This window comes from Sturnira hondurensis, unplaced genomic scaffold, assembly GCF_014824575.4.
Source record: "Sturnira hondurensis isolate 20B ecotype Veracruz unplaced genomic scaffold, ASM1482457v3 Scaffold0019216, whole genome shotgun sequence".
Classification (NCBI taxonomy): Eukaryota; Metazoa; Chordata; class Mammalia; order Chiroptera; family Phyllostomidae; genus Sturnira; species Sturnira hondurensis.
In genome coordinates, this window is record NW_028091847.1 from 9,548,493 (window position 1) to 9,620,190 (window position 71,698).

The 71,698-nt window shown below is 44.7% G+C and overlaps 1 protein-coding gene across 2 annotated transcripts; it reads left to right on the forward strand.

Moving 5' to 3' along the window:
- Positions 1-26,947: 26,947 nt before the first annotated feature.
- On the forward strand, positions 26,948-49,965 carry CD34 (CD34 molecule). Of its 2 annotated transcripts, none has more exons than XM_037027601.1 (8): positions 26,948-27,160; positions 37,618-37,809; positions 38,435-38,688; positions 39,677-39,757; positions 47,590-47,740; positions 47,989-48,041; positions 48,363-48,527; positions 49,192-49,326. In XM_037027601.1, exons 1-8 carry the CDS (start codon positions 27,082-27,084, stop codon positions 49,204-49,206), a joined length of 990 nt encoding a protein of 329 aa, XP_036883496.1. In that variant the 5' UTR covers positions 26,948-27,081; the 3' UTR covers positions 49,207-49,326. The 2 variants fall into 2 exon arrangements, with proteins under 2 accessions (XP_036883496.1, XP_036883495.1); XM_037027600.1 differs by lacking the exon at positions 49,192-49,326 and adding an exon at positions 49,333-49,965 and having other exon boundaries at positions 26,951-27,160.
- Positions 49,966-71,698: the final 21,733 nt, after the last annotated feature.

The following is a 71,698-nucleotide window of genomic DNA, read 5'->3' on the forward strand; positions in this document are numbered from 1 at the left end:
AAAGATGGAGTTTTGTAAAAATGGATGCAAATAGTAAAGGAAAATGATTTTTTCAGTATGGGAAATATTTTAAGTATGTTTGAAACACCTTAGATATGGAAATACACTGTACCAACTATAAACTGTATAAAATTAAACACTCCAGCTACTCCCCATAAAAATTGAGCCTCTAAATTTGGAGTGTTGTAAATTATGCTTAGTAAGAAGAAAAATCTAAAGTGGCTTGTTAATTTTTATATTGACTATATATTGGAAGATAATATTTTATTTTGAATGTATGGTATTTTATAAAGTATAATATAAAAGTAATTTACCTGTTGATTTTTACTTTTTTAATGTGACTACAATTAAGTTTTAAACGTGGCTTACAACATATTTCTCTCAGCTGGTGCCGGCACTGCAAACTGCCTCTTCAATCCATACTGCACTGTACCGGCGTGCTCTCCAGGGCCTGGAGGGAGGAAGTCAGCCTGGGTGAGTAACAGGTTCCTGAGTGCTGGGAGAACTTCATGCCCTGTTGGATGTGTGAGTGCCTGTCAGGGCTTGCCATTGTCTTCTTGCTCTTTCCTCTTCTAAGCACAAAAAGAAAAGAAAGGGGAAGGTCACTTCTGGAAGTCTGAAGCCAGATTTCCTCTGGAAGTCTAGCTGGCCAGTTTAAATATGTCAGAGTCTATTCAGAGAACCAAGGAGTGAGACAGAATGCCTTTTCTCTAGTAAGTGTAAGTACATAGTTATAGGCATGTGACCCCAGAACTAAGGCCTGAAGCAAAGAAAGGGACTTTGTGGACACTTGAAGCTTCATCTAAGAAAATAAAATGTTTTTTCAAAATAAGAAAAGTGGAGGTAGGTGAAGAAGTGATTCAGGCTAAAAGTTGAAATTCAGTGCGAGAAAGATATTTAATTTGCCTTTATGTATCTTTAATTGTTTTCTATGTTTCTCTAAAATATACACAAATCATGCACAATGACAAATGATTAGCCATGACCTAATAATTCACAGACCTATTTTGAAAATCACATTTTAGAGGAATATCAGCATAAATGATTAAATTGTTTTCTACTTTGGCTCGCTGGTCATGGTTAGGGAAAGATTTAGTTTGTTCAAGGAGGTGGGGTGCTATGGCTAAATAACCTGTTTACCCAGAGGCAGATACATGGAATCCTGACATGGAAACTGGGAGAAAACCCTTTCTGGAGCAAGCTTACAATCTCAGCAGAGGTTCTCCATCTGGATCATAAGCAGCTCTCCGCCTGGCACAAAAAGTCTGCTGTCTAATCAAAGGACAGAATGCAACCTATAAGGAGTTAATAAAGGTCATCAATTTTATTTTTAGCATTCTGTTTGTACTCATTTTGTTAATTATAAAAATCTTTTTCTAGCTTGGTTCATTTGTTTGTTTTAGAAGAGACAGTGGGCACACAGGACTCAGTACAGATACTGAATTTCCTGCTTGAATCTCATTCTCCCAGCATTCTCTGCAATGACTTGAAACTATCTTTGCCCCCCATGCATACAAACAGAAATCCAGCTGAAATTTTAGTTCAGCTGAAATCCTGTTATAAACTCTTTGCATGCCAGGGCCAGTGAAACTCATCATTTGATCACAAGTCTGGGCAGGCCCGCGTGGGGTGCCCTACAGTCTATCTTAGCTATTTCCCCTGAAAGAGGGCTTCTCTCTTGCTTGCATTGTTGAAACTTGTGTTATTGCCGTCATCTCTGCCCCCCCCCGCCCCCCTTATTAACAGAGAATGTCAAAGAGGCCTGGAAAAACTCCATCTCTAAAAAGAGTTGAGAGTGGAAAAGTACTTTTCAAGGGGAGAATGAATAAAAACATAAGGAGGTAGAGAGGACAACATAGTTTGTATTGGATATCGAACAACATGGTTGCACAGAACATTTGTCCAAACTCACTGAATTCATTAAATGTAACTGGTGTGTGAAATTATTTATATCTTTTATGACAGAGATTTCTGTGAGTGTTTTAGTGCTATATGGGGGAGACTGGTTGGGATTTTAAGAAATACTTCTTTTATTTTTCTCAGTTAAAATAATAAAATATGGGCTCAGGCTATTTGAAATCGCAATATCCAAAGTATTTTCAGGAATAAATTGGATTTGTACAATATAGGATACCTGAGGTCACAGAGTGAGAGCAGAGTTAGATGGTGTTGTAAACAAATTTGTGCTAGAGTTTGCATATCTAGAAAAACCTTTTAAACTACAAAGAACTAAATATTTTTATGTTACTTAGAGATATTTGGCAAAGAAATGACTCTAGATAATGTTCAATAACAGAACTTCAAAGCGGTCCTGTGATGTTGAAATAAAGTTGGAATCCTAAATCACAATTTAAAAAAATACATTTGAAATTTTTGAAATCTCTATAAACCCGTCTCTCCCTCCAAAAGAAAAAACGATGAGTATGGGAGTCACTGGACTGTTGTGGTCGATCTCAGTCAGTTTTTCTGCCTCTAAGCTTTCCCATCCTTCCCTGTCCCAGAGCTCAGCACAAAGTTCTCAGAATTTTGGGGGTAAAACACTAATCATAATAGCTTCTGATTGAGAAAACATTAACTTCCCATTTCTTTTTGTGTCATACTGAAATGTCTGCTCCCAGTGATAAAGGTCCCACTTCATGAGCAAGTCTCCTTCAGCAATCAGTCACTCTGTTTAGGTGCCCTCTTAGGTACGTTCCCTTGTGTATTTCAAGCTCCAGGTTGGCAAACCCTCTTGTGCTAAGGACACGGCTCAAAGCTGCTCAGTTCTGCTCAGCTCTTCAGTCCCCCTGGGACTGAAGTACATAATGGGGCACACGTGCAGCTTCAAGCATAGGATAATGTTTGATGAATGAATGAATGGATGAATGAATATGACATTATTGTCTGAAATAGAGTTTGTATAGTTATAAAATAGTTACTACAGAATATAAGTTATATAGGCCAATAGTAGGATATAACTATACAAAATAAACTGCTCGTCTTGCCTGGAATTAACCTTGAAGAAACAAGAGGAGTGAATGGGATAACAGTGGAGGTGAAGTGAAAAACAGCTAAACCTCATCTGTCAATGTAGGGAATTTATGTATAATGACTAAAATAAAAAATTTGGAAGTGGTAATACATGCACGTTGGTTAGAAATAGGGAATTAAATACCAAGTAAATTAGCCAAAAGAGAGAAAAGTGCCTGTGCAATAGGAGAAAAGGTGTGTCTTTTCCCCCTTTCTGTTCATTTATTTTTGGCAATAAGCCCTATAAAATATCAGCACTCTTTAAACTATGTACAGATATAATTTGATAAAACATATGTGTGTTTGTACTTGTATATACATGTTAGTATGTACAAACATTTATATGTGTGTATGTATGTAAAGTTTAATTAATCCACTTCAACTACAGAAATGGACTCGTATACTGAATAGCTCCTACACAAAGATAAATTACAATGAAATTTTTCTCTTTTTTAAAAATTTTTATTTTTATTTAATTCTTGTTCAAGTACAGTTTTCTGTCTTATATTCCCAGCCCACCCCCCCAGAGCTCCCCACCTCCCTCCCATTTCCGCCCCCCACCTTACTTGTCCATGTGTCCTTTATACTTGTTCATGTGAGTCCCTCCCCTTTTCCCCTCTGATTCTCTCCCCTCTTCCCTCTTGATCCTGTCAGCCTGTTCCGTAATTGAGTGTCATTGGTCATATTTTGCTTGCTTGTTTGTTTTGTTGTTTAGATTCCTGTTAAGGGTGAGATCATAGGGTATTTTCCCCTGAACTTTGGGTCTTTTTGCAGTAGAGGTAGGATGGACCAAAACAAAAACTTTCCTTAGAACTCTTAACTGTAGGCTTGCCCTCATAAGGGGTAAGAATCCTTGTTTTGGAAGATTTTACTTGCTCATATATCTTGGAATATTTTGCTTCATGGGGTATCTCATGCTATTAGAACAGTGTTGGCATATAACAAACACTCAATAAATATTTGCTGAATAAATTAATAAATGTATGAAGATAGAATTAAATTACTGTAATAACATGTAAGACAAAGGGGAAATGCTTGTATTTACACTTCGTTAAAATATTTAACATTAACTTCTAAAATAATTGAAATCACATCTAAAACTTCCAAATCAGTATAGGAGGAAAAATTTGAATTCAGAAAAATAACCACCTTAATAGATGCTGAAAAGAATTTGATAAAGGTCAACAAAGGTTCATGATAAAAAGTGTGAATTTCCTTAGCCTAATACAGTGTGACTATTCTGAGACCACCACAGAGCAACAGGCCCAAGCCATGTCAAGCCTCCCTGGAGGAAAAGATACCGTATGAAGAGAGGCCAAGGAGCACAGAACTTCCAGACATATGAATGAAGACACCATCTTGGGGTAGACACTCCAGACCTGCTACACCCAAACCCTTCCTAAATTCCTGACCCACAAAACTGTGAGCAAAGGGAAATGTTTGCTTTTAACCCACCCTGTTCACGTGGTTCACAGCAATGTGTAATCTGAGCACTTCTCTTTGAAGGAGCTTCCCCACACGTCTCACACGACACTTGGCTTTGATTTCTGTGTCCCAAACTTAGTCACATGATAAAATCTAGTTGTAAAGAAGTCTGGGAGTTATAACCTTTTCCCCTGGGCTGCAAAGTTCCTGACTAAAAATTGGACTTTCAGTACCAGGGAGGAAGGGGAGAACAGAGGACAGGATCTCAAACAGCATTGTCTGACAAGGGTTATGTCTAAACTAGTGTTTCTCTCAACCTGATCCCAGAACAGCAGAATCAGTGTCACCTGGAAGCTTGTTAGAAATGCAAATTCTCAGGTCCCATCCCAGACCTGCTGGGTCGGAAATGCCGGGGATGAGCACAGCGGCCTGTGATCCCTGTGATTGCTCCAGAAGATTCCGAAGCACGCTGAAGTTTGAGAGCTATTGGTTTAAATTTAGCGAAAATGCTTCTTCCTTGTGCAATGTCAGAGGTGTTTGTTTCTTTTAAAATCAGGTACAGAGCGAAGATGTCTAGTATCACTGCTTCTACTAAACATTGTAATTCCTATTCTGGCCAGTGCAGCAAGTAAAGAAAAATAAATAAATATTATAGAAAATGTAAAGAAAAAGATAAAACTGTCATATTCACAGTTGATGTAAATGTTTATATAAAAAGAATAAATAATTAAAAACCCAAAATAGCTTTTCCTGGGTAAGCTGATTCTAAAATTTATGTGAAAGAGTAAATGTTCAATAACATCAAAGATGTTTTGAAGAAAAAGAACAAAGTAGAGGGCTTAGGCCTACCTTCTCTACATCAAAATTTATTTTAAAACTATAGTAGTTAAGATAGTAAGGTATTGGCACAAGAATACAACTACAGGGCTGGGCAGAAGAAAGTAACCCTACCAACCACACTCTTGCTAATTTATAGTTTTAATTTGAACATTGCACCTAAAATGTCATATGGGGTGCTTGAGTGTGATATTCTTACGTTACAGAATTACATGCTTATGATTTTGGAATAAAAAAGGGGCGTTATTTCTGTCAGACCCTGTATAAATAATGGCATAGAGAACCCAGAAATATACAATATGGAAAATTTATGTAAGATTGAAGTAGCATTTAAAGTAAGGAAAACATAGACTATTAATTAATAAATGCTGGGTCAATTAACCTCATGCAAAATAACGATACTGCATATCCACATCAATACAATGCCAATATATCAATTCCAATTAGATTAAAGACTCAATGTGAAAATCAAAATTTAAGATGCTTGGACAAAATTATAGGAAGATGTCTTTAAGACTACAATATAAAGAATAACTTCTTATGGGAGATACAAAAGGTGCAAATGATAAAGAAGAAGTTCAGGAAGTTCAACTACTTCACAAAATAAAAGTTCTATACAATGAAAGAAACCATTAACAAAAGAAGTCATAGACTGGGAAAGATATAAAACTAATAGACAATTAATATCCTGAAAATATTCGTTTGAACCAACTCAATTATTCCGTGTGTTGACGTATTTTACAACATAAAAATAAAAGATTAAAATTGTTAAAGATACATATATATCTCTATATTTATAGGAATTTAAAATAAGATGTAGCTCTATCTTTGTGAATAAATGTTTTCAGATTTTTTTGGGTAGATACTCAGAAGAGGGGTTGCTGGGTCCTGTGGTAACTCTAGTCTTAATTTTTAAAGGCACCTCCACACTGTTTCCGTAGTAGCTGTGTGAGTCGACATACCCACCACTAGTGAATGAGTGCTCCTTTTCCCCCACAGTCTCTCCAACACTTGTTATTGCTTGACTCGTTGGCAATAGCCACTCTAACAGGTATAAGGTATAAGGTATGAGGTGGTATCTCATTATAGTTTGGTTTACATTTCCCTAACAGCTAGTGAAGTTGAGCATCTTTTCATATATCTATTCGCCACTTGTATGTCTTCTTGGGAAAAATATCTGTTCATGTCTTCTGCCCACTTTTTAATTGGATCGTTTGGTGTTGAGATTTATGAGCTCCTCATGTAGGATATAAAACTGAAAAAAAAACCAAATAAGCAAAAACTCAGACTCAGACGACAGTATGGTGGTTACCAGAGGGAGGAGGGGTCAGGGGTTAGCAAAGGGAAACAGGTCAAATATTCGATGATGGAAGAAGATTTTATTTTGGATGGTGGGCACACAATGCAATATACAGATGATGTACCATGAAACTGTACACGCAGAATTTATATAATTTTGTCCACCAATGTCACCCTAATAATAGAGTAAAATAAGATGCAGCTAAAGAGAAAAATTAATGAACTTAGTTGAATGATAAAATAATTAAAAATGCAGCTCAGATATTCAAAGAGGTAGAAAACATTAAACAAAAATAGATTAAGAAATTCTGGTAAGTAACTAATTGGAGAAAGAAAGGACTGAGTGAATATTCAAAGAGATAATAGCCAAGATTTTCCCCAAGCTGTCACATAAGAACAATCACATTGGAGAACAAGTTGCTAATATTTGCTAAAGGGAAGCATGTTAACTTTTAAATAATCCAGCAATCTTTCTCCCAGATACGTATTTGCCATAAATCATTTCTTGCACATGTTTGCAAGGTAACAGGTAAGAATGTTCATTATATCAATATTTATAATTGGAAAATACTGAACATATTCATCAGTAGAAGAAAAGATAAATAAATTATGATATATCCATATAATGGAATACTATATATTTCTAAAATTTAATAAACTGGAGCTACATGTATCACCACAAATAAATGTCACAAAAATATTGAGAGATACATCTAAGTTATAGAATACATATAATACGATACTATTTATTTAAAATATACAAACTAAGAATTGCCAGATGCAGGGCATGTAGGACTGAGTAAAAAAAGTGAAGGGATTAAGAAGTACAAATTGGTAGTCACAATTTGTAAAATTGCCATGGGTATGTAAAATAAAGCACAGAGAATATAGTTAATAATATTGTAATAACTAGGCATGGTGCCGGGTGGGTACTACAACTGCTGGGGAGTCACTTTGTAAATTATATAACTGTCTAGGTTGTATACTTGAAACTAATATTAAATAATATTAAATGCCAACTGTAAGTGAAAAAACCTTAAAAATAGAATATATACAAATGTATAAAACAGTATCTGTCAGTTAGAGATCAATACAAATGCATTATAAGTACAAAGAAATATTCAGGACAAATAAGCACCAAACTCAGGATGGTCATTTCCTTCGGAGGAAGTGGGGAGAGGAGTTAGGATCAGAAATGGGGTCCAGAAGGGTATGCAATTGTTTTGATAGTGTTCTATCAAGGTGAGTGAAAGACTCACAAGTCCTTATGTTACTCTATAGCTTTTTTTTGCCTGAAATATTTGAAAATATATTTTAAGCAGATGAAAAGCCTTTAAGATATAACTGAGGTTGTCTAATAAGTGAGGCTATTTTAACTGAGATGTTAATAGTTTTCTGGAGACATTTAAAAATTCATAAAATACAGTTCAACCTCATGTTATTCTTGACACAGTTTTTCTTTCTTCCCTGGAATCCAGTGAATTTCCTCTGGACTAGCAATATAATATATCTTCATGGAATGTATGTTCTACTTTTTCCTGGCAACTTTCACTATGTCCTCAGCTTTTAGACATGCTTAAGTTATCTACTGTCGTTAATAAATAAATAGGGAATACCTGCTGTGAGTTCTTTGCCTTCCCTCCCACCCAGAGTTCCTGGAGAAGCAGTTTAATACTTCCTATCTCTAACCCATCATTATTTTTCTAAAGAATTTTATTGATTATCCTATTTCAGTGGTTCCATTTTTTTTCTCCTTTTTATCTTCTTCCATCCTGCACCGCCCCCNCCTTCCATCCTGCACCCCCCCCCCCCCCCCCCACTTAGTGCATGTCCATGAGTCATACACATAAGTTCTTTGGCTTCTACATTTCCCATAGTATTCTTAACCTCCCCCTGTCTATTTTGTACCTGCCATTTATGCTTCTTATTCCTTGTACCTTTTTCTCGATTCTCCCCCCACTCCATTCCTGCTCATAACCCTCCATGTGATCCCCATTTTGTGATTCTATTCCTATTCTAGGGGTTTGCTTAGGTTTTTTTTTTAGGTTCAGTTATTGATAGTTGTGAGTTTATTGTCACTTTACTGTTCATAGTTTTGATCATCTTCTTTTTCTTAGATAAGTCCCTCTAAAATTTCATATAATAAGGACTTGGTGATGATGAATTCCTTTAACCTGACCTTATCTGGGAAGCACTTTGTATGCCCTTGCATTTTAAATGATAGCTTTGCTGGAGACGGTAATCTTGGATGTAGGTCCTTACCTTTTATGACTTGGAATACTTTTTTCCAGCCCCTTCTTGTCTTTAAGGTTTCTTTTGAGAAATCAGCTGATAGTCTGCTGGGTACTTCTTTATAGGTAAGTGTCTCCTTTTCTCTTGCTGCTTTCAAGATTCTCTTCTTCTCTTTAATCTTGGGTAATGTAATTATGATGTGTCTCGGTATGTTCCTCTGTGGGTCCAACTTCTTTGGGACTCTCTGAGCTTCCTGGACTGCATATCTATTTCCTTCACCAGATTGTGGAAGTTCTCCTTCATTATTTTTTCAAATAAGTTTTCAATTTCTTGCTCTTTCTCTTCTCCTTTTGGCACCCCTATGATTCAGATGTTGGAATGTTTAAAGTTATCCCAGAGATTTCTAAGCCTCTCCTCATTTTTTTTAAGTCTTGTTTCATTTTCCTGTTTGGTTGACTGGTTTTTTTCCTGTTCCAAATCATTGATTTGAGACCCAATTTCCTTCCCTTCACTGTTGGTTCCCTGTATATTTTTGTTTCATTTTGTATAGCCTTTACTTCTTCCTTTATTTTGCGACCATACTCAATCATTTCTGTGACCATCCTGATTACTAGTATTTTGAACTCTGCATCTGATGGGTTGGCTATCTCCTTGTCACTTAGCTCTTTTTCTGGAGTTGTGATCTGTTCTTTCATTTGGGCCATATTTCTTTGTCTTGGGGCACCTGTTATGTTGTAAGATGTGGAGCCTTAGGTATTTTCCAGGGTGGGGCAACCCACTTCACTGTGTTGTGGTGCTGTATGTGGGGGAGGGGTCAGAGAGGGAGCAATACTGTTTACTCGGCTCTTGCCCCACTTTTGGTCACTTCCCCCACTACCCACAAGTAAATTGCACCTTTCTGGTGCTGATTCCTGGATGTGTGGGTTTGTGTACATTCTAGGATCCTATGGGTCCCTCTAACAGACTCTTCTGTGAGACTGGGAGTTTCTCTGTCCACTGCAACCTCTATAGCTGTTTATAGCCAGAGGTTTTGAGGCTTTGTTTCCCTGCACTGGAACCCTGGTGTGCATGGTCTGTCTCACTCTTGTTATTCCTCCTGGTTTATATGCATGTGAATGTGGAACTGTGCAGCCCAATAGCTGCTGCCTTGCCATGCATCCTCTCCACCTTAGCTGCCCGACTCCGCCCCTCCTACTAATCTAAATGAATGTTTCTTCTTCAACTCCTTGGTAGTTGGACTTCCACACAATTCAATTTTGGGGCAGTTATGATTGTTTTTTGTTTTTAACTTGGTTATTGTCCTTCTTTTGGTTGTGTGAGGAAGCAAAGCATATCTATCTACACCTCCATCTTGTCCAGAAGTCCCTCTTACTCATCATTTCTACTTACTCTGTAAACCCCTACATTCTGGTTTATGTCCACATTGCCAGACGAGCTCACACTTGAGTTACAACAGTCACTTGAAAGCTAAATTCAAAGTAAGTTTTCAATTTAATGGAAATCTGCTGTACTTGACACTGCTTATCTCTCCCTTCTCCCCGAAGCTCTTTAGTCCCTTTGTTCTGTGATAACTCTTCTTTCCTGTTCTCATACCTATCTCTTTCTCTGCCACATTCTTCATAATCTCCGAGTTGTCACTTTGTTACAGATCAGGTGACCAAATGCACATGTGTGTATTTCTGAACTCGCTCTTCTGTTCCATTCGTCACTTTGCCTCTCCTTGTTTCAAAATCACAGGATCTTAATTACTACATCTGTACAGTTGATATAAAGTAATATAAGATCTCTAGCTTCATTTTTCTTCAAGATTGTCTTGGCTATTACTGAGTCTTTGAATTTACATATAAATTTTTTAAGATTACTTTTTCAAAGTTTTTTCCCCTAGATTTGTCCCCAAAGGTGTTTTTTTTTTTGTAATTTTTGAAGTTTGAGAAAATCCAACTTTCTTATTCTTACTCGTTTGAAGAATCAATTTAGGGGGCAGCTTGTTCAGAAACCCTTCTATCTTTCCCACCACAGGTTGCTTAGGTTCCCATTTTATATGCACTTGTAATATCCAAGGCATATTTTTCTCTAAAGATCTTTTTGGAAATGATAACTATTATTTATGTGCTATAGTTATTTTTATCCAATATCTTCCACAACCCTAGTCAGTACACATTATTATCCCATTTAGTAGATTAGGTAACTGAGCCCTGGCTGGTAGGGCTCAGTGGATTGAGTGGTAGCCTGTGAACCAAAGGGTCGCTGGTTCAATTCCCAGGCAGGGCACATGCCTGGGTTGCAGGCCAGGTCTCCAGTAGGGGGTGTACAAGAGGCAACCTCACACTGATATTTCTCCCCCTCTTTTTCTCCCTCACTTCCCCTCTCTAAAAATAAAGAAATAAAATCTTTTTTTAAAAAATACATGCCTATCTGATTCCAAAGCCTGATTTTTCCCACTATTTACTCCTCTTCTAACGACATAATCGTTAATCACAGAATTTAAATTTAATGTGCTGAGGAGTTGATGTTTACTTTTTAAAACCTAATGGATTATTCACTTTATAGCAAATAACACTTAACATCTGTAAATAGGGCTTAAGGTAAACTTTAATTTTTAAATACCACATCTACATTTTTTATTCTAAATTTTAAAATGTTGCTTGCGTTTGAATTATTTATTGCTGAGTGACAAATCACCCCAGAATGGATTGGCATACAAACAACTAGCATTTTATGGTGTTTGTGAACAGTGTGGGCCGGGGCACAGCAGGAAGGGCTGGTCTCTGCTCCACCATGGCTGGGGCCTCAGCTGGGAAATAGGAATGGCTGGAGGCTCCTTCATTTAGATGCCTGGTGCCCGATCCAGAATGACTGCAAGGCTGAGCTCCGTGTCTGTCAGCCAGAGGGGCTACATGGGGCCTTCCCATGAAACAGCTGAGTTCCAAAGGCGGGAGCATGTCAGAAGAACAAACATTCCAAGAGAAAAAGGAAACGTTGCAGGGCATTTTCGGATCCGATCTCAGAAGTCGCGTAAGAGCACAGCCACCGTACTCTGTTGGTTAAAGCAGTCACAAGCTAGCTCAGATTTAAGGGGTGGGGAGGTGGAGCCTGCTTCTCAGTAGCAGGACTGTCAAAGCATCTGGGGCCATAACTGAAAACCACTAAAGAAAACAATCTTTAATCATGTTTGATGTCTTCATCCTTGTTTCTCTTTTTAGCATTAGTACTGGATCTAAAAGCAACACTTTCATAGTATCCAAGTTCTGCCGCAAAGATGTGACATTTCAAAAGGAGTTCCCATCACCCCTCACACCAAGAGAACTTAGGGGAGGTGTTAGACCTAAATTCTAAATCCTCCATTTCTCTCCATTTTTGCATTGTCATGTGATCGTCTCACATCCCTGTTGAAAAGACGGGCCTGTGTCATGTGGTATTTAAGAGATGTGACAGGAACTGTTTCCCCCACATATGTAATTTTCTTTTAGTTATGATGATAAGTAATATGTGGGGAGAAGTTTAAATGAAGATAAGTGAACATTTTAACGTTTCATTGGAAGAGTAACAGTGCCTTTGTTGGGCACTTGACTTCTGTTTGTCAGTACTGTGCTCAGCACGTATGTTTGACCTTTTAATGTTCTATGCCAGGGGTGTCAAACTCATTTTCACCATGGGCCTCATCAGCCTCGTGGTTGCCTTCAAAGGGTCAAATATAGTTTTAGGACTGTATAAATGTAACTTCTCCTTAACTAGGGGCAAGGAGCTTGGTGCTGCTGCTGGGTAGAAACAAGGTGCCAGGCCAGATAAAACCAGGTGGAGGGCTGGGTGGGGCCCGCAGGCCCTGTGTTTGCCACCTGTGTTCTATGCCCTTGTTGCTCTAAGTGGTCTAAGTGGTCCTCGGGACCAGCAGCATCCAGACCACTTGGGAGCCTGTGAAAAATTCAGAATTTTGGGCCCCAGCCCAGACGTCTTGAATCAGAATCTGCACTTTAACACGATCCCCAAACAATTTGTATACACACTCAAGTTTTAGATACTCCACATTGTAAAGTCAGCATTATTACTCTCTGCCAAATGAAACTTGCAGCATCGTGCACAGTTTGCAAGTTAGCAGAACCAGAATCCGAATCCAGGTCTGATTGGCTCCAAAAGCTACTTTCCTAAATACTCTGAAATGCCTCTTAGTAAATTTTATCATCACATTAACAAGGCTCTTACTATGTGGTCAACTGTCATTTGTTTCAAAGGGTGTTGGGCAAGTCTTCTGTAACTCTGAAAAATAGGTTTCTCCATCAAAGCAGCATTGGGCATCACACAGCACATTTCTTAGCCCTATTTCCTCTGCTGGATTGAGAGTTCCTTAAGAGCTGGGACTATCATCCTGTTTGTTTCTACCTCTCCAGGAATTAGCACAGAAGCTGGCACATAACATAGGATCTGTTCCTGACGCACTCATTAATGAATCAACAATGGACCTGTTTGTTCAAGTGAGTGGTGGAGATTGTGAACAGTTCACTGGGAGCTGATGTTATTTTGGAAGAGAAGAAGGTGCAGGAGTTCTCTCTGAGGTTTGCTACAAGCTCAGGATTTCAGCTGCAGGAAACGATGAAAAAAGGCTGCTCTTTCTTGGCTTGTGAGTGCAGCTTATCTCTCCCTCCAGGCAGCCCCCAACCCAGCCAAACGATGCAACTTCCTGAGAAAGGGCCTCCTTTCTTTCCCAGGTCTGGAGCACGGCTCCTTGAGGTTGGTTATATTAAGTTGGCCAAGATGTTTGTTTGTTTTTTTCCACAAACTGGCTCTAGTAGTGCTTGGTTGTTTTTAGCTTCGTTCAAAATAATTTTCTTAGATTGTATTGTGACAGCTGTCATATTAGCATGCATTAAAAAAACTTACCAAATTGGTGAATTTTTGTGTTGTCACTTTAATATTGAAGATGGAACAAAACATACATTTTCAGGATATCATGCTTTATTATTTCAAGAAAGGTAAAAATGCAACTTGAATGCAAAAAAAAAAAAGATTTGTGTAGTGTGTGGAGACAGTGCTGCGATTGAATGTGTGAGAACTGGTTTGTGAAGTCTCATGCTTGAGATTTCCCGCTCAACGGCGTTCCACGATTGGGTGGGCCACTCGAAGCTGATAGTGATCAAATCGAGACATTGAGAACAACCAACATTTTACCACACTGGAGATAGCCACCACACTCAAATATCCAACTAAATCAAAGTTATTGGTGAAAATGAAAAATGTGTCTTTTATTTTATGGAAAAAAACTAAATGGACTTTTTGGCCAATGCAGTAATTCCCTACCATTTGATTTATGAAAAACAGGACCTGGGGAATGAAGGGAAGTTTGATCATAATCCCTTGATTTCTGTAGCCCATCAATTTTGAAAACATCTATTACATCTCATCTCTTATGAATAAATGTAGGAAGAGGGAAATACAGACATCCAAGTGATTAGAGAAAACGGACTCTAATTTTTCTGGAGACACACTTGCTTGCTGCTCTGGCACGGTTATTAACAATGTCCTCTTTTGCTGTCATCCCTGTTGGGATGATACATTATATGCTCACTCAGTCACTGGGGCCTGGTCATGGCCCTCAAGTCACCCTGAGAGCTAGAATGTGGCCAGTGCCTGACACAGCCATCTGCTTTCTGGGCTGGTGATCATCCATAGTTGATTGGTTCTTCAGGTCAACTGCTTCAGGCGGCTGTGGCGCTGGCTGCCCTGCAGGTGCTCAGGCACCACCTCGGTCCACTTGGTCAGAACCAGGAGCTTCTGTTCCCTCAGGACCTTAGTTGGACACGCTCTGCTGTACCTTAGCTCATCTGCAAGGCCCCAAGTAACCCTCTCTTCCTCAAAACACACATCTTCCCAACCTTTGGCACCTAGAAACAGTAGTTTTCAGCTCCAAGGCCCCCAGCTTCCCACTGCCTTTCAGCAGTGGCCTGAATGCACACCACAACACTATTATTAGGTGGTAGCATCAGAAACTAGAGCAGCAATCCCTGACGGGCCTTTGATCCCCAGAGCGGAGGAGAGAATCGCCGGAAGGGACAGCCCAGCCTGAGGTTAGATAGTCCAGCCTGCTTTCCTCCGGGCTCCAGAGGACTGCAGACCAGCAGGAAGGAGCTGAGCTATTCTTATCCAAGGTGTGGGAGCCTGGCAGGAGCCACAGGCGCTGCCCCAAGGGTCAGAGACAGGAATTAGCCACCCACTCTGGCTCCTTCCCCTCTCTCCCTTGGCTGCCCCTCACACAAGGAAATGACCACCACATGCCCCTCAATCTCAGACACAGACCATCCCTTAGGGCTCAGACATGGACCATCCCTTTGGTCCCCTCAGCAGTAAACATGGCTCAGCCTCCTTCCTAGAGGTCAGTTTGTGGGTATGGTTTGACATTTGGGGGACTTTAGCAACCATCTCTTAGAACACTATCATTCTACAGACGTTAAGAGTGAGTCCCGGAAAGGAACAGGGATTTGTGCAGGTCCACCTGGATATTGAGGGTCTGATGCAGAACTCTGACCACGGCTGCATGGGGATAAAGGTCATAGGAACGCCCTGGCCAGTGGCTCAATTGGTTTCAGCATCCTCTGTACACCAAAAAGATCTTGATTCATTTTCAGTCAGGGCACATACTTAAGTGTCCAGTTCAGTCATCAGTCAGGGAATGTACTGGAGGCAATACATCAATGTTTCTCTCTTGTATCAGTCTCTCTCTCTCTCTCTCTCTCTCCCCCCATCTTTCTCTCCCTCTCCCAAGGGAGGAGAGATGTACTCAGATGAGGATTTAAAAAAAAGTTCTGGGAGCTATAAGATTAGGCTCAGGTTTTCAAATGCCTATCAGAAGACATGGGCTACCTGTGACAACAAATTAGAATAAGATTACTAACTGCTTTTATGGAAAAGACCTTCTTTTGAGTGTATGCTCTTCTTATCTGGATGTAATAAAAATCAACTTGTGTTTATTAAGTGACTGTAATAGTATATGATAATACACTGACATGTAAAAAAGGAACCAACAGAGTGGAGAATACTCAAAAGTAAATTAAGACACCTTCATTCATTTATTCATTCATTCACTAAATATTCAGTGTCAATTATCATAAGGCGCAGAATACAAAGGTTTCTGCTGTTGTGTTTCTCACAGTCACATGGGGATGACAAATAACAAGCAAGTACACATATGACTGTAAAATGTGATTCACACCATGAATGAGCTTTTAACAGGGGATGCTGTGAGATAGGATAGAGGGGACCGGTGTGGGGACTTATTTTCAATCAGGCGGTGAGGGAAGACTACAGGATGGAGCCGGTTCATCAAAAGTGAACAAGGAAGAGGGGGAACCATGCAAAGGGACAGCTTGGTAAAGACTTGAGGTTGGCAAGGACCTTGGGAATGTGTGTGGAACCCCAAAGAGCCAGCATGGTGGAAAGACTGGGCAAGGAGGTGAGTCTAGAAAAGAGAGGAGGTTGAGAGGCAAGTTGGGGTCCAGCCCCTTCAGGTCTTACTGGACATGATGAAGAATTTGAATTTTATTTGAGAGCAAAGTGAAATTATTGAAGTGTTTTCCTCAAGGGAATGAAATGGCCCAGTTTTACTTTTGAACACACCATCTCTGCCTCTGTTTGAAGAATGAAAAGGAAAAGCTCAAGAAAGGGCACAGGGGCCATTGATATTTCAGGTGAGAAATGCAGAAGCAATGGAGATGTAGAGAAGTAGTAGATTCAAGACCTCCCTAGGGAAGGCTGGGTTCTACTTGTCAAGCAAACACACACACACACACATGGAACACACACAAATACACATGGGCATGCATGTGTGTGCACACACAAGTATGCATGTGCTCATGCACACATGCACACACAAAAACGTGTTTGCTTATCTGGCAAATGTAACTTTGTATGCTTGCTGGGGCACAGATTTTTGGAGAAAAGAGCTGAGAACACTCCAGACCCTCCCATTCCCTCTCCAGTTCTAATCCTCTGGCTCTAGCATGGGTTTCCAGCAGGCTGCTGTATTTTCCCTCTTAGGTCAATACATGCTCAGAGGAATCTATCTGGTCTTGTCCCCACTGTCCCCAACCAATTCTCCCAAAGCTCCTTAGATTGGACATGAGCATCTCTGGAGAAAGCACACATCTGGGAAGCAGCTGCCTGGCCACTCTCACAAAATCATCTCCATCTAATCCCGTTGAAGTTGGAATGGAGAAGAGGCGTGGAAAACTAAAGGAAAACATGAAGCCTCTCCAAGATGGGATCTGGGGAGAGTGTCAGGGGCACCACCCCAAATCTTTGGAGACATGCCTCCAGGGTGGCCATTAGAATTTCTACTGGCTTTTGTGCCTTCTTCTGATCCCTGCAAGACCAGATGTGTCTAACAGCTGTGTACCATCTGCTACCCTCTAGCACAGAGGAAACTACAGTTTGAATGTTAAAGAAGTGAGGAGGAAGACAGGCTCTTCCTTGGCTCTAGAGGGTGAGTTGTGTGTATAAGGAGTCTCGACTTGCCATGAAGTAGCCCAATGGCCTGGTATTTGTCTGCAAAGTGAATACCTCCCCACAAACCCTCCTGGCATGGGAAGAATTTTCAAAGAAAACGTAATGTTCTGAAGCTTCCAAAGTCCTTCCTTACTAAATGTTTCACAGATTCTAGCTTAGAAACTTCATCTTTCTTATTTACTCCACTCCTTGCTCCTCTCCCTTCCTCCACACCCCAAACACTTGCACCCTGAGTTCCCAACGTGGGTCATCATGAGCCTGACAGCATCTAGCCAAGCTGACATAGAATCTTCCCCAAAGGAAAAGAGCTGTACTCCCATCCAGAAGATGATGTTATCAGCCACTTCTCTGAGCTCAGAAGTTTGGTGCAGCCCAGACATATGGATCTTTTTAGAGACTCATGCCATTTGGCAGCCTTGTTTCACACCCTCCAAATCCTGCTGCTCTGACACTGCTTTGCTGGGAGTGCACCAGGAATGGGTCGGAGTGGGTCTGTGTGGGCTCTTTTCTTCTTCTTTTCCTTGTAATGTCTCCTGGCAACCCTCTACTCAGTCTGGAAAACAAAAATCATTTCTCTCCTGGCCCAGTCTTTGGCTGTAAACAGAGAGAGAGGGGGGTGGGGAGAGAGAGAGAGATGTGAGTAAGAAGGAACACAAAACTATCTGGTCAGTTTTCCAGGACAAAGATGGGAGACCCTCAACCAACTACACACTGTTGTCTTGCTCCTCCTTTTCCACCTCCAGCCGTTCAAGGGGGAGTCATTGACAAGCCCAACATCTGTGTGAATCTGCTCCTGAATCTGTGCAGTGCAGAGGCTGAATGCTATCTGCTGCAACCCTGCCTCCTCCTTCTGCCTCCTCCTTCGGGTAATCCAGCCTGAGCCTCTGAAGGGTAAATTCAGTCTCGCTCTCTGTGCTCAGAAATGCTTCTGCTGAGGCAAACAATATGTCTCTGAAACACTGCAGGCTCACATTTGCACCCCTTTTCCCAGTCAGGCACTCAGGAGGCCAGCATGTCTTAGAGGAAAGGGAGCTTTCTTGCTGCCTCTGAAGAAAGAACGACTGCTCAGAGACCAGCCACCAGAACTGTCAGGGGAAGTGTCGGGAACTCAGATGTCCTACTGTCCTGGAACAAGGCCCCCGGTGACCCATAATTTGGGAGCCTACAAAATTTAAACCCTAAAGGGCGGTGTCACTTTGAATGAAGATGCTGAACCAGGAAGGGTTCAAAAAATTCATAGGAATTGGCCGTCCTTGAGCCATTCCCTCACCCTCCTGGGCGGTCTCTCCCAGGCCATAGGGCCAACTCAGAAGATAAGAAATGGGAGACACAAAAAGCAAGGAACACTGTTTTTTTCTTCCAGAACCAGGCCTGGATCAACCATGTTATTTTATTTTTGATGGTTTCAAGACAGAGAAGACCTCTATACAAAGCACCAGAGTCAATAGTTTGGGACAGATGTTTCCTTTCTAGCCACATTTTCCTGCCCCAAGTTAAAAATAACTACTTTCTTTGCTGCGACTTCCATAAAATGTATGTCATTAAAGGTCTGCATTTGGGTTTCCAAAGACAAAGACTGATAGGTTCCTGGAGTTTATAGCCTTTTGGCCCACGAATTAGGTTCAGTATCAGGTACAAAATGATCCAGCCCCTGGAGGAAGATTCCTGGACTCTCTAGTCAGGGAAACTGCTTCCCTACACCTACCTTCAGGTAGCACCAAAGAGAGAGTTTCCAAGTGAGGAGGGACAGTTTGTCAAGTAGATCTACTTTTGTTTCTCTCAATAAATCCTTCATCTAGAAATTTTTTGAATTAATGATTCCTTCAGTCCCAGGGCAAGCTGGATCCCCTTCGATAGTTCGGCTTTCATGGAAGCATAAATGCTGTCTGGTACTATTCACGAGCAATAGTGAGACAGGCCTGCACCATCAGGAAGGTTTACTGAAAGCCTAGCACAGACACAAGGGGAATGAGAAGGGACAATACCAGAGCTACAGACACACTCCCATTCACAGACAGTGGATTTCAGACCCATTCGCAGAGTTGAAGCACAGTTGATTCTTAAGGCTTAAGGGCTCTTAACCCAAGCTGCCCTCATTGCTGACTTCTTCATCCTTTAGCCAAGTTGTTCTCAGTTATCACACCACTGCTCCCACAGACAACCCAGGTTTTCACAAATGTAAAAAAAGGAATGGCAATAACAAATAATCATTACACCCTTTTCCTTTCAAAATGAAAACAGCATTATTTATTGTTTTTGTTTATAAAAGTAACACAGTTACTGTAAAAAAATTGATATGCTGCGTACAGATATGAGGAGGGGAAATATACCTGTAACCACCCCCCAGAGATAACTGTGTGTGTGTGATGCTTGTCATCATATCACACCCTGACCTTTTCCCCCTCCCCACAACCAAATAGTGTCACACTGTGATGCCTTTTTTCCCACTCATTTGTCCTATCATCAGTTCTTTTCCTTAAAATATTTTATTTATCTTATTTTTAGAAAGGGGGGGGAGAAAGAGAGGGAGGGAAACATTGATGTGAGAAAGAAACATCAATTGGTTGCCTCTGGTCTGTGATCCATGCCCTGACCAGGGTCCAAACCCCCAACCCAGGCATGTGCCCTGACCACGAATCAAGCCACTGACCTTTTGATTTGTGGGATGACACTCAACCAACTGGGCCACACTGGTCAGGGCAATATCACAAGTTCTTAATAGCTGTGCACAGAAAAGCTGTGGATTATGTGCAAGTCCAGCTGAATCATCACATTTCTCTCTCACTTGGAAGCTTGTCCCTTAGGAGGCAAAACTGGGAGGGTAGATCTGGGCTGATGCTTAAGGGGAGGGATGAATGAGGCATTGCATTTTCTGCCTCTTTTCCGAACACCGTTACATTTTTGTCTTTAATAATATCCCAAGGGGTCTATGAAAGATGCCAGCAGATTATCTTGGGTGCCTGCACTGATGATCAGTTCAATCTCACTCCCTTCTAAGAGACAGCCCCACCTGCCAAGGGCAAGATTGGGATGTTATCTCAGCATAAGAATAATAATCTCCAACACACTTGAAGTTATATACATGCATTTATATATATATATATATATGTATTTATACACACATACACACACATATATATACACATATATAGTTAAAAACTCTTGTAACTTAAATATTAGTGACAAATTATTCACAAACAATTACAGACATGGTTGAAAAAGAGAACAGACTAGATAAAATACAGGTTGAGATAAAAACATGTTATCAAAATAATTTGAAAAGTTTGATAAATACATAATTTCCTAGGAAAATAACAAAGTTTACTCAAGAGTAAATCTTTTAAAACTGAGAAGTCTCAGAACAATTACAAAAATGAAAACAGTCTTTTAAAGTAGTCCCACACTAAATGCCACTTTTTAACAAAACTTGCAGGAAGTGATCTTCCAAATCTTATAAAAAATCTTCCTAAAAATAGAATTAAAAATAAAATACTCTCCAAACGGTTTATAAGGACTTCATAACCCAATACCAAAGTCAGATAGTGACATAATGATGAATGAAAAATTACAGGCCCATTTCATTTATGAATATAGAAGCAATAATCATAGGTAGAAGATTGTATTAACAAATTAAATTGTAGAGTGTATATAAATGATAATAAATCATGACAAATTTAGGTTTAATGCAAAGTTGGTTTAATTTTAGCAAAATCCATCATGGCGATTCACTACACTACCATATTAAAAAAGAAGAACCATATATCATTTCAACAGAGAGATAAGACCTTTAAAATTATATTTATTATTAAAGAAAGAAATCTTCTGGTAAATTAGTAGTAGAAGAGAATCTCTTCAGAATGATAAAAAGCACATATAAATATTAAGCAAATGTAGTCTTAAGTAGGGAAACATTAGAAAATTAACCTTTAAAATCTGAAATGAGGCAAGGATGTATAGACTACGTCTTTCATCCTTGTAGTGGATGTTCTTGCCAGCACATTAACTTTTAAGACAGTATAATTCAAAGGGAAATGGACTAGAAAGAAAAATAAAGTCATCACTATTTGCAGTTGCTATGATATACACAGAAAACCCCAAAGAATCTATAAATACTTAGAAATAATAGAATTGATAAAGGTAGCTCAATAAGATTAAATAAAACAATAACCGGCATTTTCTTACACCAGCAACAAAAATAATTAAGAAGATACTACTTACAATAGCATTAGAGGACATCAATTACCTAGAAATAAGTCTAACAAAAAACATAAAATAAAACCACTACAGGGAAAGTCATAAACTTCAAAGAAGACCCCAACGATAGAGACCTATGCCAAGTTGGTGAATGGAAGATTCTGTTCTCTCCAAACTAATCTACAGAGAAATATTTTTAATTATTTTTTAAAACAATTTAATTAATTAATTTATTTTTGGAAAGAGGGGAAGGGAGGGAGAAAGAGAGGGATGTGCCCTAACTGGGAATTGAACCAGTGACCCTCTGGTTTGCACACTGGCACTCAATCCACTGAGCCACACCAGTAAGGGCTACAGAGAAATTTTTTAAATCAAAACACAAAAGGATATTTTGGGGAGGAACCTGATAAGGAGATTCTAACATACATGGAAAAATAAGAGCCAGGAATAGCCGAGCCACTTTCCTGAAGAAAATGAGAGACTTCACTTGCCCTACCCACATGGGGACTTATTTGAAGCGGCAGTAATTAAGACAGTGATGAAGGCACTGGGGTACACACGGTGATCAATGGATACAGAGCCCAGACACAGGCTCACGTAGGTACGATGTGGCAGATGTCAACAATGGCATTTCGGGTCAGTAGAGAAAAGACAGACTACTGATAAACAGAGCTGGAAAAGTGGCTAAATCCGTGTGAAAATGGATGAAACTGGATCAGGTCCAGTTACAAACCTAGTGTCTCTCAGTCCCAACCCTGAGCTTCCATACTCTTCTCTATAATGCTGGCTATACTGTCTGTTTGCTCCATTACAGTGAGAATATTCTGCTACAGAGGACAAGAAAAGCAAACAGGATGGGCGAAATTCATCAGATATGCTAACTTTAGATTATAAATAAACAAGTCACTTGTCAGGCACAGACAGAATTCAGATGTGCTAAAAATAAGCAGTAAGTTTGTAATCCATAAAGCATGTAAGAATAGACTAAATGGGATATTTTGTAAAAAGAACGGAGTGAACAAGAATGTTCCTTTCAGGTAGAAACGGATGGAAAAATCAAGTCATAATGTACGGTGCGTGCCACCCAGGGCTGACAGCGAGGTCATCCTTAAGTGTTATACCTGTTAGTGATGCCATTCTGGTTTCTGCATGCTCTCCCCCAGAAATGCTGATGAAAGGGAAGGATGCCCAGAACACTGACGAGCTGTGTGAGCACACCCATGGCCAGGCCTACACGCCCTTGAGCATCCCAGCAGAGCAAGTCTACACTTGTTCCAAGCATCTCCCATCTACTGATCCCTTATTTAACCTCAATTCTGTCCTCATGACTACACTATTAGAGCGTAACACAAGATTTAGGTAATGTGGTCCTTTCACCCTCCTCGCCCCCTTCCCAAGTAGGTTAACCTACCTCAATCTTTCCTCTTGATTCTGATTGTGTGTTGTAAAATACTCAAAAACTTTTGTGATTTCATCAGTATGGTTTGATCTGGCCTTCTTGGTCTGCGGTCTCTACAGCTTGCTTATAGTGTAAGTAGAGGCTACTACTGCCAGGACACTGGGGCTGGGAACCTACCTGCCACATGTCCCAGACTCGCTTGTTAGCTGGTTTCTGGTTAAGTTCTGGAAAGAGGAGGCACTAGAGAGACACTGGGAGGGAGAAAGAGGAAAGAAGGGACTCACTTCTAACTTCAAGTTCTCTTTGAAGTTCTTCAAGTTCTTTAGCATCTGAACCTCTCTGTTGCCAAAGACCCCTCTCTGCCAAACCGGGAAAAAGTCTTGGTTTCAAAATATAAACTTGAAATTTCAAAATGAATAAAAGTTTTATTAAATGCTTACAAGTTATAAACTTATCCAACTTATAAACTGCAACTCAACTTTTTAATAGTTCTGTTTAAATGTAATAAAGTTTGAATTACAAGAACAAAATGAAGAATATATTTGAAAACTAAAATTTTTAAAAATAATTTCACTTAATATTTTTTACATCAAAGAGGTTATATTTAACATGGGGTAAGGATCTGTTTTAACTTGATTCATATGATGTGTGTGTGTATTTTGGAGCTGAGGTGGTGGGATGTTCAATGGTAAGGGTGGTCATGACCTGGAGATCTATCTATAAAGAACCCGATAGAGCCCCTCACTCTATACACTTCTATTGCGCCCTCCGCTATGTGCAGTGTAGTTAACATGGTATTCTGGCAACAGCTTATGTAATGAAGGAGGAAAGCAGAGACTATGAGGATCAGCCTAGAAAGGCTAGAGCTTTGAAGGGACTTGCTAATTGAACACTATATGGCCCATGAGGAAACATAAGGCTGGGGTCCCAGGGTGGACTTATATCCAGTGGCCAAAAGCTGAGTTCGTGGGTGGTTGTATTACCAGTGATGTTGGCTCTCAGTTACTGAGTTCAGCAAAGAAAGAATTCAGAGCCAAGAGCTCTAGTGCAAAAGGAAGTTTATTTAGCATGCAAAATGAAAGTACACTTGAAGAGAAGATTTGAGCAGGCTTCTCAGAGAGCTGCCTTGGCCTTTTAGAGAGAAAGTCACAGAGGCAGAAGAAGTGAGCCATCTGGGCTGTGTGGACTCAGGAAAAAAGCTACAGAGGCAGAAAAAGGTGGGGGAGGGGGGCCTAAGAGTTTAGGAGAAAGAAAGCAAAGATATACACCTAAGAAAGAAAGGTGTGGGGGTGCTCTAGAGAGAGACTGTGGACTGGGTCCTTTGTCTTAAGAATTTTTATCTGTCTTCTAAAGGCAGAAATTTTAGGGAAGGATCTCGGTAGAATATTCATCAGCTTTCTGGGTGTATCCTTTCAGGGTAGTGGTCTCTATTGATTGTTCTGCATTAAGGTAGGGAGGGTCATTGGTCACTGCATCTGGTTCTGATGATAGCCATGCACTCATTCCATCTGATTTTGCTGTTTTTCTGGGCCTAGAGCTGAAATACAACCAAGACCTTCATGTTATCTCTAATTTGCCCAAAACTCTGCCTCTGTGGTCCACAGACCTGAAGCTTTTTTGCTAAAACTTTTTAATGCTGATCAGAACCTCATTGTCCTGAGGGCTTAATGCTGAAAGGAGTGGTTGTGCAGGGGAGAAAGGGGCAGATGAGTCAGGTCAGAAATTTGGGAGCTACAGACAACCCTTTTCTGCTGGTGCCAGATAAAGGCAGTTTGAATCAGTTGTCTGTCTCAGTTCCCCCATTTTATTTGCCAAGCATATCCTGCCTCAGGTGGAGATAGGTTGTGTGTGCTTGGAGTGATGAGTCTCAGGGACTGTGGAAAATAGTCAGCGTAGACAATTATCACCCAATGTCATAGTTCTGGTACCATAGCACTGCAGGCCAGAGAAGAATCGCTCTAGCTCTTAAGGGAAGAGACCTGTAAGGCTCCCCATCCCCCCATTCCTGCTATCTGTCCATGATGTCTGACCTCCACTTTGTACCTAGCATGTCTTCTTTCCATGCCAAGACTTCTGGAACTTTAGTATGCATAAAAATCATGGAGTGCCCCTATTAAAAGTGAAGATTCCCAGACCGTCCCCTTGATTCTGCAAATGCCATGTTTTGAGAAGCTCTGCTCAGTAGGATCATTCTTTCTGTCCTCTGCTCCCAAAGCTAGTTAAGAAATTTGGGAGCTAGAGATGAGCCCTTTCCTGCTTCCCAAGATCCAGCTAAGGAAGATAAATGGCATTTGAAGTAACCAGACAAAAAATCTCAGAGAATGGAAGAAGAGCCAAGTGGACCAAACTGGTTTCCAGTGCAAAGCAGACCCAGTTTCTGGTGGTGAGTTGAGTGTGTGTGTATGTATTTGAGGGGGTGGGGAGCGAAACTGGGAGTCCCGAGGACAAAGGCCCGATTTAAAAATGTATTTTTGCATCTCTTTCTGCCCCCAGCTGCAGGCCCTTGAGATCACAATATGGTCAAATTGGAATCACCATTTTCACTTTGAAACAGATTCATACCATACCATTGTGTTTTATCAAATTCACATCTTAAGCCCATGGTTTTATTGTGTAAAATTGTGTCCTTGTTTCCTATCTAAAGGAAAGTGGAGGAACAAAAGCAGAATAGAGAGTTTGGGGGGGGTTGTTTTTGGACCTGGACACCCTTCTCCTATGCAAACCAAGTAGGTCAGAGTGTATAATATAAAGGATACATGGGCAACGATAAGAAGGGTGGAAATGGGAGGGAGGGGGGAGCACGGGGTGGTGGGATGGGATGTAATAGACAGAAAACTGTACTTGAAAAACAATTAAATAATTTTTTTTTAAAAAGTAAAAGTAAACCTACTTTCATAATGCGAAGGGGTCTGCAGAGAAGTAAATCAGAAGGGATTGGGTCGGGGGGTGCTGGTCTGGCTTCCTTTCACCCCCTTTGGGCTATGTGGTGCAGACATCATGAAAGAGATTGGACTGGGTGTTTATAATTCTGTGCTTCCACTCAGGATCTCAGGACATTTCTCCCAGACTTGCTCCTTATCTGGTCCCCTCCCTGCTGCCGTCATCTGCTCCTCCCAGCTCCTCCAGGCTCCTCCAGGCTCCTCCTGGCTCCTCCTGGCTCCTCCTGGCTCCTCCTGGCTCCTCCAGTCTCTACCTCCCAATCTGTGACAAGTCCAATCTGTGACAAGGCTGCCTGTCCCGCTTAGCTTCTGCAGTTCAGTTTACCAACGCCTTGAACCACTAGTGAAGAATAGAGCTCCAGGATCAACCAGGTAGTAGAGGAGGGAGTCAGGCAAAGTCCTATTTCTGATGGGAGAGCAGGATGAAATGCCTAGAGTCTGGGACCCAGGGCTGGGCGGAGGATGCCTAGAGAAAAGCATCTAGGTGCTAAGGGTGTCCTTTGTTTTCACGAAGATGGTGAAAATTAGAATGTAACCATGTGGGGAAATAGGGCTGGTCTCAGGAAAACCCTTCAAATGGACACAAATAGACCTTGCAGGAAAAAAATTGACAAGGATAGTGTGGATGGAAAAAAGGCGTAATTACAGTCATTTTTGTGTCCTGCTCACTCATTATGCTTCATTACCATACCGCACAGTCTCCAGATGACTATCATTAAATGCATCAGACTGGACACGTGTTATGTTTTACCTGATTAGCAAAATGTTCACACTTGTAAACTCATGTCCTCACAGCCAATTCCTTTTGCCAGACCGTTCTCAGCTTAAAACTTTAAAATAAAGAAAAAAAATACACATATATAAATATAAATGGACCCTGCCCTGGCCACCCGCAAGGCTGACGCAAAGGGGTTAAAAGTTAAGTGGATGTTGCGCTTGAAAAAGTAAGATGGGGCCTCTACATAAAATTGAACTAGGCATCTGGGGCCCCCCCAACCCTCCACCTTTTTTGGCCTCAAAGACGGCAACCCTAGCGTCCCTCCCAATGTCCTCCGCCTTGGGGATTAAGCAGGGAAGCTCGAGTTAGTGGCAGCCAAGGAGAGGGGCCGGCCTTGCCAGGACTAAAGAGGGAGGGGAGGGGAAAAGCAAGAATCGCCCACCCCGATCCTAGGCGGAGGGGCGGGAGCAGAGGGTACCCGACCGAGCAAGCAGTGTCTTGGGCTCTGTGCATCTCTCTGGAGCGGCGCGGGAAGGATGCTGGGCCGCAGGAGCGCGCGCGCGGAGCGCGGGATGCCGCGGGGCTGGACTGCGCTCTGCCTGCTGAGTCTGCTGCGTGAGTACCCTCCGCGCGCGCGCGCGTGGCTCGTGGGGCTGGGCCGGGAGGGTCGAGGCTCCTCCGGAGGCCGAGCGAGCTCAGCCAGCTACACCGAGGAAAGGGACCCCTGGCTCAACCCACGCCCCCACGCCCATGACTGCTCCAGGCTTTGGTGGGACGAGGGCCCTGTGAATGGCTTGGCCTCTCACCTGTGAATCGGCGGGGGTGGGAGGGAAAGAGAAAACGACAACGCGGCGTAAGTGAACTAACCCAGGTATTAACCCGCTGCTAGCCCTAGGCGTTCCGGAGTCGGACAACGCGACTCGCCGGAGTTGTCTCTAATTATAAAGAAAGCACTTTGAAGGTGCCAGTGTCTCTCCGTGTTACCAAAGGAGCCGAACGCGAAGTTGGAGAGGGGTGGAGAGAAGCAGCAAAGTTTTGTGGCTGGTGGCTGATTCAGAAAAACGGGATGTTGTGGGGAAGGGGGCCAGGCGTCCACAGACCACCCCGATGGGGGAAGCCAGAGTTGGACATTTAAGGAAAGGGAGCAAAGCCAAACTGGGACGAGGCCCAGGAGGCAGGCTGAGTTAGGTGACCAGGGAAGTCTGGAATGGAGAACAATCCGTGCAAAAATCTTTACACTTAGTATCCCAAAGCTAAGTCACTAGTCGCTCTTCCGACACCCACACCCTTCCACTGGAGAGAAGGTGGTGGCGGGTGGAGTTCGTTCTCTGCGCTGGCTCCCGCTCCCATCACAGCTCCTCTACCTGGCACCAACTCAAGATCCTTTGGTTTGGGGCTTTTCTTTCCCTGCCCCCTCCAAGTTCTAAAAGCAGTGGACAGGTCAGAAGAATAGTGGATGCTCCTCCTCATCCACAAGGATCTGAACTTCTTAAGTTCTTGCTCTCACTTTGGTTTAAGGGGGGAAAAAAGCACTCAATCAGTATTTATTCCTAATTGCTTTCATTTGGGACAAAATTCTCGAACTCATTTCATTGCACTTAGAAGGTTTTAAACATGGTAAGTTGTTCTCTCTTTTGTTCAGAATTCTGCTTCCAGCCCTCTAGGGCTCCCAATTCCCTTCTCTTACTGAAGGCCACCCAGCATGGGCCCACGGAGTAGGATGGGCCAGCAAGCTGGGCCTCTTTGCGCTCACTCTCCTCTGCTGCCCCTCTTTGGGTCCACCCAGTTGGAGAGCTCTAAGCTGGGCTCTGGCTTGACCTGTTCGGCAGCTCCAGACTTGCCCTTTGGGGCAGGGAAAAAGCTGTCACTGAGGTGTCACAGCCCTAGAAAGGGGAACTGCCCTGGGTGCTGGACTGCACCCACGTAAGAGGGGTGAGTTGATCGGAGGCTCTGATGTCGATCAGATTCTTCTCTCTGCTTTGACTACACAGCTTGGGATGGTGACCTGGTCCTGGGCCCAGCGAGGCCCACCCTTTCCTTATTTCCTCAGCTGGCTGGTCTCAGCCTCCCTGCAGCAGTGAGGGTGGGGGGAGCAACTTAACCTCTTCACAACCTCAGGTTGATATGTTGAGAATTTCAGTATCTCAACGGGGGAGCGGGGGAGTGAGGGAGGGATGGGTCCCTATTCTTACTTAATCTTGCCAGACTGTGTGGTCCAATTTGTCAGCTCTGTGCCTTCCCTGAGAACTTTCTAGGGTGTGTGTTTTTTCAATACCAGCAGTCTTTTTCTGTCCTGGGATATATTGTGGAATAAATGAAATGAGTGACTGTGCCTTGAAATGTTAACGGAGCAACATTGCAGAAATTCTGTGCTGTTATTACTGTGAAATTGAGGGCAGAAAGGGGGTTCTGTGGTTTCTCTTGTCACTTAACCCGACACAGAGCTTTGTTCTGGGAAGTTCTTTTTTCTGTCCCTGTGAGAAGTTGGCATGGGGAGGGGCAAAGCAGCCAACCAAAAGCAGACTCTTTTAGTTGGCACTGGGGTGGCTCTGGGTGGTGACCAGAACCAGGAGGACAATGAGAGGCCATCAGCTGGGAAGAGGAGACTTTGAGGTCATTAAGGAACTTCATTTGTCATACTGAAGCTTTCCTCCTAGCCCTCCATGTCCTGTCCTTCTGATCCCCAAAGACACCCCCCAATCCCACCCCTTCACATTCCTCCTCTTCCTTTTGGACCTTTTGTGCATGCAGACCCCACACCCATATCCTGTCTGGGGCTCCATGTAAGAGGGGAAAAAAGAAAAGGAAAAAGAATTTTATCAGATATTTTCCAGAGGAGAGAGGACTCCACCCTTTGACTCTCTGCCACATGGCGACTGAGGAGGAGAAGCCTTGGGGACCTCTGACTAACTCAGAGGCCCCCGGTCCTCTGGCTTATAGGGCCAACCCTGTTGGCACAGTTTTTTCAAGTGCAAGTCTTCAGCAGCATTCCCCTTTGACTGATAAAATGAGCCATGGGGAGTCTTTTTCCTACCCTGTTGACTCCACCTCCCAGGAGCCTCATTCACTTGTCCTCATCTTCATCCCCCCGAGTCTTTGTCTTCAAACACTCAGGGCGAAGAGTGCCTAAGTGCAGCAGGTAAACTCCTCGCAGTCTTCCAGAAACAAATAAAAGGGAGGAACAAATTTCACTTCTCATGGTCTCACTGCCTGATTTCCTTTAGACCCTGGGCAGACAAGCCTGGGCTGACTTTCAGGGCTGGGTGGTGCCTGGGCCTCCCTCTCTCATTGACTGTGCTTGATCTGACTAAATGGCCCGAGTGTGGACAACTGAAAATGTGAAGGTATGGAAACGGAACAAAAACACCACCTTCCAGAAGAAAATGCTCGGAGTCGCCAGGACAGAATTTCCATATTTTTCTGGGCTTTGACTTCTCTAATGAGAATTTTCTTCCCTGCTCAGCAAAGAAATAAAAACACATTATCTATGACTTTTAGTCCCAAGGGCCCCGACTTTGCTGAAGAGGAGGATGTGTGCATCTTGAGAGGAGGAGAGACAGACCAGTAGGGATGCATCCTAGGATCTACAGCCAGAGCCCACCTGGGAATGAACCACTCCCCTTCAGGTGTAAAAAAAGGAAAACTTCTTCTGGCTTAATTAGAAAGTCTGCTCTTTGTTGATTTGGGGTGGAGGATCCCTAAAGAACCCATAACTAGCCCTGGCTGGTGTAGCTCAGTGGATTGAGCGCCGGCCTGCGAACCAGAGGATCGCAGTTCAAGTCCCAGTCAGGGCACATGCCTGGGTTGCAGGCTGGTTCCCTGCAGGCCAACTCCCAGCAGGGGATGCACGAAAGGCAACCATACATTGATGTTTCTCTCCCTCTCCTTCCCCTCTAAAGATAAATAAATAAATAAATAAATAAATAAAATCTTTTTGGAAAAAAAAAAACAAAGAGCAAAAACCAAATTAAAAAAAAAAAAAGAACCCATAACTGATGCCTCCCAGGGGAGCAACATCCCTAGGTAGCCAGTTACAATGTTTACGAAAATTCCTTAGATAGTCTTTGGACGAGAAAACCTACCCCGCTGGACAAACTTTGGATGTGCCATTCAACAAGAGGTTGAATTGCTGAGCATGCTAAAAGTGGAACTTTGTCTTTGATGGGCCCAAGAGGCCAAAGGCTGAAGGACTCCAGAGCCCAAGAAGATACAGAGATGAAGAGGGGCTCCTGGAACAGCCAAGGGACAGCAGTGAGTGGAAGGTGGAAAAGACCTGGCTAGGAGAAAGTCCTTATGGCATGGATGCTTAACACAGTAGTGTCTAGGATTCCAAAATTACGTCATCTTTTCTGGTCTGTGCTGTGTGACCTGGCTTCAGGCTTCCAGACCTTCAGTAATCACACACTAGCCCTGTGCTAGCAGCCCTCTGGGAAGATAAAGGAATGGGTGCTTGGCTAGCCCACGAGGAAGACTTCGAAGAAGAACTGGTGCAGCATGAGGATGGGGAGGCCCAGAGCTCCATCCAAGAGTCAGGGGCAACCAGGAAAGTCGAAAAAGAGGTGACTGGGAGAAATGCAGGCCCAAGAGAAAACTCAGGATATTGGGGTTCCATAGTAAGTGGGTAGGGTCCAAGACACACCCTTTGAATAGTAAAGGGAAGTCTAAGTACACTGGGCACATTCAGGCCACAGACAGTCGGTTTACGCTCACACTTCAGCTTAACCTCTGACACACAGGAAGGCATCAGCCCAGTCCTTTGTTCTAATTCAACCAGGCCCAAACTCCCAGAGACCTGTAACAAAGATGCTTCCTGGATGCTCCCGGGAAAGATGGCGGCTCACTATCTCCCAGCATAGTTCATTCCATTTTTTAAAAACTACCCCATTATTTTAAGCTTTTCTTTGTCCTGCAGTAAAATTAGCTTTTCTACAACTTCTAGTCACTAATTCCAATTCTATCCTTTCTATTAATTCACAGAATTGTTCTTATCTTTCTTCATGACAATCCTTAAGGAACTTTCTAGTCACTGCACTAGATTATAAACTTCTTGAGGGTGGAATTTATTCATTTATTTCATTCTCACTCTAGGATATGTTTATTGATTTTAGAGAGAGAAAGGGGGAGAGAGAGAGAGAGAGAGAGAGAGAGAAGCATCTGTGTGAGAGAGAAACATTGATCAGTTATCTTCTGTATCTTCTGATATCTTCTGTATCAGTTATCTTCTTCATTGATCAGTTATCTTCAGTTATCTTCAATCCCACCCAAACCAGGGATTGAACCCACAACCTAGGGATGTGCACTGACCAGGAATCGAACCCCAACCTCTTGTTGTACCAGATAGCACTCCAACCAACTGAGCCACCTGGTCAGGTTGAGGAGAGGGATATATTTATATTGTAATGACACACCTAATAATAGGAAGGCATCTTCTCTTATTAATTTGTACTTCCCAAAGCACTGAGCGTGGTCCTTTGCATATCACTGGTACTTATAAAAATAAGAATGAATAAACAAGTGAAATGCACCTTGAACAAGTTATTTATTCTCCCTCCCCAAATTCTTCTTTTCTTGATCAGTGGTCAGCAAACTTTTATCGTAAAGGGCCAGATAGTAAATACTTTAGGCTCTCTAGGCAGGGTGGTCTCTGATGCATATGCTGCTTTATTTTATGTTGCAACACTCTCGACATATAAAAGCCAGTTTTCGTTCACGGACCCTACAATGAAGAGCCCGCAGGTGGGATCTGGTTCACCATCTGTAGCTGCTGACCCTGATCCAGATGAAATAACACTAAGGCTCTCGACCATATGACTTGGTTCCTGGAACTCTCCTAATTCTAATGATCTTCCCATGGACACTCCCTATTTTAATAAATTTCCTCTTAAAAGACAGCCTGGAGTGGTGAGACCCCTCTGCCTTGAGGCGGTTGGTGTGAATATGCCTGATGCAGTTACCACTCAATCCGAGTGTTTATTCTGAAGTCAGAGGACTGTGCTAAGCTCCCTGAGCAAAACAAATGAGTGGAAGAGATGGTTCTGGCACTGAAGAAATTTATAATGGAACTGAAATGACGAGCTCTGCACGCAGGAAACAGCATACATGATTTGTGCTGGATAAGTGGCGCAGGGACGTGTCGGAAGGTCTTGGGGAAGCAGACGGAAAGGGGCCTGCACTACAGATAACCACGGTTTCTTGAATGTTTACCAGACAAACTGCTTTACACCCCTTATCTTTTTTCTTCCTCAAAACAGCTAGGAAGGAGGGACTATTTTTATCCCTGTTTTACAGGTGAGGTTTGAACAGTGGAAGAGGACCCCAAGGCCATACTTCTAGAGTGCTGCGGTAGGGAAAGAGCCCTTCCCCCCACCCTGGCTAAATAGCAGAGCCTGGCTCTTGTTTCCAGACTCTGCCATCTCGTCAGCACAGGCCGGGGGTCCCAGAGAGGCCGAAATGTTTCTTCTTTCTAGTACTGTATCTCTATGGGCTAAAACAGCCAGGAATTCCTCCAAGAAACTCCTCTTGGGCTGAGTGCTAGAATTAAAAAGGAGAGGTAGAATGGGGCTGACTGGCTAGGAGACCAGAAAACACCAGTGAAAAAAGTAAAACTAAGGGTCTGTGAAAAGCAAGACCAACTACAGGAAAATCCAGTCTCTGAAAGTACAGAAATGGAGTTATTTAGTAGCAGACTTTTCTGGATTGCTGAGGATTCCGTAACCTTCCCCCACCCCCACTTCAAAGAGTAACAGTATCTTCAATGTGCTAGTTGTAGGTNGCTAGGAAGGAGGGACTATTTTTATCCCTGTTTTACAGGTGAGGTTTGAACAGTGGAAGAGGACCCCAAGGCCATACTTCTAGAGTGCTGCGGTAGGGAAAGAGCCCTTCCCCCCACCCTGGCTAAATAGCAGAGCCTGGCTCTTGTTTCCAGACTCTGCCATCTCGTCAGCACAGGCCGGGGGTCCCAGAGAGGCCGAAATGTTTCTTCTTTCTAGTACTGTATCTCTATGGGCTAAGACAGCCAGGAATTCCTCCAAGAAACTCCTCTTGGGCTGAGTGCTAGAATTAAAAAGGAGAGGTAGAATGGGGCTGACTGGCTAGGAGACCAGAAAACACCAGTGAAAAAAATAAAACTAAGGGTCTGCGAAAAGCAAGACCAACTACAGGAAAATCCAGTCTCTGAAAGTACAGAAATGGAGTTATTTAGTAGCAGACTTTTCTGGATTGCTGAGGATTCGTAATCTTCCCCCACCCCCACTTCAAAGAGTAACAGTATCTTCAATGTGCTAATTGTAGGTAGAAACCTTATAAGAATGTATTTAATGAGCCTCTGCTTCCTTAAATGTACCCCCCCCCCCGAAAAGAGGACTTTAACCTTTGTGAATCAGCTGTATCATGAAAACAATTTGGTCATTGCAACATTGGAATACTTACTGAGGTGTACATATTTGTTTATTCCTACCATAAATGATTCCAGACTTGTGTGGGTTTTGATACTCATGTATGTTTTTCATTTATTTCTGTTGCTTCATTTTTAGCTGCTGCTTTTCCTTCTTATTTGTTCGTAAGAGACTCTTTCAAATTTTGAGCTTCAGCTAGTATATCAGATAACCAAGCTCGATAGCACTGTGTGTAAAGCAAGAATAATTGCCTCTGCATAAGTACCTGCAAGTTAAATGGAAGACTTTTACCGCACACATTGTGTGGCATCTATTCTGGCTTCTTAGGATCCTCATTTTGCTAACTTCCTGAGACCTTGTCTTCTCCCCTTGCTCCAAGTTCAAGAGTTGAGATCAAATTGGGTACCTAGGGTTGGATTGGGTTCTTAGGGAGACACAGTTAATACAGATGGAATGAAAAGAAAACAAGAGAAGAGAACCTTTCCTTCTGTTTTAAGTTATCCTGTCATGTGGTCTGCTGCATTTAGTGTAAGAGCTGTGCCTTCAGTCTAGAATGGAATGGAGTGCGGGTGCCATCGGTCACGTTTTAGAATCTGATGGCGAGTTACTGTTCCTGCCCTGCGGAGTAGGAGATCAGAAGTTTTCAAAAATAAAGGTCAGGTTTGAACGTTTCATGCCATGGATGTGTGTGGGAAGTAGTATTAAAAAGACGTCTGTAGCCCATCTTGATTCGTAATAAAGGTTGTTTCTTCAAGACCCCAGTCTCTCCATGGGGACGAACTCTTTAAAGGGGGCCCTAGAGGCTGTGAAACTAAGAGACTCCCTCACTGACAGTCCCTCTATTGCAACAGCTGGGCCAGGACTGTCTCCCAGGGCCCTGGAATAGTGTCTTCTATTCCTACACCAGCTTACGCATGCCCCCCACTCAGCCTTGCCTCCTGCCCCTCACACCCCATCCAGTTTCTCTAGTCTCAGAAGCTTCCTTACTCACCCTATGCCCAGGGATACGGATCTGAGGTTGGGGTCCCCTTGTCATTTGCAGATGAACCCTGCTACAAGTTCCTCAGTGCCTGGCTGAACAGTGGGTGGGAGGAGGCTGCTGTAGCTGGGAGCCTGACCCTAGTGGGTTGGTACCTGGCCTGGGCCCAGGGTTGCTTCACTCATCTGGCACAGGCATCTCTGTCCTCAGAACTAGCAGTAGGTCTCTCTCCACATCTGGAAAAGTTCAAAACTCGCTGTCTGGGTGAAGGAGGCCCTGGGGGAGGGGGTTCAAAAGCATGACATCACATCAGCGAGGCCCAGCTTCCTTTGGGGAGAGAAAAGGGCTGGGCCAGGCTGGGCCAGATGGGATTCCCAGGAATTGATGTATTAAGGGGAAGAAGAGGAAAGGGTAGTCAGGAAGAGTGATATCAAGAGGGAGTTCCAGTGGTGCCTTGGAATGGTACCTTGAGAGGATGACCCTTCAGTTCAGTTCCTACCACCTGCCTCCTACAGGGAATCCGAACCTTCAGGTCAGATTACTGAGAGGGCCCTGTTTAAGGGCAGAAGACAGAATGTACTTCCCCGTCTATCTTAATTTACCCCCTGCCTAAGGCAGACAAGAGTGTCTCCTTTTGTCTCCAAAGTGTGGAGGATGCATACTGGTCCTTAGCAATGTAGCCTCCCTGACCCTCTACTTAAGAGTCAGCTAACCTGCTGTGGCCCTACTGCCCCTCCCCCACGTGAACTATGGCCTTCCCTCTCTGCCCAAACCCTGGTGATTCAGGCTCTGCTCTCTAACATGGAGACAGCAATCTTTCTTGTCCTCCTGCTCACCTGCCACATGATACTAACAGGGATTGTTGTCCTCACCCTTAATGTCAATCTTGCAGCAGGTTGAGGGGCATATATGGGGCAGTGAGAGTTGTTACCGCCTAGGGGAGACGTTCTTGGCCCAGGCTAACTGCTCTGAAACTGAAGACTCACTCCCCTCTTGTTGCTGAGGGAAAGGGTAGGTGTCATTTTACATTGCTCTTTACCCAGAAACCTCTGAAAAAGAAACACCTTGCTCTCAGTCAGGAAAACTTAGAGACAAGCTTTAGGGATCCTCAAGGGCTTTTTCTTGAGGCTGGTACTGCTGAGTGTGAGCTGTGGGTTCCAAGTCCACCTCTAACATTTATAGGGTTCAAGCCAAGTGGACAGTGGAGGCCCACACACTGTAGGTCTAAATACTTCAAAATTATAAATCAGGCCAATTAACTGGTAGATAAGATATGTTCTATTCTCAGACCTTGAAAAACATGTCTTCACGGGCACCTGAAAGGCCAGGTTTGAATTGGAGACTCTCACAACCCTGGTGTACACTCTGGTACTACAGTTCACCCTCGGAGAGAAATGGGGAAAAGGCCCATGTGGGTCCTCAAGTGAGCGAGACATTCCCGACCTCCTGGTCCCCAGCATATGGTCTGAGAGAGGATACCTCCCGGTTGGCTCCATGGACTCCTCATGGTTTGAGGAAGGGTGGGAGGGAGGAGGAACAGAGTGTGGGCTCTAAAGATCAGGGTCCAGTCAGAAAAGTTCCCCTCCCTGGGTCTGAGGGTGGCGCTGCTGGGTACCCCAGGAGACGCGGAAGGTCAAGGACCCTCCTGAAGATCTGCCAAGAACAACTAGATCCAGGAACCCCTATATTACAGCAATTTGACGTTTATCTCATTGATTGTCCCCTGAATCTACACAAAGAAAACCCCTCATTTTAGAGATTCATAAACACACACACACGTAGTTGCACAGTTACTGGCAGAGCCAAAATTTAGCTCTTTCTCCTCTTAATACATATAATGAGAAACTGGGCCTGATGTTCATCAGTTGGATTTCTAGGGCAGAGCTTCCTGAGAGAAACCTTGGGGTTGCTTGCTGCAGTTCTTCAGCCAGAGGAAAGCAGAATAGGTTTAAAGGCCAGGCAGGCAAGAATGAGGGGAGTTTGGGGAATGGGAAAACCTAGGAAGAATGGAAGATTTTTAAGGGGATTGCAAACAGAGTGGTGTGAACCTAGCGATTAGTCCAAGAATTCGCATGGTGGATGGAGAGTGACAGACACGGAGGACACGTTAAAAAGGGAAAAGAGGTACATTGTAGATCTTTGCCATGTTGTTCCAGGTATAATTTGGTATTTTAACATTTTACTGAACATGTTGTGAGCAAAGGCTCACATACTCATGCTGCTATAGTTTTTCCATAATTTTTTACTGGTAATAATTATGGCATCTCAGGTGCAGGTGCCATTTTTCCTACTGTAATTCATTTAGTTGCTTGCGGCTTCTCCCTCCTGTAGATAAGCCTCCTTTACTGGTAGATGATACCACCCAAGGCGCTCGGTGCGTACAAGCGTTTCCTTACCCGTTTCCTTGAGAAAACTCTAGCGGTGGGAGGTTACGGTAGTTGCCTGTCCGGGAGGACGTTCTTGTTGCTGTCGCCTTGCCAGAGGCGGCAGGAGATGTTCTGACGCTGCACGAATTTGCGTGTCCTCCTCGTGCAAGGGCCGTGCTAATCTCCGTCATCCCAATGTTTACACGTGGACTGCGGAAGTGAGCGTGAGGTCTTCTAGGTGGATTCTACTTGAAGTCGAGAAAGTGAATTAGGTGATGTCATGAAGCTCAAGGACGATTTAGGTTCTGACTTGTCCTCCTCGTTTCCCCACAGCCTCCGGATTCACGAATACAGATAACTCGACGACTAGTGCCACGGAGCCCCCTACTTCACAGATATTGTCAACTGTGCCTATGAATGTGTCCAGGAACAAACAGGACGTCGTAACACCAAGTACTTTTGAAAAGAATACCACCTTGTACACTGTCTCTCAGGACAGCGGTGGGACCACAGCAGCCATCTCAGGTAAAAGGGGTTTGTCTTGGGCCCCCAACGGATGCTGCTGGTGCCTGGGGAAAGCATTAGGGCATTTGCAGACCACCCTTCTTGCCCCTGCCCACCCCCATAGATGGAAACATAAAAGTCCCATGTGATAATGGCTTGGGCAGCATGTTTAGGGTCCCTTGAAGTAAGTTCTAGATAATCCTTCCTACAGAGACCGTTTTCTCAGACCAGGGCCTTGGCAGCTGATCCTGATCAGTAATGAGTTCAGCTCAATGATCAAATAAGGATTAGGTGAGAACTCCCCAGATCTCTCATCTCTTCTAAGTGAAGGTATGTACAGATTCAGATTGGGGGTCTTTGACTTCTGTAGGGTGGACCAGCATCCAGTTAAGTTTCAGAATCCCGAGGGCATCTCTGGTACATTCCAGATGAAGGCTGTGGTTCCAACAGCTGGTTTGAAATGAGTTTGGTAAGGTTTAGGACATAAAGTAACTCTTAAATCCCCAAATTCCCTTTTCTGGGTTGAAATCCATGCCTCTGTCATTATCTATAAAGTCTTCAATCACGACAGTGAACTGAGATATGTGTGCGTGTGTGTTTATGCAAATGTGCTCAAATGCAACACCAGCATTTTGGTCTTTTTCAGAGACTACAGTCAACTTCACATCTACCTCTGGGACCACCCCAGTTCTTGGGACCACGGACTCCTCTGTCCAGACACAGACCTCTTTAGTCATCACAGTGTCTTCCACCCCAGCCAACCTTTCGACTTCAGCAATGACCTTGGAGCCCAGCATGTCACATGGAAATATTTCAGACCCCCCATACAATAGCACCAGTCCTGTGACATTTCCCACTAAACCTTATACATCATTTTCTCCTACCCCAAGTACCATCAAGGTGGGTGAATTAGGCCAAAAATGGCAGATTTCCCCTTCACTTCATATGTATACAAGCTTTCTGCTTCCTTAACTTTTCCTCAGCCCAATTAATGAGGTTTAAGTAGTTAAGAATTAGCACAAAAAACATGCAGCTTAAATATTGCTGGAAGGGGTAGAAAGGAGAATGGAGGGATGGAGTAAGGTGGTGAGGCTGACCTATGCCATGGAAATTGCGTTTCCAAGGAATAGAGAATAAAGAGAATTCTCTGAGATCCATCCAATCCTCAGTGATTTTTTTCTAGTACCTCCTGATCTGAACTTTGACCAGGGTACCATTCCCCTTTGGCCATATCTGGAAACCATCCTCTCCATTTAATGGGTCCATTTGTCCCAAAATGTTTAGGACAAATACCATTTCCTCCGTGTGAAAGGGTCTGGTGGTTATGCCAGGCGTATAGAGGCAGAGAGGAACCGAGTAGACTGGGAATAGTGAGCTCCTGTGGAACCCGGAAGCAAGCATTTAGGGGCCTTCCTGGTTTCCGTGTTTTAAAGGAGCCAGAAAAGGAATCTGTAGAGTTCTAGGGGCCAGGAGGAAAACGAAGGTCGCCTGGGTCTGCCCAGCCACCCCATTATCTGTTTGCCTACATGTGTGGCGGTGCTGTAAGTAAATAATTCACCGGCCGAAAAGCAGCCCCAATGGGATAAGATCCTGTCCTCTACCATCTCTGCAACCCCCATGCCAATGTTTACCAAGTCTGCAAATAGCTACTTGCCTGCAAGCCCAGGCTAGTAACGAAGGTTTTAATTATCTTCTCGGGATAGAAGGTAAGGTGGAGGAAGAGAGTAATGCCTATTATGAAACGCTAGTCCCCTAACAAATTAAAACATTTCCTTTTCGCTAAAATCTCTTGAGAATGAACTTCTCGGAAAACAAACTGGAAAAGAGGTGGGGAACAAATGCGACCCAGACATGCTGGCTTAGTTATTTTGCTTGTGTTTTAATACAGGGAGAAATCAAATGTTCTGGAGTCAAAGAAGTGAAATTGAGCCAAGCTATCTGCCTGGAACTGAATGAGACCTCCAGCTGTGTAAGTCAAACTCCCCCACCCCACTCCCATTCCTCGCTGGTCCCTCTCCTCCCGCAATCCCCTTTGCAACCTCCTTAAGCCATTTCCAACTATAAAATTTTGTTGGGTGGTGCGGGGAGCTTTAGCAGGGACAGACTACTTAAAACACCCAGCTTTGGGTTTAGGGAGTCAGAGGCCCCATCTGGTGGACAAAGAAGGCAAAGACAATTTTATGCAAATATGACTATGTATGTTAAATGTACTACAAATTTCGTAGTCACTTTTTATCTCCTCAGTAGTACATTTAACATACATAGTCATATTTCGGTTTGTTTTTATGTTAAGGAAGTCCTTCATGAAATATAAGTCACCTAAAATATTAATTTCTTTATTATATTTATTTACATATAACTTTAATCCTTATAGATTTTTTTCCTGTAAAGCTCTATTTTCCACATAACCATTATTCCTAACATTATTTCTTTCTGTGATGACAGGATGCTTCTTTTAGCTTTTGTTGTTCTGACATTTCACAGGACATATTCTTGACATAGTTTATTTGTTCAGTTCATCTTTTTTTGCCTATTTAAAAAAAAAGAAGTGCAAACAGGTAGTTACAGAATAGCCATGAAGATGTAAAGTACAGTATAGAAAAATGGAGTAGCCAAAGAACTTATATGCATGACCCATGGACATGAGCAGTGGTGTCGGGATTGTCTGATGGAGTGAGGGTATTGGGTGGATGGGGGGAAACTGGGGCAACTGTAACAGTGTAATCAATAACATGTAATTAAAATGTAAAAAAAATTAAAGACTTTGCTTTTTAATTTATTTTTATTGTGTTTTTCCCACTATCATTTATCCCCCTTATACCCTCCCCTCCATCAATCACCATGAGTCCTTTTCCCTTTTGCTCAATCCCTCTACCCTCTAAGCTCCCCCACCCCACTAGCTGTCATCTGCTCTCCTTATGAGTCTGTCTCTGTTTTCCTTGTTAGTTCAGTGTGTTTATTAGATTCCACATAGGAGGGAAGAGTTTTATAGATTTCTTAAGGTTATTTATAATATGTACTTTTCATCATGTTTTCCAATTGATTATTGCTGGTATATTAAAAACATAATTGAGTTTTGAATATTTATCTTGAGGTTAGTCATTTTGTTTTACTTGCTTATTAATTCCGGGAGCTTTTTAGTTGATTCTTTTTGTTTTTAAGGTACAAGATGTTGTTTTTCTCCTCCTTTTTGGTAGTTATGCCTCTTGTTTCAGTTTCATGTCTATTGCATTGGGAAGACCATGCAGCATGGTGCTAATTTTTAATGATGATGACAGACCTCCTTGCTTTGTTTCAGTAAATCCAGTTTCCTGACTATAATAAGGCTCTGGATGAAGGACAGAATGGCAGGGAGAATGGTATTTACTCACACAAAAAAAAACCATTTTCCTACAGGTTGGGAATTTGTTTAAGGGAGCCATATATGTGATGAGTGACATGTGTAGACTGAAAAAGGGCTAGGAGAAACCATTTTATAGAGGGCACTAAGTTACTTATTTTGTCCATTCTGACTACTGATGTCTACCTGTGATTATCGGCTGAGGGACTCTGACTCACGGATCTTTTAAAATTATTCCTAAGATAAGTATTTAACTTAGGACTTTTAAAAACAAAAGAAGTTGTAAAGACATAAGTTCACACAGTGGAACAAATAAGTACAATTTGCAAAATAGTTAACTTAGATGTGAATATAAAATGCACCAGTAATATTCTATGTGTATCTGATGCTGACTCTCAACCCTACTCATTTCTTTTAATGCCAAGCACTTTGCTAATTATAGGTAAGGGAAAAACATCTCTGTCTCTCTTTTTCTCCCTATCATCTTGGTTGAGCACTTGTTTTCCTGTGTTACATGGGTCTCTGCCAAAGATTTGGCAAAGAGACCAAATGTTCCAAAGATTTAGAGCTAGTTGCACAGCCTTCTAGGTGTCTGGCCATTGCTCCTCAAAGTTCACCTTTAACCAAGATCATCATACAAGACAAATGCCAGAACCTTACTGCTACTCTAGAAATAACTCCTCTTATGTTGCTATTGGCCCCTTTCACCCTGTGGTCTTTGCTCTCTAATCTATTTTGTGGCACAGCTGAGAGGGTCTGCCCTCTCCTCTGAGACTCAGGTGAGAAGGTCTGCACTCTGCTCTGAGACTCGGGGGAGGTGTGAGAGATCTACTTTGGGAGTGTCAATGTAGAAAGAGAGCAACTCCCCTAACTTCAAGAAGGCTTCTGCTCTGCCTGCAATGGGTCAACTCTATGGTAGCACCTGTGTAGTGCTATTGTTTCCCTGGTTGTTCCACTGCTATTGATCCCCTTTTCTTCTTGAGGTCCCCCCTTGCCCAGACCCCAAGCAGCAGTGCCTCCTATGACTCTGCAAGGTCATTCTTCCTCAGTCAGCCATCCTTGGTCTAGACTTTTTGGCCACAGCTCTCAATTGTGTCCCAGGTTCCCTTTTCTTGAGTCTTGCGTGATTGTCTGATGATTGGTCTGCTCCAAAGGCTGAGTGGTGCAGCATGAATTTTCCTTAGGTTGCATTTCTACTTTTGGTGTCAGAAGGCGTTAAGGTACTGGTTCTAATGGTAGGAAACTTAGGCCCTATTCACAGCCTAATGAGAAGCATGAGGGTTTGGATTCCCCTAACATCATGTCCAGAGCACTTACGTAATGTTGGCATGCATCTGTATTCCCAGAAGATAAATACTCATGCATTTTAGTGCATTCTCCACTAACTGGACACTCATTCTGCACTGGTACACTGAGTATCCAACATGTTAGCTCTCACTGTGTAGACTCTTTAGACCTGTCTTCCGTACATGCATTCTGTAGGCATTGTATTCCAGCCACTCTTCACTTGCTCCCCATCCTTCATCTCTAGGCAGGCATCACCTATATCATCCAGGGAGAGGTAAGGCAATCCCACGGTCTTCTCAGGGACCTGGTACCCCATCTCCAAACCCTCATGAGCAGAACACATCACTCCAATTCTGACTTTGATTTTCTCTGTTGCCACATCAGGTTAATTAAGTTTTTGTGACTGTGGTTTCTCAAATTGTTTCCAAATTGTGAGGTTACTTTATCCTCTTATGGCATACCCATTTGTCCAAAGAAATCCACTGAAAAAAAATTTAATGGCAGTAAAATACATATACTTAACCACTTTTAAATGTATAGTTCAGTAGTGTTGAGTAGATTCCCATTGTTGAAAGCCAGTCTTCAGAACTCTTTTCATCTTCAAAACCTAAAACTCTACACCCATTAAACAATTGCCCATTCTTCCCTCCTCCTAGTCCCTGACAACAACTGTTCTACTTTCTGTCACTATGAATTTGAGTAGAATGTCAAATTCTACTTTAGAATGTCACATGTGTGGAATCATACAGTATTTATCTTTTTATGGCTGGCTTATGTCAGTTAGCATAATGCCCTCAAGTTTCATCCACGTTGTAACACGTGTAAGACTTTCCTTCCTTTTTAAGACTGAATAATTTTCCATTGCCTGTATATACTACATTTTGTTTACCCATTCATCCACTGATGGACTCTTGGGTTGCTTCCACATTTTGGCTATCTTGAATCATGCTGTTATGAATGTGAGTTTGCAAATATCTCTTCAATGCTCTGATTTCATTTCTTTTGGTTATATTTCCAGAAGTGGAATTGCTGGGTCATAAGACAATCATATTTTCTATAATAGCTGCACCATTTTACATTCCCATCAACAGTGCAAGAGGGTTCCTATTTCTTCACACCCTTATTATTTTCCAGTTTTTTTTAAATGGTAGCCATCCATAATGGGCATGAAGTGATATCTGATTACAGTTTTGCTTGGCATTTCTTAATGATTAAAGATGTTGAACATCTTTTCATGTGTTTATTGGCCATTTGTATACCTCATTGGAGAAATGTCCATTAAAGTCCTTTACCCGCTAACATGGTTCTTAGAACTACCTTTCTTCAGAGTCACATCTGTCTATATGCAGAGGTTTTTATTTATTTGGCCAGCTCACATCACCCTCATTCTGTCACGGTGACTTCATCTGAGGCAGACTGCCGCCAGCCTCCACATCATAGCCCCCAGCCCATGCCTTCCTTGCCCTGTGCCCAAGCACTAGATGTCAGTTTTCATGCAGAAAAAAATAGCTTACTGGTGGAGGACTGATGAAGACAGCGTATGTCTTGGAAAGAGCCTGAAATCTGGAGACAGCCTAACTTCTCGCCCTTGGTCTACTGCCCACTTGTTACAGGACTTTCAGCAGGTCCTTTAATTAGGTTAGAACCTATTTGAACCAAGCTGTCAAATGTTGTCAAACTCACACCAAAGGAGATAAAGTTATTTAAACAGAGAGAGGGAGGGAGGGTGGGAAGGAGAGAGAGAGATTGAGAGACTCAGCATTGGGAAATACCTTAAAGATCATTTAGAAAAATAACTGTCCTTCTTTCCCCATTTTAATGCTTCACATGCTTCTTCAACGTGTTAAGAGTCTTTGCAAAGTTTGAAGGTGCTGCTCTAGAAGGTTGGATGGTTTTATTATTGTGGTTATTATTTTTGCAAAGTAACTTGTGTGAGCAGGTATAGTTAGGGGCTCACAAACCTGATTCTCATGAGCAAAATAGCAACGCTGTGGCTTCTTCCTGCCCACTCTCCCATGATGTCTGCCCACAGCCTCTCTTGGGGGAGGATGTTTATTTCAAGCATCCGGAGAAGCATTGTGCTTTGTTCAGGATCCACCTGCTCCTGCCCAGGCCCAAACACAATTCACTGATGCTGCTGGAATCCAGAGTGGGAGGCTGGCTGCTATTATTCCCTTGAATTTAGTCCAAGAATTAAGCAAAGAGCGGAGGGACTCCATGCGAAGGCCAAAGCTGTTGGGCTGTTAGGTTGAACAACAATGCACTGAGTTCTTTTGTTTATTTGGTGCTATGCTTAGTTGAGTCTGGGTTTCAAATTATGTAATATGCACCTGCTGTCAACATTAAAGAGTTTTATAGTCTAGTCAGAGAGAAATGGCAATAACACTAAGGCAGAATAGGACTGAACCTCAACATGTGGATTCTAGATGTTATAGTATATAAGGTATTGATTACTATTATTAACAGCAATAATAATTGCTATTTTTAGTGACATTTTTCCAGTGCCCGTGGGGTGTCAAACACCTCGTTTGGAACTCCTCACACAACACCTTCTTACTCACCTCAACAGCTCCGTGCTTAAAAAGTATTTTAAGGAACCTGATACTCAGACAAGCTGCATGACATGCAAAGAATCTATTAAAGAGCGGAGCAAAGGTGGATGCCCATTCTGATGGTGGAGAGGGTAGGACCAGCTTCACGGAAGAGGTGGGATTTGAGTGGATTCTTGAGGGATGGGAATCCAAGGGGGAAGGCAGGGTTCTTCACTCTCTTGGGACTAGGTTGTGACAGTGGCAGGCTCTGGTGCCCCCAGGCTTCCTCCTGGTGGTGCCTCCCATCAAAGACCTTTCCCCACCAGTTCCTCCTGTACACTTTCTTCAAGGCTTCTGTTGAGATGTTTCTGGTAACCCCAAACCAGCTGTGTGCTCACCCTCCTTTGACTGTCAGAACATCTTGTTTTGTTTTTAGAGAGAGGGGGAGGGAGGGAGAAAAACATTGACCGGTTGCCTCCCCTCTGTGCCCCAATGGGGGACCAAATCCGCAACCTGGGCATGTGCCCTGACCCAGAATTGAGTTGGCGACCTTTTGCTTTGCAGGACAATGCCTAACCCACTGAGCCACCCTGGTCAGAGCAATGTCATAGCATCTTAGTTGTACCTTTCTTTGGTAAACTAGCTCTGTGGCCTTGTGGTCTCTCTGTGCCTCAGCTTCCTCGTTTATGAAATGGGAAGGATGATAGTGCCCGCTTATAGGGTTATGTGAGATGTAAATTAATTAATATGTGCAAAACACTTAAAAGAGTACCTGAACCATAGTAGACTTTGTTTACTTTCATTGCCATGCACACAAACTGAGAGCTTGGGCATGTAGAATTCATGCCACCCTCCCCCCCCCACCACCAAACACACACACACACAATATGAGAGACACACAGAGGTTTTCACACAGTGTCTTATACTCAGGGCCTGACAAACTGCAGAACAGCTGACTCTGACCGAGGCACAGCTTCTTAGGACTCAGTGGATTGAAGAAGGTGCCATTTTGTTTGGCCTGTTTGGATGTACAGGAGCCCTGCGCCTCCGCCTCTCTCAGGAAGGACACATACTCCGATCAGAGACATGTCAGAAGCCCAGTCATCCAGGCAGGACTTCCCTCCTTTTCACTCGGAAGGCGTGTGCCAGGGCAGGCTAGTGCTCAGGAGAAAGCCATGTACAGCTCTCAGAAGGGAAACAGGCCTAGAGAGGAAGGAGGGTGCTGACTGTATCCAGTATGGAGTCCAGATACCATAGCAAATGCTGTTTTAAAAAGCCAGATTTTTCCAGAAGCAGAGCCTCTACCCAAGGACTTAATAAGGGACACCTGCAGAATTAATCCATTTCCTGAGGGGTGAAGCTGCAGTGGACTGAGAATTCGTTTCTCTGAGACCTCAACTCCTGGAGGCCTTCCAAAACTACCGTTGAACTCACCTCTCGGTGACCTGGAGGTTAGCTATCCCTGCTCTCTCCGCCTCATCCAAGCCCAGTGAATTTCACTCAGCTCTCTACAATTCCAGCTGATGGAAGAAACCTGGGGCCTAAGGCCAACCTTGACCTTGCTGTGTGCAAGAGCAAAGGAGCCTGGGTTTTCCTGCCTTGGGCCACAGCGGTAGGAAAATACCCAGGCTGCTTTCCAAGCTGGGAGGGCCCTTTGGCCTTGCCACAGAAGCAGTCCGGCCTGCAAACAGGAAGCTTTCTCCTCCACGTAGGCTCAGTTCTGATGGCCCTCACATGCCCCAGCAGTTTTCCCCCAATGGGAAAGTTGTCAGAGCTGCTCAGGCATTTCCTCCTCCACCATCTGCCATCCGGACAGAGAGGAGAGTCGGTTTCTGTTCCTTGCCTGCGCAGGGGAGGCCACTCTAATTGCAGGCTGCTGGAGAAAACCCTGCAAGGTTCCAGAACAGGGTGTTGGAAGGGCACAGCCAGGGCCCCTTCCTGGAACTCAGTGCTGAAGGGTTACTAGAGTTTGTCGTCTGTGGCTGAGTTCCCAAGCAGGACCCAGTTCCTGAGTATAGGACAGTCAGCAACCTAGAGGAAGATCTATGAACCCTAAAAGCATGGGTTCGACGTTGTCAAGGGGAAAAGGGGATGGAAGACTATGAAAAAACACCATTGCTGTTTGAGCCAGGATCTTTGTGAAACCCCTTGGAGAGTAAGAGGGAAGGGACGGACCCAGGGTCCTTTGAAGTCTCCAATCATAAATTTGGTCTCCACTCCTCACCTCTTTGCTTTTCTCCTAACATTTGGGGCTGTGATAACCTAGAAACAAAGCATTTTCTCCTCAGCATTGCACTAGTAATTCTTTTTTGTTATTGGTAATCTCTCTGAATTTAATTTGAACAGTATATGTGGGCACGGACAATCCTTAGATAAGACGGTACTGTATTTCATAAAGTTGTTCTCTGGCATCTTATATGGAATCTTACATCTTATATCTCACATCAAACAGGAATATATGTTTTGGTACTGAGAAATTTTAAGTGTCTTTTCTTATTGTGTTCTTGCGTACATATAGTTCACAGTATTTTTTTTTCCAGCTGGAATTTTAGAAAAAAGAAACCTTCCCATGGAGAATTTAACCAGAATCCTTTTTGAGACTCTAGGTGCATCTCTTGCTTGTCATTTTTTCTATCTTCCCAGGAGGACTTTAAGAAGGAAAATGGAGAGGAACTAATCCAAGTCCTGTGTGGGAAGGATCAGGCTGAGGCTGGGGCCAAGGTATGCTCCTTGCTCCTTGCACAATCTGAGGTGAGGCCTCACTGCCTGCTGCTGGTCTTGGCGAACAGTACAGGTAAGGGGCACGTTTGTCTTGGGAGCTAGGAAGGGAGTGGGGCTGAGGGTAGAGGATGCTGGGGGGAAACCAGGCATCTTAGCACAGAGAGTGAAGGTGCTGGGGATCAGGGCTGGGCTGACTTTGGGAGAGGCCCTCCTGAGATGAACCATTTGGCCATAGGAGCGTCTTCTGAAACAGCTTAGGAGGATAGAGCAGGATGAGCTTGTTCAGCTTCTAGATTCAGCACCTCCTGTTTCTAATTCTAGAACTTCTCAGCAAGCTCCAACTTCTCCAAAATCACCAGTCTGACCTGAAAAAGGTAAGTTCTCTCAGATGAGGGGTCCGGGGCGCTCACTGGAGTAGGGGAGAAAATAACGACCTTCTCCAGACCTGCCCTTCCTTCGTCTCCATCCCTTTTCCAGCAATCTTTACCTTTCTATGCTTGAACCCAAATTTTACAGCGCAGCTTGATTTAGAGACGTCAGTCTTAAATCCTGTTTTAGAAAATCCCTGAGGTCCTTGTCTTCCTGTGTGTATTCAGTGTTTGGTCGCACACAGAGGTCTGGTGTGGGTTGGACTCCTTTCTAGAATCCACATTCTACGGGTGACTAGGTTGTATTTTCTGCATCTTCTCTTCAAGCTGGGGATCTACAACGTCACTGAACAAAGTGTTGAGAGTCACCAGAGTCACTGCCGCAAGACCCTGATTGCTCTGGTCACTTCGGGGGTCCTGCTGGCTGTCTTGGGTACCACTGGCTATTTCCTGATGAACCGCCGCAGTTGGAGCCCCACAGGAGAAAGGCTGGTTAGTTCTGGGGCCCAGGCTACAGGGAATGAGGAAGAGGGTGCTTTTCTGGGGAGGTCCAGGAATGTCATGTTGGGGAAAGAGAAGTCCTGGAAAAGGCCGTTCTGTGCCTTTCCAAAGAGATATGCATGTGTGCACACACCATGTCCTTGGACGAGTCAAAACAATATACAGGGTGGGGCAAACGTAGGCTTACAGTTGTTTGTATGGAAAATAATACAAGTAATCCATAATAATACAAAAATAAACTATGTTTTGTGTACTCACAAATGTCAACCTACTGTGCCCCACCTTGTACAGCAGATTGGGGAGGGGACACTAACTGGGACTGGCCCACCTCACTGTGGTAATAGATAGTGCGTGTCATAGAGTTATTATTTTCACTGGGCTAGTTCATCTGGGTACAACCAGAAGAGGCTGTTGAAGCAGCCACTTATTTGCAAACATTAAATGGCCATGGGCACCACTTGGCTCACGAGGGGCATGCGGAGGGAAAACCAATGTTCGAAGTGTTCTGGATGAGGAAGGGTGAGGCTGGGGCTTGACTTGTGGTCTCTGGCCTGGGGAGGTTATATGCCATGGGACTGCCTGGTTTCTGGCGGGAGCTGGCTGTTCAGCCGCAGTGGCATGGTGTGGTGCCTCTCCTCTGTCCTTTCTCCTCTAGGAGCTGGAACCCTGACTGCTCTTCGGAAAGAAGGAGTCTGTCTGCACATGCAGCTACATCCCCCCTCCTCCCTTTCTCCCCCCACCAGTGTCTCACTCCCCTGCTTACCGGATAATACTCCTTTATTTATATACCGTCTAGGGCGAAGACCCTTATTACACGGAGAACGGTGGAGGCCAGGGCTATAGCTCAGGCCCTGGGGCCTCCCCTGAGGCTCAGGGAAAGGCCAGTGTCAACCGAGGGGCTCAGGAGAACGGGACCGGCCAGGCCACATCCAAAAACGGCCATTCGGCGAGACAACACACGGTGGCTGATACCGAACTGTGACTCGGCTGGGTGGGACAAAGCTGGGCAATACCTGGGAAGGGGACCCTCCCTGCATCTGGCCACAGGTGGCCTCCCTGCCAGCGGTGCCATCCCTGGCCTTCTACCCTTTGCCACTGTACATCCCCCTATCCTCAGGGCCATTCCTGGGGCCCTGCACTGCACCATAGAAGGGTTCTCTCCACCTTGGGGAGAGGCAGGTAACCCTGCCCTTTACGCATTCAGCTTCCTGAACCCAGACTCTGGTCTTCCAAAGAACCCTCACCGCCAGCCACCTCTTTTGCGGGTGACCCAGGTCCTCGTTTTTGTCTTTTTCCAGAGGGGTGAGCAGGGATCCTGATTTCAATGACGGTTGGAAATAGAGATTTCCAGAGATAGGAAGATTGGGTGGATTTTTTTCTGAATAAAAAATGGTGTGTAAATAATGTAATTAAAGTGATAGTGAAACACCTTTTTTCCGTGGCTGTGATCCAGCTGGGTGTGCGCTGAATGCCAGAGTGACCTGTGTCTCCATCTGATCTGACTGGACTGTGCCGTGGTGTAGCAGGGAGGGCCCAGCCAGGGGAGAGCTGGGACCATCTCAGGGAGCACAGGTACCCACCAGGATGCTGCCCCTGGGGATAAGCCTACCAACGACTCCCCTCTCGGGCAGTGGGGGAGACCGGGAAGGTTCACAGGGAAGCTGGCCATCTCTAGTCATAGAAAGGCAGACCCCAGTGCAGGAGGAGCCTTCAGGATGGAGAGCGATGTGCTTAGGGTGAAGGAGCCATGCTATTCTTCGTGAATACCTTTCTGAGAAGAGGTGCATTTTGGTGACTGTATGCAAAATATGCAAAACAATGTGAAGGAGCCCCACCTGTGCACCCTCTGTTATCCCACCTTACCCTACCCCTAGCTGGGAGTGGAATGGAACCGTGGGGAGCTTCTGCTTTAGAGAGAAGACGGCCAGTGCAGGGCTCTAGGACGGTTGGTCTCCACCATCAGCCTGAGACAGCAGCCTAACTGTGAAATCTTGCGTGGGGACACCATCGCCTCCCTTGCCCAGACGTTCCCCCCGCCACCCCCCTCAGACTATAGGAAGTGGGGGAGGCTGAGCTGCCGGACACAACTGAGTAGCTTCAGGAAACGCTCCCAAGTGTGTCAACAGTGGCAGAGGCAGTTGGGGCCAAACAAAGGATCCTTCCATTCTTATCTGACCAGAGCCAGACCTTTCCCTTGAGCACGGCCCCACCCCCTCTTCCCCCTTGCTTTCTCCAACTGCCCTAACCAGAGGTTCTTCCCCCGGAGAAGAGGGGGCAGATCTAGGGCCTTACCCAGAAGGCAATGGCTGAGTGGGCCTTGGAGAAGGGAAAGGTGGTAATCTGAAAAGAGGAGTCAGGTTGGCCTTCATCTGTCTAGTCACACGTCCTGATGTGAGAGTGGACAGATGAGGGTCTGGCCAGTTAGGGGTGGCAGGGTGAAGGGGTAGGTGCATGTACAGGCTCCCAGGAAACATGAGAGGAAGTGAAAAGGCAACTGAATCTTTGAAAGGCCTCCAGCCTCAGGCCCAGCCACCTAAATGGTGTTTTATCCCGAGTTTGTCAGAGCGCACAGGGTTTGGGAAGAAAGGGTGCATATGTGTGTGTGTGTTTAAGGGGTGGGGTAGGGTGGAGGCTAGTTCTCCTCCACCACCAAACTGCTTGCACGAGCTGAAGGGTCTCAGGAGCGTTCCAAACTTTCCCCTTTGGCCCAAGCATCCTGGTGCAGCAATGGCTCCACCTGCTGGCCCTGCTGGGCTCCTACTGCTCAGTTTCAGCTCAGCTGCCTCCATGCTTGGTTTCTGTCCCCTGCCACCTCACCCTTCAACATCCTGGCCCAGTTGATCTCATATGTGCAGCGCACTTACGGAAAGTCACTGCTGGAGAGGACTTCAAATATACATTCAACTCAACTCCCTTATAGGACAGGTAAAGACAGCGTAAGGCCCGCAGAGGGCATGTGGCTTCCCCAGATCACCTGGAATTCTGGTGTCCTGAATCCAAAGCTCTCCCTTCATTGTTTCACCCCACCCTTCTGCCAGGCCTCTGCCACTTGGATGTAACGAAACTAGCGAGGGCAGATACTTTGGGGGCTTCACCTCTGGAGCATTTCATCAGTGTGCAGCCTTCCAGGCCCGGCCAGCCTAGCAGGACCCAAGGCCTTGGGACAACGGAGAAGCTGCAGAGGCCAGGCAGCTGGGAGGCTCAGCCACCTGTGCTGTGCCTGCAGCCAGCCCCACAGAATTAACTCCAGAGCACTACACAGTTATTTATGGAATGCATACCTGGAAGTACCTTCTGCCATACTTTCATCTAAGTGGATAAATAGGGATGTCCTCTAAGTCTGGATAAATGGGTCTTCCTTCAGAAAGGGTCTCCCATCCCCTTTAAGTAGATCAACCCCACCGTTCCTCTTCACAAAGACCCAGGGCAGGTAAGCAACTGTGTGCGACAGAATGCTGTTTCTGTTTCTGAAGTCCCCATCTGAAGAGTTCACAGCTGGCATTCAGCCACTTGGCAAGTCTGGCTGAAGGAACACCCAGTGTGTGTCACACACTGTTCTAGAGGTGGGGGACGAGCAGTGGACAAATCCTCATGGAGCTTGCAATTCTAGTGGAAGAGAAAGACAATAGACCAACACATTTTTCCAAGTAAATGTACATGTATTAAGAGCTGCAAAAATATTTAAAAATCTGAGAATAATGATTGGTATTTGACACATCGTAGTTACTCTCAAGGAGGTAGGAAGTGAGAGCATAGCTCCCTTGAAATGAAGTGAGGAAGTAGCAAGTTCAAAGCCCTGTGGTGCAGAGCCTGGCAAGTGCAAAAAGCATAGCTGATGAAGGCAGCAACAAGGCCGTTGCAGCTGCATCGGGATGTGTGAGGGTGTGAATGACGCAGGCCAGTTATATTAGACCTTTGGGCCTTGGTAAGGAGTTTGGATTTTATTAGTAGACCAGGAAACCGTTGGAGGATTTTGAGCAGGGAAGTAATATGGTTTGCTTTATTGTTTTAAAAGATCATGCCGATTGCTTAGTGGAGAATAGAGGTTGAGAGGCAAGAGTGGAAGGAAGGCAAGCAGGTGGACTACGGTGGTAACAGCAAGAACAACGTTTATGGCTGGGGCAGAATGATAATAATGGAAGTGGTGAGATGATGCAGAATTTAAAAGCTGTTCTGAAGGTAGAATTTAAAGGGACTTGCTCAGTCCACTTATTTTTCCAGACCATCACCATCATCATCATAATAGCTAACACTTATTGAGTACTTACTGTATCAACATGGAGGCCNACGGTGGTAACAGCAAGAACAACGTTTATGGCTGGGGCAGAATGATAATAATGGAAGTGGTGAGATGATGCAGAATTTAAAAGCTGTTCTGAAGGTAGAATTTAAAGGGACTTGCTCAGTCCACTTATTTTTCCAGACCATCACCATCATCATCATCATAATAGCTAACACTTATTGAGTACTTACTGTATCAACATGGAGGCCATACCAAAATATAAATAGTGTATCTTATTGAATATTCACAGAAACCTCATGAAGTAAGTACTGTTATCTCAGAATAAAAAACTGAAACTCAGAGAGTAACAAGGGGCTGTGCTAGAGGCTCAGTGGCAGAACCAAAAAATCGGTAAGATAGGAGTTTATCTGAACCCAGAATACTACAAGTGCACTATTGCAAACAAACAAACAAACAAAAACAGATGCAAGACAGAAAGGGAGAAATAACACAAGAAAAGACTACCATTGCTTTATATGCAGAAGAGGGCAGGATTCCTTCTAGCCGGGAAGATCCGGGGCCGGGTCATCTGAGTGGGGCTGCAAAAATAGATAAGACTTGGGTGGTAAAAATGGTGAGAACATTTGAGGCTGTTAGAAGAACATACATGATATGCCGAGATGGGAAGCATAAGGCACTTTCAAAAGACAATGTGTTTCCAGAGCCCTGGCTGGTGTAGCTCAGTGGATTGAGCGCGGGCCTGCGAACCAGAGGATTGCGGTTCGATTCCCAGTCAGGGCACATGCCTGGGTTGCAGGCCAGTTCCCTGCAGGCCAACTCCCAGCAGGGATGCACAAAAGGCAACCATACATTGATGTTTCTCTCCCTCTCTCCTTCCCCTCTAAAGATAAATAAATAAATAAAATCTTTAAAAAAAAAAAAAAGACAATGTGTTTCCAGTATAGCCGAGAAGGATTGTGAAAGGAAACTGAGTACTGAAAAGATGTGTGTCAGTTTGTGTGGGGCATTTAATGTCAGGCCATGGGGTTTAATTTTATTCAACAGGAAAGAGAGAGCCATGGGAGAGTTTCCATTTATTCATTGATTTATTCATTTTTTTCAACAAATAGTTTAAAGCACTTATTATAAGCCAGGCACCTGGGATAAGGCATAATCCCTTCCGTCAAGACCTCACACTGGCGGTGGGAGGGACAGGTGACAGAAGAAGTAGCACTGAGTGTAAGTACTATGGTTTAGCAACTCTAAAGTGGGGAAGGCACGTAAGCCATGGAAGTCTTCCCAGAAGAGGTGACCTCTCAGCTGACCCTAAAGGACAAGCAGGATTTAAAAGGGAAAACAGGATAGAGATGGGATTCCAGAGAAAGGAGCCTTGGCCTGGGAGCAACAAGAGGGCAGTCATTCCAGAAATGTGAGTGGTTCGTTTAAGGTCCAAGCAGAGAGCATGACTCTCCTTTATATCTCCTATTTTTGTGCTGAGGTTTTCTATTTGTTCTTTTATTTCAGGCACGTTATGATTGCCCGTGGAAGCATTTTTATGCTAGCTGTTTCAAAGACCTTGTCAGGCCATTTCAAAATCTCTGTCATCTCAAGCTTGGTGTCTGTTGATGATCTTTTCTCACTCAGGTTGGAGTTTTTCTGGTTCTGGGTAGAACAAGGGACTTTACATTGTATCTTGGATGTTTGGAGTTTGATGTTAGGAGACTCTGGAGCTTATTTCAGTCTTCTGTTTTAGCAGTGTTGCTTTGAGACTGCATGGGTGGAGCGCCATCGGGTTACCACCAGGTTGGGTAGAAGGCCAGGCTCCCCCATCCAGCAGTCAACACCTGTTGGGGAGGTGGGTGTCTCATAATTTCTGGGCCTGAGTGAAAGTTGAGGCTCCCCACTAGGTGTCTGCTGATGCCACCCTGGTGACCTGTAATGCCTTGACTCCAGAGGCCCCTGACCACCTTCTTTTTACCTTTCAGTGTCTTCTTATATTTGTTTTATATAAAATGCCCAGGGTTTTTAGAAGTACTTAGCCAGGGAAATAGGAAGAAATGCATGTGCTTCATCTTGTCTGAAACTGGAAGTTCATGCAAAAAATATGAGGGGTGTGGGGTGGGGTAATTATTAGCCATGAGGCTGGAGAGAGGCAGGCTTTGGACCAGCTGTTCTCAAAGCCTTCTTACACCATTAAAAGTTATTGAAGACTTCCGGGAGCTTTTGATTTTGAAATTTATATCTATTAATAATTCCTGTCTCTGAAATTAAAACTAAGAAAAATTTAAATTATTCACTAAAACTAATATTCATTAAAATAATATTATCTCATTATGTGAGTATAGAAGTAACACATATTTTAGTTGAAAAAACAATTTTTCCAAAGTAAAATCAATTAGGGAGAAGAGTGGCATTGTTTTGGCATTTTGGCAAATCTTTTCAATATCCGGCAGATTAGAAAACTGCTGATTCTCTTATATGTTTCTGTGTTCATTTTGTTGTCATACTGCATGTGAGGTGGCCTCTAGTGAAGGAATGACAGTGAGAAAAGCAAATAGCATTTCCTTGTTATTATGAAGATAGTTTGACCTCGGAGGCCCCCTGGAAACGGTTAGGGGTCTTGGGGAGGCCCCAGACCACACCTGGAGAGGCGCTCAGAAGTCGCCCTCCTTTCGTGGCCCAGAGTCACGCACAACTGCTGGGCGTTTGAGACGCCCCTGGTGTGAAAGAGAAGCAGAACTTTCCATTTTATTTAATTTTGATTAATTCAAACTTTAAAACAGGAACGGCATAAAAAATGTCCTGTTAAATACAACTTGGTTGTTCAGTAAGAATGCATTTCACTTTTGCCCCTGAAAACTTAGCATCTGGATTGATGTGTGCTGTACATGTGAGTATAGACCAGATTTTGAAGACTTAGAAAAAAGAATGTAGCTAACAATTTTTGTTATATTTTGTTTATGTTTCTATGATAATGCGTTAAATATATTGGACTTAATAAAATGGATTTTAAAAAATGATTTCACCTGTTTTTTTCTACTTTTGACAATGGGGCTACTATAAATATAAAATTACATTTGTAGTTCATATGATATTTTCATGGAGTGGCCGCTGCTCTAGCTGGGTCTAAGTGAGGAAGACTTCATAGACCAGGTGAAGTGTAGGGTTTTTTAAAAGTAATAAAGGGCATTGTGGACCCACTGAAAAGTCTGACATAGGGAAGTGATATAATCAGATACGCATTTTAGAAAGTTCACTGTGGCAGGAGGTCGAGACCGGACTGAAGGAGGAACGAACCACCTGGAAGGTGACTGCCTGCACTATGGAAGAAAAGGGAAGCCTGGGGCCTGGAGAAAAGTGGCTAAATCGGAGACACTGGGGGAGAATATAAGCAACTGGCTTTGGTCCTTAGGTGTAATAATGGCATTGTGGTTACATAGGGAAATATCCTTATTCTTAGGAAATACATGTGGAAGTACTCGGGGATGAAGTGTCATAATCTCGGCAGCATATTCACATACAAACAACACACACATACACACACATCTATGAGAAAGTGAGAGTGAAAAAGTGAGTCATATCTCAGTATTATTAGGAATGAAGCACGTATGTGGAGAGAGGGAAAGGGGAGAGAAAGGGAAGGTGACACCCAAAAATCGGCACCTGGGAATCTACATGAAGTCATCTAGTCAATCGGGGATTGGTTTACTCTTCTTTTAACATTTCTCTACGTTTGAAAGTTTTCAAAAGAAAAAGATGGCGAGAACAATGAGAAAAACAAAGAAGCTTACCACACTGATTGGATATGAGAGAAAGGAGAAAGGATAGTGAAGAGTGATCTTCTGGCCTCTTGCTTGACAACAGAGTGGACAGTGTCCTTATTCGAGAGATGGAAACACAGGAGGAGAAACCAGAGCAGAAAGAGGATGACAAGTTCAGTATGGCATGCCTGAGCCTTGAGGTGCCTTTGGGATACAACAGACAGTGCACAAGCTGAAGAGTCCACAAGGGAAATGTGTTAGAGACGCAGACTAGGTGTCTTTAGAACCTACTTAATAGTCATTGAAGGTCCTGGAGAGCATTGTGGTATCAAGAATATGTGCGGAAAATAAGAAGCGAGGAGATGTGAGGATGGAACCCTGGAGAACACTGACTTTTAAGGGTCAGCGAAGAAGGATGCTATGGTACAGCCTCCGGGATGGCCCCTGGTATTGCCCTCTTGCATTGGCAGCATTGTAGCAGCATTGGTTTGTGTGACAAGGGCAGAAGTGAAACTACGTCACTCCCAAGATTAGGTCATAAAAACACTGTGGCTTTCATCATGGCCACACACACTCATTTTCCTTGGATCACTCACTTTGGGGGAAGCTATCAGTCATGTCCTCAGAAGTCCCATGGAGAGCTCCGTGCGGTGAAGAACTGAAACCTCCTGCCAATAGCCACATGGGGGAGTTTGCAAGAGCTTGGATAGAGACCTTCGTAAGTGAGGAAATGAATAAGACTACAATCTCATGAGTGATTCAGAGCAAAACGAACCAGCTGAGACGCTCTACTCAGGTAAACCACTCCCAGGTAATACCCAACTGTAAGAAACTCCGCGAGGTAATCAATACTGTTTGAAGCTGCTGCATTTGGGGGTAATTTGTTATGCAGCAGCAGATAAACAATACAAATGCCTCAGTGGAGACTTAGAACGGTCATGGAGATATGCAAACACTGAGAATGGGGTCATGAGAAACCAGTGAAGAGGCTATGCCATGGAGGAATGCCTGGCATACACTGTGAGATGCTACCAAGTAGTAGAGGAAGGGAATTTTCAAAACAGAAGTGAGGCCCTAACTGGATAGCTCAGTTGGTTAGAGCATCATTGTGCTACACCAAGGTTGTGGGTTCGATCTTCAGTTAGGGTGCATACAAGAAGCAACCAATGAGTGCATAATTATGGACAATAAGTTGATCTCTGTCTCTCAAATCAATTAATAAATTTTTTTAAAGGGGCTGGTTGGTAACTTTGGTGAAACCAATCAGTGGAGTGTGAGAGGGCAGAAACCAGATTATAGTAGACGGAAGAAGCAATAATAAAAGCTATTACCACACTCAATTGGGGGAAAATCATGTGATAAGGTCATAATCCCCATTTTAGAGATGAGATAACCAGGGTCAAACTGCCCTGTCATGGTAAATTCTGCCACCTCCCCCTCCATTTTGCTGATCTCACCCTTCCCAGGGCAGTTCTTGCGTCCCTGAAAATTTTGGTATCTCAGCCATCTGCCCATCTGGGAAGGACGCACCTTCATCTGCGTCTGCCTAACTCATCCCTCTTGCCTTAGGTTCTGGGGAGAAAACTGACAACGTGAGTGAAGAGCCATTCTTTCATTTATTCCACAGCTATTTGCTGAGTTATTTGTAAGACCCTCAGCTACCAGGCCAGCTTTCTTAATTAAACATAAATGGGCAAACAATGTGATGTTTTACATATGAAGTCAGCAGTCTACAAGACGAAGGAAATCAGCTTTATTTTTCTAGAGAGGAGACCTCTACCCAAGGTTGAGTAAAAGGCAACAAAAACCAGGGACTGCAGCACCAACAAATGAGATAAGCAGAGTAACCACTCAGTCATGAGTAATAGCACAACCACTTGCGTCTCCTACATGAAGCTATAGGTAAATGGCTATTTCTTCCTCTAACTTTGTTTCAATGTCTTTGGCCTTCAGTCAATCAATTGACTTTTCTATGACCCACAACACCTACCCCACAGAAAAATTTCCCGAGAAAGCTTTGCCTTGTGAGTGGAACATACCTCAGATCCTCTTGAGCTACACTAAGTGACCACATGGTGTTGTGGTCATTCTCTCTGGCTTTGGGATCAGAGAGGCCTGTATTGAGAATCCAGCTCTGATATGAGCCATATGACTCTGAGTAGGTTATTTAAAAAAATAACATAAACCTTTTACAATCCTCAGTCTCCTCATCTGGGTAAAAGTAGGGATATAATAATATCTACATCATAGCATTACCTCAAGTGTAACAGGAAGAAAAAAATTCTGTAAAAATATGACCCACCATATTTCTTCATTCTAGGCTGGGACAGGACTCATCTCAGAGGTGCTTGGCTCCTTTGTGGAGGAAAACACTTTGGTAAACTTTTGTGGCTAAGAAAAATAGCTGAGCACCCTCACACTCACCCATCTCCTTAGCGCCATCTCTGACCCTGGAGCGCAAAGAAACCAGGATGGAGATATTGGCTCCAAAGAGCTAAATTGTTATGTGTTATAAAGTGATAGCAATCTGCTGTTTTCAGGGAGAGGTGAGGGACAGCAGAAAGATGGAGGAGAAGGACATTGAGAGGGAAAATGACTATAGGCAGGGCTCTGAGTAGTGGAACAGCCAGGGGGGTGGGCACTGGATCAAGGGAGGTAGGGCATTGCAGTGGGGTGATTTCTAGCTATCACTTACTCTAAGTGATGCTATAGACTATCCTTTATAGCCTTGGACCTTCAGTAAACACCTCCCACACAAAATGGCCCTATGTTCTGGGGGCTTTAGAGATAGAAGAAAGGACAAAAGGAAGGGGCTCAGTTTGCTGTGAGCGACACGAATGGGACGGGAGGGTGGCATTGTCAGGAGGCAGGTGAAAGAGCTGGAATTCAGACAGGATAGGAATTCATAAAGGAAAGCAATCATGAAAATGTCAGCCCACCCCCCAGGAGTCCTTAGAAATCCTGGGGGAAAGACAGACAGCCCGAAAAATTTAGTGTGGGAACTGGAGCTATTTAAGTAAAATATGATCCAAGAAGGCTGATAAAAATCAGATTATAGAAGGACTAAGTGAGAGAATAAAGCAATTAGCTCAGAGCCTAGCCCAGGATAAGCACTCAACTAAAGGTAGTCTCTTATGATTTAGGGAGCAATTTCCTGACCCTTCTTTACCTATTTGAACTTCACGCGCTCACGATCTACTTGAAAATGATTATATAATCATTCATTTATTCTACTAACATTTATCAAGTTCCTTCTATGCATTAGGTAAGTGAAATAATTTCGGGCAGTAATGATTATCATGGCCAATGTTATTGAGGGTATACTATATGCTAGGTACTGTGCTAACTGCTTTCCTGGTCTTGTTTCATTCAACCTTCACAACAGTCTTAGGGAGGAACGATTATATTTCCACATTACCAGTGATGTACCTGAAGCAAAGCGAAGTTAGGTGACTTGCTCAGACCACATAGCTAGCCAGCGGGAGAGCCAAGGTTTGAACCTAGGTAGTCGGTTTCCGTGCATGCTTTTAAGCTCCACACCAGACTGTGTTTGAATGCAACTGACATGCGTGTGAACTACTGCATACCAACAGGGAGGAATCAAGAGAGGAGGGCCATGGGGCCAACAATATGGGTAGGATTGTCTCGTCTTCTTTTTTCTGATACCTCCTATTCCATTTCTAGCTATGGGCTCTCAAGATGGAGCAGCATCAGAATCCCAACATTTATTTCTGCGCAGAGCTCCTTGTCAGCTGGTCTGAGTTCTCCCATAATGCCTATGCCGACCATTAGCAAGGGGAAGGAGGAAGAGGAAGAGAGGAAAAGTCCCAATGAACCAACCAATAGATAAATAGAAGCTGACTTGTGTTGTAATGAAACACAACAGCAATAAATAAATCAATCACTTGGGGGTGGGGAATGGCCTTCCCATAATCAGCTATTAAAGGCTTGTATCACTAATTAGTCTATTAATTAAAACTGTTCTCATCCTTCTGCAAGTTATCAGCCTGGTAAGGCAGAGAAAACTCAGCCCCCAGGGCAGAAGATAAGAGAAATAAGAAGTAGCAGATTCAAACAGCTGGGCATGTGTATGTTTTAAAAGCACAGTTCTTAGTGCCTGGGGCAAATCCACCTGCTACTAGGAAAGCAACGTTCATCAAAAACCGAGAGGCTGTTGTCTTTGTTGAACAGAAAAGGGAAAACGATTTAATCTTTAAAGAGAAGAACCATCATAACCACACACGGGGGACCTGTGAAGGGAAGTTCCACTGGGTGTTCCCTGGGGCACTGGACACAGTGAAAAACAAACACGCTTTGTGCAAAGGCAGCGTTATCAGAAGACCGAGGATCACGGAGGCTCTATGCCCTGATGCTGAAGAGTGCACATCTTAGGTAAGTTAAACACATACTGAGTTCCTACTATGCGCCAGGCACCACCTTCATCCTCCATGTTGCTAATATCCTGTTTGACGATTTCACTGACATTCTTAGAGTGCCCTAGAGTTGTTACTGAGAGATTCCCAAAAGGAGCCTCATATGAGCCCTCACAGCTGGGGTCAGCAAAAAGTGGGTGCCCTTCTCTTCCCCTCCTTCCTGGTTCTCCACGGTCCAAGCCCCCTGCCCACCAAGAGCTTGGAATAACTTCTCATCACAGGGGCCCATACAAACTGTGTCATACAAACTCAAAGGGCTCTGAAACTCACGAGTCATTCTTGAACAGTTCAAATAGGATCCGAGCCCCACAGCTCTCCATGTCCCTGGGAGGGCACAGTAGGGAGGTCTGTGGCCTTTGTAGTCCTTTCCTCTCTTTTCTGGCCCCTCAGCTCCTCTCCATCCTTCCCCAGTTACCAAACGGACATTCCCATGCACTCAAATGAAAACTAGCAGACACAAGGTGGCGTGTTAGAGGCAGGTGTCTCCACTAGCCATGGCCCACTGGCAGCTATTTTGTTATTTTGTTTAATCCACACAACAGCCATGTGATTAGTGATCCCATTTTGCAGAATGGGGAAACTGTGGCTCAGAGGGGTTAAGTCATTTGGTCAGGCTTCCGCAGGCAGTGATAAAGCACCTAGCAAGAGCTCAGGAAATATCTGCTGACAGGCAGTATCAGGAAATATGGAGGTGATAGAAGGTGTCCAGCTTCTGGGAACCTCAGAGGCAGCAAAGGTCCAACCATATGATGCAAAAGGGCTATCAGTCAAGGTAATCTTGCCAGGGTGGGAGAAACGGAAGAGATGGGAAGTATAGAGTCAGTCCTGAGGTCAATTGCTTCTGACCCCATTCCCTTCTGCCCTAAAGCTGTTGTTATTACTTTATACCTACAAATCATCACTACCACCACCCAAAGACCCTTCAGAAATGGTAAGCGGTGACATTTGCAAGCTGCATGATCTGCAGGATGTCAGCATGCATGTGTCACAACATTGCTTCTTAGTTTGGTGATGAAGGGAGGGGCAGTGGTGATGTGTGGAGAGAACCTGGGCTTGGGACCCAGTGACAAGCCTCTGTTCCCTGGCAACTAGCTAAGTGATCTTACGCAAATTGCTTTACATTGTCCTCCTTCAGTTTCCTCTTATGCAAAGTGGGAAAATGACAGCTGCCTACCTCAAATGTTATTGTGAGGATCAAGGGAAGTAATATAACACTGCCATTATATGTAATATATATGACATATAATAGTATAACACTGCTATCTATAATATATAATACATATATATGATAGAGAGAACTTCGAAATTAGAAGTGCCTCCACATATATCTCTGGCAACTTTCACAGGAAAACTGAGTATTATTATTCCCATTTTTCAGTTGAGAAAAATCACTGCATTTGCCCCAGCATTCTCATCTGAGTCTGTGTCATGTTTGAAGCTTTCATTCACTTGATAATTCTGTGCTGTGTTCCTACATGGAACTGGGTATTTTGCTAGGGATTGAGGATACTATTACAGAACTCCTAGTGTGACAGAGAAAGTAGACATGTGTAAAGGAGTCATAATAATGTCCAATGCATGTTATAGTAGGAAAAAACAGAGTGGCATAAGAGGAGACAGTGGGGAAACCCGAAGAATGAGTAGTACATAGCCTCATAAAAAGTCAGGGAAGGGCTTGTCACCTCAAAGTGGGAAAGAACATGATGTTTTGGACGAGGGAAGCATAAAAAGTGAGAGGGAAGTGGCAAGGCAGGAGGCCGGAGGGTTAGCTGAGGATCAGAGCTCAGAGGCCTAGTGAGCTAGGTGTAGGAGTTTGGACCTCATCCTTAGTAAATGTGGAGGTACCTAAGGGTTTTAAGCAGGAAAGTGAGTGATGTTTTTGGAAGATCTTTCTGGCTGGGATGTGCAGACTGGATCTAAGTTGGTGAGACTGGAGGTAGGTAGGTAGGCCAGTTAGGATGGAGACAGATGCAGAAATTCGGGCAAGAAATAGTGATGGTCTGAGCTCAAGATGGGGCCATGGGGCTGGAAAGAATCTGAAATAGATTATTCATAAAATCAGGCTGTGGTGATTGGCGGGAATGTGCATGGAGAGAGGGAAATGAGATGGAGGAGTCAAGGGTGACGTCCAGCTTGTTTCTGGCATGTGCACCTGGTGGGTGGTTGTGTTCTTTATTGGACTAGAGGACACTGGCTGTAGAACATCCGGTATCTGGCAGGTGTAGCCTGCATGAACTTGCAGCCCAACTTCATCCAGGGACCTCTGAATTATGGCTGTCTTGCCCAGAAGAAGAGGAATGCATAAAAAGATGCTGCCAACTTGAGACTTCTGTTTGCCAGTTGCCACGGTGTGTCTGGGGTGGGTTGATGGTGGTGGTGGAGCATCAGGGCAGAGGAGGGGTGTTGGGTTCCTCTGGAATAAAGGCATTCATCCCCCTGGGCCTCCTGTGGACCTCCTATTTTTGCACCCCAACTTCTTTTGAGTATTTAAGAGCTTTTTGTCATGCATGTAATGCACGTTAGTAGCTGCAAAGCGGGAAATTGACCTTATAAGAGTTTCTAATCTAGAAGAAACAATAAGAAAACCAACCACAAAAATAGCTATAGGTCCTCATGTATAGCGTTAATAGACTTAAACGGCATAAGGAACATGCTCCTAGAAAACACAGGTCATAGATGGCCTTCTGAATGGGAAAATCGGGGAGGAAAAGACTGAGCGCCGGTCTTAAAGGAGAGGAGGGGTTTCTATAGGCAGAAATACAGGATTGAGGTATGGAGGAGAAGTTCCTGAAGAAGCAAAGATGGCAGCAGATTCAGGTAATTACCCGCTCAGTCTCCTGCCAAATTAGGGTATCTGCACAGAAGGAGTTCTTAAGCTGGGGTTCATGGAGCTTTGAGCTGTGAGAATTCTGACTATGCAAAATCGTACTGATGTATGCACCTGCGCTTTCTTGGAGACAGGGCTCACAGCCCTTTTCCAGATCTCAATGGGTATATATCTGAAAAAAAAAAGTTTCAAAAACAATACTCTAAATCTCTCAAATTAGAATTTACAGGTGGGCTGGGACTTAAAAAGTAATGCTGTCTGGGGAAGTGACCTGTGCGCACCTCATATTCTAGACAGGATCTAGGAGGCCTTGGAATGCCAGCCTCCCCAGCTTCCTGCCCTTTGCCCGCGCCTGATCCCCACCATTTTACAATAGTAGTCATCACCCTCACCAGTCTCCCTTGCCCTGAGAGAGACATGGAAGCAAGGTCAAAGGAAGGGGTGGGGGGATCAGGGAACCGCCTTCAGAGACGAGGTGGGTGGGAGACGTTCTGCCCTAAGGCTGAAGATGGTCAGAACGGCCAGTACGTCCTCCACCCCTCAGCAAACAGATGGTGAAGTTCTGGGAATGTCCAAATCAGTCGGCAGGGCTGCGTCAGATTTTCCCGGACGCCAAAGTGCGGTGCCCAACCGCGGCCGCTGGGTGGCGCGGCGCCGGGCTCCGAGCGTGGGAAGCGCGGGCGCGCGAGCGGGCTGAGCTCACACGCTGGGGCAGCGGCGGCGGCGGCGGGGTTGGCGTCCGCAGCGGCTGCGCATCTCGCACCTCCCGCGGGGCGCTCGCGGGACGGCTGTGCGGGTGGCGCAGTACCCCAGGAAGGGAGCCGCTGCAGGAGGTGAGAGCAGAGCTGCGGTCAGGTGGGTGGGTGCACTGCGGCCAGGCCTGCAGGCGGGCTCGTAGAGCCCCGGGGCAGGGGTGGGCCCCTGGGGGCGATGCTCCGGGCCGGGCTGCGCTCTGGCCGTGCCCCACCCCCGCTGCGGCGCGGCGTCCGGGCGCGGCTGCCCTCGCCGCGTGGGGGCTGTGGATCCGGGCCCAGAGGAGCCTCGGGAGGTCTCCCGGCTCTGGGGCGGGGGCCAGCGGGGAGCGGGTGGTGGAGGGACAGCCCCCTGGGGCGGCCCTAGAGCCCGTACCCACTCCCCACCTTGCGTTGCTGCGCTCCGCAGTGGGCGTGGTGCCCCTTTGCTGCAGAGGGGGCGCCCGGAGTTGTGGAAGGCTGTGGGGGATGGAGAGCGCAGAGACAGGTGGTTGAGGGGGCGAGGGATGGTGCGCAAAGCGCTCGTGATACTAATTCGTATTTCTCTCTCCCCCCTTCCTCAGGGGGTGCAGAGGTGCGTGTGGAAGAGGAGGCGGGAAGGCCAGAGGCTTAGTTCGGGAGAGGGCAGGCACCGCGGGAAATGTCGTTTGGTTCTGTCTCTGTCCGGCATCCCCTCCCGCCCCCCAAAATAATAATAAAGTGGGTGTGGTGGTGAGAGTGGAGGAGTTTGATGAAGACCTCACCTAGAATTGTCCCGAACTGCCCAAGCCAGCTGCCTGGCTCCTGCGTGCATATCCGGGAACCCCATACTCAGAGCACTGTACAGAGACTTGGGGTACGGGGGGGGGCGGGAATGCCATAGATCCAAGCTCTAGCAATAGAGCCAGCTCTGGAGATAGGGGCTGACGGGGAGGGAAGGGGTGAGGGAGGCCAGGGGCAATCTCCAGGCCTACCTGTCCATAGTCCATGGACTGGAGAGTCTGTAGTCCATAGGTGGTGGGTTGGTCAGGATATGGTGGGAGATGGGGGCTTACGGAAATTGGGTAATGTCCTTAAGTCCCACTCCTTTTAGCTTTATTTGTAGCCATAGTCCAAAATTTGGGATTCATCATTTGCCAAATGTGTACAATTTTTTTCTTTCCCTTTCGATTTGTTTTGTTTTTTAGAGGAACAGCGAATGACAGAACAGAGGGACAGAGGGACGGCTGGCCTAGCCAATCCTGGAGCTGCTGCAGCACTTTTCCCCAAACAAACCCATTCTAGTGCAAGGACAGAGAGGAGGGGGCTGCTGGCTCACACCCCCTCTCCTGCCTATGACCCCCTTGCTGCTCCCCTGTGGGAAGGGCAGCCTGGCCGCCCTAGGCTGAATGGATAGAGACTGCCATGGGCCAGGGTGGTGATGGTGCCACGGCCCCTCCCTGTTGCCCAGCGTGGGAAGAAGAATGCAGAGCCAGGCAAGTCTCTCTCTGTGTCGTCTGGGGTGGAAGGAGCAGGTATAGACAGGGCTGGGGCAGCCAGGGCCTGGTGTTGCTTTGGCATTGGTGGTGAGAAGGCTGTTACTTCCAGCCCTTTGGGTTTGGTTCCACCCCTGGCCTGTCCTTGGCGCTATGTGCTTATTGGTGCCACCATGTTATATAACGCTTATATAATCTCCCCGGGCGAGTACTCTGTCTCTGCTCTCAGGTCACACAGACACTGTGTCCATGGGGGAGGCAGGATCCGTGGAAGCTTGTGGGTGGATATACTCCCTCCGTTCTCAATCCCACCTGGCTTTTCTCCTGATCCCCGGCATAGGAGGGGGAAAGGAGAACAGGTGCCCACTCCACACCAGCTGCCTGGGGCTGAGGAAGAGGGGTTGGCTAGGCAGGCTTCTCACCTTCTTGCTCTCCAGTTCCTGTTGCCCCAGGGACTGTCAGGTGGAGTGGATGCCACTCTTGTGCTTTGAGGTCAGCTTTTTGTTTTGGGGGTCCCCTGGTGTGGCAGATGGGTGTGGTGACCCTCAGAATGTTGCAGAGGAAGCATATGTGGTTCATAGTGGTGGATAAAGAGAGGCAGAAATTAGCTCTACCTTTGAGGTTTTGAGCAAGAGTGACTAGAAGGATGGCGGTAGCATTGTAAGAAATTTGGTGCACGCTTTGGGGCTGGGAAAAAGTCAGGGAAGGGTGTACAGGGAAGTGGATCAGAAAGCAAAGATAAACATGGTGTTCTTTTACTGTACTCTCCACTGGGCTGTCCCTGGTTACCAGGGCAACAGAAGCAGTGATGAAAATCATGCCTTTCGTTCAGTGGAAAAATCTGGCTCCTCCTCCTGCCTCTGCCTTCTCTAATTGCCTGTGACCCATTGGGTGGGTGATGGCTCCAGAGATCAGGGACCTCAGCATATCCTCGTCATACCCCCTTTCCCCAATTTTTAAAAATGATCTCCCCACTTCCCGCATCCCCTGTCTCCCCCAGAGCTGGACAGTTGTGTAGGAGTTGGAGTGGATGGAGGGGGGAAGAGCGTGGACGTCATTGCAGAGCAGGCGAGCAGAGCGTGGGCAGAGATGTGGATGCAGGAGTGACGGGTACATGAGGAGGGTCAGGCATCCATCAGCTTGATGGAGTTTGTTTCTGAGATGGTAGGGGCTGTGGGTGGGAAGGGTGGGTGGGATGATGGAGGCCTGCAGAGCCTGGCAGTCTGGGCTCACAGTAGTAGGAATAGGAAGGCCCTGAGGTTTCTCGTGTGGTCATGGCTCCTGATGAAAGCTAGGATTCAGTCATTCATCATTTATTGGGTACCTGCCATGTTAGCTCAGGTACTAGGAGCTGGGAAGACAGATCAAGGACTGGACCTTGACCTTGAAGAGGAGGATGTGAATATGGGGGAAGATCAGCCTGGCCTTGTTTCAAGCTTAGACTCGGCCCCAGGAAGAAGACTGGCAGTATACCAGACTGGAGTGATGGATGAGGCGGGGCCTGTGGGAATGCAGAGGAAGAGGTGGTTCAAAGAGCCACTTTGGCCTGGGGACAGGACATGGGGGAAAGCAGGTGCTGAAATTTTGAACCTTAGTGATTGAGAGAAATAGAAAAATCAGGGTTCAAACTTCTTTGGTGGAGTCATGTTTGCTTTGGTTTTAGACATGTTGCCTTCAAGACGATGGTAGGGTGTCTGGACAGATATGCTTATGGTCAGGCAAATAAAGTTTGCAAGGGAAGTCATTTCTGGAAGGAGGTTTGGAGGCAATTGTTGTGAAGTCTTGAAGGTGCGAGGTTGCAGCGAAAGGCTCGAGAGAGAGATCCCAGGGCCTTCGGCACTGGCCTCACTTTGGGTGAGGCTGTATGCGGTGTACTTGTTTATCATCCCAGGGCCCGCCCAGACTGCGGGACCCGTTTCTGCTCAGGAACACACTCACCCACGTTTCCTACCAAACCACACCCCCTTTCGTACTCTGGTTTCTCTTCAGAATGAACAAATCTTTCACCTTTTACCAAGCCACACCCCCTCTTGAAGTTCACATTTCTGTTTAAGTTTCCTTTTCCTTAATAACTATGAACAGGGGGATATGTCCTGGAAAGATATAAAATTACCCCTTCCAAACTCTCTCCTTAACCTTTACTCTACCACTCACTTAGAAGTTGCTGAGCGTCCCCAGGATGTGGTAGAGACACGTCACAGGTCCGCACGTGGTCTCCCCCAGCAAGGCTGTTGGTTCTGGTTCTTTTTCAGTCACCACTCTTGGGGTCCTACAAGAATTTTTGAAACATGTAACACCTGACTATTTAGTGAGGGACGCTGACCTCTTTTCCCTTAGACTGTCAAATTTTAAAAAATGACAACAGCCAACACAACAATAGCTGGAAGGTGACCTCTGTTCCTCTTGGGATTTAGAAATGGAAAATCAAGAAGATCGGGAGTCAGCAAACTACAACCTGTGGGCCAGATGCCTGCCTTTGTGAATAAAGTTTTATGGATCACAGACATGCTGACTGTTTATTTGTCTGTGACTGCTTTCATGCTCCTTTGGTATAGTTGCGTATAGCAGGTCCTGGAGTAATGTTTTGTTCACTGTTGTTTTTATCATAACATTGCTGAGGATTAAAAAATCAGTTTCTAGCTGGAGCCACTGCCTGTGCGGAGTTTGCACATTCTCCCCATGACAGTGTGGGTTTTCTGGGTGCTCCAGTTTCCTCCTGTATCCCAGAGGTGTGAACCTGAGGTGGACTGGTGTGTCTGAATTGTCCCACTCTGAGTGAGTGTGGCTGTGAGTGGCCCTGCGGTAGAAGGGCGTCCTGTCCAGGCTGGACTCCCACCGTGTTCCCTGAGCTTCTGAGAGAGGCCCCTGTCACCCATGACCCTGAATGGGAGTGAGCAGGTTGGAAAATAATGACCTTTCTTGTTTTTATTCATCTTTCTTAAATGTATACATAGCTCACACTTATTTCAATGTTTACTATTAGAAGTGTTTTGGGTCTTTAAAGTTTGGTGATGAAACTGTGACCGGAAATAAGTCTTAGGGTTTAACCCTTATTTATATCAGTTAGCCTATTGTGAAATCAGTTTTGTTGTACATCATTTTGCTTAAAATCATAGTTTCCAAATACCTATCTGTGACTTTAAGTGAGGACTTACTGTAGTTGGAACAGAGACCATATGACCTGCAAGTCCAAAGTATTTACTATCTTGCCCTTTAAGAAACGGTTGCCAGCCCCGCGATCTGCCACCACAAAAATGCTTGCATCTCCACTGGGGATGCTTACTGTGGCCGGTTCAGGTTCCTAGAGTTCTCGAAGAGTCTGCCCTGGGTCTTCTTTGGTGATCCCATGAGGGGATGGTGTGGCAGTTGAGATAGTAGGTTTCTGGAGTCCGCCTGAGCACAGTATCTGGGATCTGGGAAACCCCTTTCATTTCCAGTCCTGTCTCTGGGACCTGGAGGGTGTCACCCCAACCTTCTCCCACACACACTTCTTTGGGCCCGGAGGCCTGAATTCCTCACAGGGGTGGGGTATGGCCTTAATGTGACAAGGTGGCCTCTCTCTCATTTCCCAGGACCCTGCAGAGAATGGACCAACCCAAACCCAGTCTCTGGTAAGGGGAAGGAGAGGGTCACTGGTTTTGCTGAGTCCTGCAGCATGTTTTTCTTGGTGTCTTTGCTTTGTCACTTCCGGTCTCATTGTCTCTTTAGTGCCAAGGCCCTGGAGATGCAGCTGCAGTGAGGGCTTGCAACCGAGCCTGGTGTGTTGGCCCGAACCTGGCGCTCATCCACTCTGGGAACAAGGCCCTGCGGCTTGGAGTTGGTGGGGTGTGTGTCTGTGTTGGCTTGGGACCAGAATCTCTAGTCACTATCCATGTAACCAGCCTTTGCGGAGTCCCCTTGTGTCCTGGCTTCCACCTTTTTTGACTTGGTCCTCAAGCTGGAGTCTTGGTGAAACTCCTGGCAGGAACAGGACTGAGTTAAAGCTCTTGCTTTTACAAAACAGCAGCACAACAATCTGCTTGCTTCTGTTCAGGGCTGAGCTGGGAAGTGAGGCCCTTCGGTGGCAGAGGGAAACTGTGTGCTGGGAGCAGCGGGCGTCACGGAGGTGCCTGGGTTTGTTACCCTTGCAGTTGGAAGGGAGGAGGCTGGCAGAGCGAGGAGGGAGCATACAACCCAGAATAGCAAAGAACAGCAGCTAAGCACACTTGGAGTTGCTTTTAGCTGGTAGTGGTAAGCCTTGTGCTAGGAGTCTTACTTAACGGGAACCTCCTCCCCATTTCCCCAGAGGCCATCAGCCATCAAGGCAGGGCAGGGAAAGGCCCTCATCAAAACTGCTCTCTGAATACCTTTCTTTGTAGAGTTTAGGGTGACCTCCCACTGCACTGATGTGGAGACAAGGGTACTGACTTGGAGAATCCGTCATTTACCCAACGTTGGTTAAGGATCTGTTGTGAGTCGGACGCTGTGTGATGTAGGGAGGACAGAGAGTAAATAAAGGGTCCCAGGCTGGTCGGGAAGGGATAGGGACAGTTGATCCAATGGGAAGATGATCTGTGCTAGCCCAGGCTTCAAGCACCCATGTCTTTCTTCGTCTTTTCATTGCCACCACTCAGCGTGGGTGCTGTGCTTGACACTGGGTAGGCACACAGGTGTTTAAGGATCACCCGTCCTTGTTTGGTCTGCTCCGGAAACAAGCAGGAGGGATCTGAGGAGGTGGGTGGAGGAAGAGAGGAGCTCACGCGTGTGTGACACATTTGGGGGGATGGGACGCACCTGGACATGCTGGTGATGTGAGTGCCATTACAGAAAAAAGGGTATAGAAAGATTGACCACAGGTGGGAGTGAGAGAATCCTTTGGCATGAGGAGGAGGAGGAGGAGGAGCATGAATGACCCAGTACAAAGAAGTGGGTTGGTGGCACCCATGTCATTGGATAAAGCAGAGGGCTGGGGAAGAAAGAAGAACGAGCCAATGTCAGGGAAGGTGAGACTGGGCCGTGAGAGTAGAAACCTGCGTGAGAGGAGACAGAGGCTGCGTTTTGTCATTTCATCGTCAACACCTCACCCCAAACGTGTTTGCCTGGAACTAGTGGGCAGTTTCATTATAAAATATAAAAGAATGAAAAATAAAAGAGGGACATTTAAAACGATATAATGCAACATGAACAAATGAATAACAAAACTAAGATTTTATTGTGAAAAATGAAAATGTACTGTCTCCAAAGTTTTCCATTCATAGTATTTTATATTTTGTTTTTTCCCTGTTGATTTATCTCAGAGTGGGACTTTTTCTCTTTTCCACTAAAATTTCTTCCTCCTTTGTAAAGAGAGGTGCCAAGTTTCCAACTAAAGAATCGATAATTAATGCTCAGGAAGACCGATGTGAATTTGCAGCCACCTCTTTCGTATTTGCATGACACGGTGAAGTTTTGATTTTGATTTTGGTGGATGGGAGCTCACTGGGCTCACTGAAGGATTTACAAACTGATCTGTGGTCACTTTCTGGCAGAGTGTGCAATCTGGCCTTACATGGTCTGCTTTAAATGTAGTTATCGTCCTCCGCTAGCTTAAGACCACCATGCCTCCTCATCACTGTGTAGACCATTGTGAGGGCTGAGGTTTTTATAATGTAAAAATGGGAGTAATTGTGAGAACTTCATCCATGGAGAAATGAAACCAAATTGACAATTAGGTGAAGTGCATGAAGTCTGCCAA

Excerpts from the sequence above, each read along its gene's own strand:
- CD34 (XM_037027600.1), top strand. The coding sequence starts at position 27,082 with ATGCTGGGCCGCAGGAGCGCGCGCGCGGAGCGCGGGATGCCGCGGGGC. Across the intron at positions 27,161-37,617 it reads CTGCCTGCTGAGTCTGCTGC|CCTCCGGATTCACGAATACA; the intron begins GTGAGTACCCTC and ends GTTTCCCCACAG. Across the intron at positions 48,042-48,362 it reads ACCAGTCTGACCTGAAAAAG|CTGGGGATCTACAACGTCAC; the intron begins GTAAGTTCTCTC and ends CTTCTCTTCAAG.